General features: G+C 29.6%; 9 protein-coding genes across 17 annotated transcripts in view; 7 read left to right on the top strand and 2 right to left on the bottom strand.

Moving 5' to 3' along the window:
* LOC137806311 (bifunctional 3-dehydroquinate dehydratase/shikimate dehydrogenase, chloroplastic-like) overlaps window positions 1–6,260 on the top strand; it is a 15,690-nt gene extending 9,430 nt beyond the window's left edge. For all 4 annotated transcript variants that reach the window (XM_068606349.1, XM_068606348.1, XM_068606351.1 and 1 more), the window contains 8 exons: window positions 2,123–2,469; window positions 3,195–3,258; window positions 3,372–3,480; window positions 3,577–3,720; window positions 4,524–4,672; window positions 5,172–5,334; window positions 5,460–5,504; window positions 6,046–6,260. In XM_068606349.1, the coding sequence (XP_068462450.1) occupies window positions 2,123–2,469; window positions 3,195–3,258; window positions 3,372–3,480; window positions 3,577–3,720; window positions 4,524–4,672; window positions 5,172–5,334; window positions 5,460–5,500 (1,017 nt within the window). In that variant the 3' untranslated portion in view covers window positions 5,501–5,504; window positions 6,046–6,260. The remainder of the gene's footprint in view (window positions 1–2,122; window positions 2,470–3,194; window positions 3,259–3,371; window positions 3,481–3,576; window positions 3,721–4,523; window positions 4,673–5,171; window positions 5,335–5,459; window positions 5,505–6,045) is intronic.
* A 20,691-nt stretch (window positions 6,261–26,951) lies between these two features.
* On the top strand, window positions 26,952–30,704 carry LOC137806310 (uncharacterized). The gene is made up of 6 exons (XM_068606347.1): window positions 26,952–27,552; window positions 28,104–28,171; window positions 28,278–28,400; window positions 28,507–29,331; window positions 29,430–29,646; window positions 29,786–30,704. Exons 1-6 carry the CDS (start codon window positions 27,276–27,278, stop codon window positions 30,313–30,315), a joined length of 2,040 nt encoding a protein of 679 aa, XP_068462448.1. The 5' UTR covers window positions 26,952–27,275; the 3' UTR covers window positions 30,316–30,704.
* A 3,400-nt stretch (window positions 30,705–34,104) lies between these two features.
* On the top strand, window positions 34,105–36,550 carry LOC137806309 (uncharacterized). 2 transcript variants are annotated; one of them, XM_068606346.1, is made up of 3 exons: window positions 34,105–34,497; window positions 34,573–34,654; window positions 36,181–36,550. In XM_068606346.1, exons 1-3 carry the CDS (start codon window positions 34,372–34,374, stop codon window positions 36,351–36,353), a joined length of 381 nt encoding a protein of 126 aa, XP_068462447.1. In that variant the 5' UTR covers window positions 34,105–34,371; the 3' UTR covers window positions 36,354–36,550. The 2 variants fall into 2 exon arrangements, with proteins under 2 accessions (XP_068462447.1, XP_068462446.1); XM_068606345.1 differs by having other exon boundaries at window positions 36,178–36,550.
* Window positions 36,551–37,234: 684 nt separating this feature from the next.
* On the top strand, window positions 37,235–38,715 carry LOC137806308 (heavy metal-associated isoprenylated plant protein 19-like). Its single transcript, XM_068606344.1, has 3 exons — window positions 37,235–37,430; window positions 37,546–37,627; window positions 38,267–38,715. Exons 1-3 carry the CDS (start codon window positions 37,419–37,421, stop codon window positions 38,428–38,430), a joined length of 258 nt encoding a protein of 85 aa, XP_068462445.1. The 5' UTR covers window positions 37,235–37,418; the 3' UTR covers window positions 38,431–38,715.
* Window positions 38,716–40,623: 1,908 nt separating this feature from the next.
* On the bottom strand, window positions 40,624–48,649 carry LOC137806307 (uncharacterized). Of its 5 annotated transcripts, none has more exons than XM_068606343.1 (12): window positions 48,533–48,649; window positions 48,291–48,412; window positions 47,551–48,109; window positions 47,359–47,464; window positions 45,823–46,244; window positions 45,421–45,501; window positions 45,037–45,096; window positions 44,400–44,443; window positions 41,442–41,484; window positions 41,266–41,337; window positions 41,036–41,169; window positions 40,624–40,969 (listed from the first exon to the last, which is right to left on the bottom strand). In XM_068606343.1, the coding sequence occupies exons 5-12, from the start codon at window positions 46,168–46,170 to the stop codon at window positions 40,963–40,965; spliced, it is 789 nt and encodes a 262-aa protein (XP_068462444.1). In that variant the 5' UTR covers window positions 46,171–46,244; window positions 47,359–47,464; window positions 47,551–48,109; window positions 48,291–48,412; window positions 48,533–48,649; the 3' UTR covers window positions 40,624–40,962. The 5 variants fall into 5 exon arrangements, with proteins under 5 accessions (XP_068462444.1, XP_068462440.1, XP_068462441.1 ...); XM_068606339.1 differs by having other exon boundaries at window positions 41,068–41,169; window positions 48,533–48,645; XM_068606340.1 differs by having other exon boundaries at window positions 41,068–41,169; window positions 47,551–48,085; window positions 48,533–48,645.
* An 8,278-nt stretch (window positions 48,650–56,927) lies between these two features.
* LOC137806306 (uncharacterized) lies at window positions 56,928–59,599 on the top strand. The gene has a single exon (XM_068606338.1). It carries the CDS (start codon window positions 58,228–58,230, stop codon window positions 59,413–59,415), a length of 1,188 nt encoding a protein of 395 aa, XP_068462439.1. The 5' UTR covers window positions 56,928–58,227; the 3' UTR covers window positions 59,416–59,599.
* Window positions 59,600–63,241: 3,642 nt separating this feature from the next.
* Window positions 63,242–64,877, top strand: LOC137806305 (uncharacterized). Its single transcript, XM_068606336.1, has 2 exons — window positions 63,242–63,622; window positions 63,808–64,877. The coding sequence occupies exons 1-2, from the start codon at window positions 63,300–63,302 to the stop codon at window positions 64,664–64,666; spliced, it is 1,182 nt and encodes a 393-aa protein (XP_068462437.1). The 5' UTR covers window positions 63,242–63,299; the 3' UTR covers window positions 64,667–64,877.
* A 3,432-nt stretch (window positions 64,878–68,309) lies between these two features.
* LOC137806303 (uncharacterized) lies at window positions 68,310–70,257 on the top strand. The gene is made up of 2 exons (XM_068606334.1): window positions 68,310–68,799; window positions 69,073–70,257. Exons 1-2 carry the CDS (start codon window positions 68,462–68,464, stop codon window positions 69,917–69,919), a joined length of 1,185 nt encoding a protein of 394 aa, XP_068462435.1. The 5' UTR covers window positions 68,310–68,461; the 3' UTR covers window positions 69,920–70,257.
* A 131-nt stretch (window positions 70,258–70,388) lies between these two features.
* Window positions 70,389–71,480, bottom strand: part of LOC137806304 (uncharacterized) — a 1,892-nt gene continuing 800 nt past the window's right edge. Inside the window, exon 2 of the mRNA XM_068606335.1 lies at window positions 70,389–71,352. Within this exon, the coding sequence (XP_068462436.1) occupies window positions 70,491–71,352 (862 nt within the window). The 3' untranslated portion in view covers window positions 70,389–70,490. The remainder of the gene's footprint in view (window positions 71,353–71,480) is intronic.

Below are 71,480 nucleotides of genomic sequence, written 5' to 3'. Positions count from 1 at the left end.
AAGAAGAGGAATGAGGTGTCATATGATCAGTAGCACCAGAGTCTATAATCCAGATATTTTCAGTACTAGAAGCATTAAAGGATAAAAAACTAGAACTCTTACCACTCATAGTAAAGGAACAATAGCTAGATGGCTTACTAAGGGAGTCCATGAGAGTTCAAAACCAACTGAGTTTTTCAGATTGGCAAAATTTGATCCTATTCACACACACAAAAAATCCGCCGGAAAAATTTTCCGGTACGATTTCTGGCGGCCGGCGGCGGTTTCCGGCGAGCAGTGGCAGTTCCGGCGAGCGGTGCGGTTTCCGGCGAGCGACAGCAGTGGTGGTCGGTGGTGGTGGTCGGCGGTGGTCAATGGCGGTGGCAGTAACGGTCAATGGTGCAAGGTGGTGGTGGTGGTCAATGGAGAAAGGATAAGGAAAATAGAAAGTTGCAGCAATGAAGGCTATCCAAAAAAAAATAATTGCAGCAATGAAGGCTGTCAAGGAAAATGATTACAGCAATGAAGGCTGTCAAGAAAAATGATTACAGCAATGAAGGCTAAAAAAAAAATTGCGGAAGCAGAGTCTCCTAGATCAGGAGCTCTGATACCAAGTGGAAAGAAATAGATGAAATATATTTCTGAGATATCTTACAAATGTGATTACAGTCTCTATTTATAGACTGTTTTACGAAAGAAATAATAGGCAATGAAAGCCAGAAATAATGAGTGTTTAAAGCTGTACAAATCAAATAAAATCAAATCACTAACAAATCTGTCCTAATAAATATAAAATGGAATCTGCACTTAATTATAACATAATTCTCCTGATTATGCAACAATTTCCTTTGATAACTATATCATTAACATATACCATTAGATAGCACACTTCCTAGAGTATGTATGACAGTAGAAAACTGAATGGTCTATCACTTTGTTTCAATCCAAAAGTTCTGTGCACAATGACTAAATTTACCAAACTAATTTTTGGGCTTCAGTCCATAGGGAGATTGAGTAATTTACAAGCTAGGCCATGCTCTCCCTAAGCAACAAATCCAAGAGGTTGTTTCATGTAAATCTCTTCCTCAAGGTCACTGTAAAGGAAGATATTTTTAGTGTCATGGTGGTGAAATGGCCAATGACGAATAACAACCATAGAAGAAAGAATTGAATTGTACTAATCTTAGCTGCAGGAGAAAAAGTATTACAATAATCAAGATTATAGATTTGAGTATATCCCTTGGCCACCAATCGAGGTTTAAGGCGATCAACTTCTCCAGTGGACCTAAATTTGACAGCGTAGACCCATTGGCCGTCGAGACAAGTAAGACCATGTGCTTGTTGAAGAAAAAGGATAGTGACCGGCTGTCGACAGTGGTGACTGAGAGTATTTCACCAAAATTACCAACAGAATGAGTTCACTTTGATACCAACTTGATTTTAGAGATGGCCAAAAATGAGTGAGTATATTGGGTTGATGTGTGTGTATAAATGATCACTTTATCTTTTTCAGGTTCTCCTCATCATAAACTCTTGCATGAATAGGAAAAATTTCTCCAATGGCAGCGGATCTGCTTAAAAAATTACAATGTTTCTTCAACCTTAAGATCTTGAAAAAGCTTCCTCTTGATAGCCTAAATGTGATAGTGTTCATGGTTAATCATTAGAATGACAAGTGAAAGAATTGTTGAAAGTAGGCATATATGCATCAAACGTCTTGAAAAATAATTCACTCAATAGTGTTTTACACTAAGCCTCACTATGTTTAGCGCTTACTGAAAAGTTTGCGTCACAGTTCTTAGCAAGTTAGCTTTGATACTGTTGGAAATATTTTGTAAAATAAATATATAGAGATATTGGAACTTGCTTAGAAAATGAGGAGGAACAAAATAATCCTTGAAATTCATAAATGAGAATTTCTATGTATAATTTGAAATCGCGAAAGTTTCTAATGAACTGTTAGATTTATTTGAAATTTAAATTAACTAACCAAAATATTATATAAAACTTGTTAAAAATTCAAGTATGGCAAAATTTCATTACTCCAATAGTTCTAATTATATTTTAACTCGTATGAGTACTATATTGAGGCTTTTTATATTATAACGAATCATTTTAGCATAACCGTTGTTCTAATTTCCAGGTTCCGTTTATTGGACTTGTTATGGGTGATAGGGGGTTGATTTCTCGTATACTTTGTGCAAAATTTGGTGGATATCTTACTTTTGGTACCCTCGAGTCAGGAGTAGTTTCAGCTCCTGGACAACCTACACTTCAGGATTTATTATATCTGTACAATTTGAGACAAGTGGCACCTGATACAAAAGTATATGGGATTATTGGAAAGCCGGTCGGTCACAGTAAATCACCCATATTATTCAATGAAGTCTTCAAGTCAGTTGGTTATAATGGTGTTTATGTATTTTTATTGGTGGATGACCTTGCCAATTTTCTCAGGACTTACTCTTCTACAGATTTTGTGGGATTCAGGTTCCAACTCCTTATGAAGATATTTTGAATTTATATAATATAATGTTAGATGCTTTTCTCAAGTGCGGTAACATGTTCTAGGTTCTTCTTTACATGCTAGAAAGCTTTCCTGGGTTTGCTAAAGATCCATATATTCAAAATAAGCTATTAGTCTACTGCTTGGTCTTTTCTAGCTAGGATTGTTGATATGTTGTTATTCCAAGTTTAGTTAAAGTATTTTAACGGCTCAAATACTTCTAGGCAAAACCATTAAGGATGTAATTTCTTTTTGGCTTAAAGTCATTCATTGATTAATTTGATCTGAAATTTTGAATTCATCAGGCCTTTTTCTTTTAAGTTGCATAATTGTTTACAGTTCGATGAATATTTCCAATATTTCCCAACCAGGTGGACAATGAATGTGATCAATATATTGTATTTCGTATGCCATTCAGTTTTACACACTCACATGCAATGCGTCACTATACTGCATTGTTTTGTTAAAGCATATACATATAATTGTATCTACTCCTTTCAAATCCAGGTATACATGACCTACGGGTATACAAATAAGAAAAGTTACGTAGTAGTTGTGAAGTTGTTTCTTTATATCATGTAATGCATCACCTTTGTTTAAATGCTGAAGTAACCCTATATATGCCTCCTATTTTTGTTCCACTTCTATGAATATCTTGTAAACCTCTAAGAGAACTACTTGAATTTGATCTTTAGTATTTGTATTTCAGTGTTACCATTCCTCACAAGGAGGCGGCACTTGAGTGTTGTGATGAGGTTGATCCAGTGGCTAAGGTAATTGATGTACTTTGCATTACAATGTACGATTGGCAATCTTGGATCGATGATGGAAATGATTTGATTCCGTTTTTTTTTTTCTAAATTCTTCAAATTGTTTATGATCACAGTCAATAGGAGCTGTGAATTGCATTATTAGAAGACCAACTGACGGAAAATTGATTGGATATAATACGGATTATGTCGGTGCTATTTCTGCAATTGAGGATGGTTTACGAGGTAGTTGTCTTCTTTGGTAGCTAAGCAACATTACTATCATTGTTGCTGGTAACTCTTATTCTGAAAATGTTGTGTATTTCAATTATTTCTTGGCAGGTAAACATAATGGTGGAAGCACAAATATTTCACCATTAGCTGGTAAGTTGTTTGTTGTTATTGGGGCTGGTGGTGCTGGTAAGGCACTTGCCTATGGTGCAAAAGAGAAAGGAGCAAGGGTTGTGATTGCTAACCGTACCTATGGTAAGCTTCGTGATTTGTTTTTTTCTTGCTTAAATTTGAAACATGTTGAATTGTTAAAGTTTCTTAGACGTTGTTCACAAAGCACCACATGTAGGAGATTGTTAATAATGTGATCAATTCTCTTAATATTAGTGTCAAGGATGAGAAATGTCTTAATCAGGCATTTCTGGTTCAGAAAAGAAAAACCATTTTAGTTGAAGTTATATGGTTTTGCCCTTTTGGGTACAATTACAGCTGTTTGAAACATCTCGATTGTTTGTTTTGGGTTTCATTTCTTCTGATATCTTGATTACGAGTTTAAGACAACTTGCATTTTGTTAATGATAATGTCTAACCTGTTTCACTTTTCATCATTTGTTTACCAGTACTTTTTCCTTTCAATGTTCCTTTGTGATGTAGTAATTTCTTGGTCTACTATATTTTGTATTCCACTCATGCTACTAGATTTGTTCGTTCAATTCATTATGATTCTCATGAGTGCAATATTTTTATATAAGCTAGCTTGAGCGTTAGATTTTGAGATAATCAATTAGTTACTTGAATATAATAGAGAATATGGTTTTCAAAAAAGTCTTCTATGGTCCCAAATTCTCATTTTATATACGATAACCTTCCAAATCAGTACTATAAGCAGCATCGAGTTATTAATATGTCACATATTTATTGTCCCTCTAATAAGCATATATACATATATATATATATGTATATTTCACTCATTTACTGAGAAATCATAACCATTATTTCCTGGTTTTTTTAATCATACTTAATGGCATACGTATTGTTTGTTTTATTCATGTATATAGACCGTGCTAGAGAACTTGCTGATGCAATTGGAGGAGATGCTTTAACTCTTTCTGATTTAGATAGTTACCATCCGGAGGATAGTATGATTCTTGCTAATACAACATCAATTGGAATGCAACCAAAAGTTGATGATACACCTATTTCTAAGGTTTGCTCCTTCAATATAGATGTGTCATACCAGTTAAGACCTTGAAATACTGTTAGTGGAAGTTTTGAATTTGATATATCAATTCCAGTCATATCTACTTCCATTTGCTAATGAAGTTGGATTTCTGTTTTGATGAAATATGATTGTTGGTGTATGAAAATGTTTATTCCATTACTTGTTTTCACTAAAATCATGTTATTTTATCATTGCATAATTCCTTCTTAATGGAAAGTTGGTAGGGAATCAATATGATTAGTTAAGTCTTGTCTATGACTTTAGCCTTTTGGTTTGACATATTCATGCAGTCTGAGGATATCTATCTATCTATATATATATATAGAAAGAGAGAGACAGTTGAATTTTACCTGATAAAAAATACAGACCTAGCCGGCAAAAATATTCTTATGCTTGTACAAAGGCACACAATTTCATCATATGGAACATGAACAAGTTGAGATTGAAATCCAGAGATCCAATAATTCCTTCTTTTTTTTTGCAGCATGCTTTGAAATATTATACCCTAGTTTTTGATGCTGTATACACGCCCAAAATTACTAGACTCTTGAAAGAAGCAGAAGAATCAGGAGCCACTATTGTAACAGGATTGGAAATGTTTATGGGGCAAGCATATGGACAATATGAGAATTTCACTGGATTGCCAGGTAAGCTGAATGTAAAAAATTTAATGAACTGAGTTTCACTGGATTTCCCTGCTCTATTTATACCTCAATTGATCCAATTGATTTTGAAACCCTTTTATTTGTTTGATTTTATTTTGAATTTGCAGCACCAAAGGAGCTCTTCAGAAAAATTATGGAAAAGTATTAATGAGGTTTGCACAAGACATAACCTCTATCCGATTTATCTTGCTTCTTCACGTGTTGAAAGTTTTAATTTTGCTAATTTATTATTCCATCCATGATTCAATTTAGCCAAGTAATTGTAATTTAAGAGGAAGGATCCTTTCATGTCATCAATGCTTGAATCCGTTGTAATCTCACCATTTATTCTTTTAAATCTCAATTTTTAAAAATCTAAAGTATTGAATGCTGCAATGATACTATTGAATGCTGCTGAGAATTTTATTTTCCCTTAAAACATTGGCCATCATGATTCCGTATCTTATTAACAACCTTTTTTGTTTATTTGTTCTTATTTAAAACTTATCAATAATCACTTGTTAGAGTTAAAAAAGTAAGAGGATAAAATTAATTTTATGACTTAAATTAACTTGTCTATTCTGAACTTTCAAAAATTTCATTTGTGTAAATTTATGAGTATTCACTGGGAAAAGTATTTAAGCAGGGTTTTAATGTAATAAGATAAAAGTAATAATGCCAAATAAATATCTAACATGATTTTTTATTTTGCAGTGATTAAGCTTAGCAACGGAACGGATTGAGACAGGTTTAGAAGAGACATTTCCAATTCGTGTATCTAACACTTTATTCGCCAAAGTAAATTCAATAACAACCCTAAAAAACTGGGTTTTTTTGTTGTCAAAATTAGGTTTACCGTGAAATCAAATTTCGTTTTGTAATTAATGGAAAAAATTTGTCCAGTAGAAAAAAAAAATGTTTATATATCAGATGAGACCATTAGTAATAAATAGATAAATTGATGAAGTATAAAATTACTAATATTAGAATTTATAAAGGTGTTAAGAGGAATAACTTGATTAAAAAGAAATGTAATAAAAATAAGACAATATATAAAATATGAATATATGGCATCAACTAAAAAAGTTTCAACAAGTTGGTTATATTTTTATAAAAGTTTGTAAAAGAACGAATAAACGTTAACAGAGAAGTTATTTATCCAATATATGGAGAAGAAAAGGTGATAAGCTGACCTTCGACAACCATGTAGCGTGGATTTTTTCTTGTGGTACTTGAACAATTTGTCCATATTATGATTTCTTACTTCTAATTTTGTAATGGTGTTAAAAAGTTACATGGTATTGTAATTTTGTAATGCAGAAATTACAAAAATGAAAATGGAAAAATTAGTGCAAATTATCTCTCCACCTCCATATTTTCTCTTTCTACCTCCATAGTGAAACATTGGTTTTAATTTTTTTTAAATTTTTAAATAATTCTAAATAAAGTATAATATCATCCTGCACTCTTACACCTTATATCTTTCTTTCAGTTACAACACATCATTTTCTCCAACCGCACGTCTGAGAGAGCAAATATATCATTTGAGCGTGTCTGAAAGAGTTGGCGAAAAAATTAGTTGTATTTGACGTTCCCAATTTGAAGATAATATTTTTTTTTATATTCTATTTTTGTACTTCATTGGGTTTTTTTCTGAGTTTGTAACTTCCAAAAAATTGAAAGAAAATAAGTGAATAAAAAAATAATCGTCACTAATACAAACATCATAAAATTTATCTCAACCACCCGTCACTACAAGTAATCACCACCATTTAAAAATGAAAGAGAGGGTATGTATTCATGATTACTCAATTTTTTATTTTTTTTTTCATATTTTTAATTTATCAAACACAATTCTCTCTTTACATTTACATTTTTTCTACATATACCTAGGTACTATTTAATTGTTCTTGGCTTCTACATTTTTTTTCTATCATTTCCTGCATTTATATTTCTTGTTCTATACTCTTTTAAGAAGCTTGTTTATTTACTTTTTTTATGAAAACGGATGAAATGCACACTAAATAAGGATTCAATTGTGTATTTAAAATTTTTAATTTTTTTTGCAAATTAATATAAAATAAAAGTGATCAAACGAAAATTTAATTTGACAAATTTCAAAACAAAAATAAAAAATCCTAAGAGTATCATGTGAAGAACATTGTCAAACACAACTTCAAATTCACAGTCACAAAATAAAAAAAAAACATTTTCCAAAAACTAGTTTTAACAAAATTCTCCTTTGATTAGTTTTGAATAAATACAATGCAATTCAAAAGATAAGGCTAGAGAGATTTCTCTACGTGTTGTTATACTAATTTGTCTTAAAACCTACACTATGTCCATTGATCAACACAATCAAATTTCACTAGCATACTCATTGATAAAGTTCAACTTATGAATTAGAAGGAATGATCTATCAAACATTACTTTTATTTAATCTGAACCAATAAAACTCAATTACATTTGGTCTAAACAAGATTTAATTAGTTGGAATTGAATTATAATGTGTTTGCACGGATTAAAATGAAGAAACAATCAAATTCATGCATTAGAAACCAAAAGCAACCAATTCAAATGGTAAAGTTGTTTAGAAATGTATGAAATATGATTGTAATGGTTCGACCGTTGAAGAAAGAATAAGAGAAAGTACTATAAAACAAGAACAACAAAATACAAAAGTTGGAAAAGGATAGAGATGAAGAACGTGCCACTTTCCTAAAAAATATAAGTGCAATAGGACAATCACCACTTGAATTTATAAAACTCAAGATAAAATTCTAAGGTTGAGGACTTGTCTATTGAACTTGAGAATATTGAATACAAAAGTGGTGAGTTATCTCTTAATTTTTCTTATATTCCTCTCTAAATCTTGCTTTTATATATATATATATATATATATATATATATATATATATATATATATATATAATACAGTCATCGCAGTTCATTCATTAACAAACACATACAAGGGTAAACTATAAAAATAAAGTTCTGACATACAAAAATATAAGTAAAAGAACTAATTTGATTAGTAATTCATAATTAATTTAGTTTCTTTTTCACTCAAACACAGTCATACAAAATACAAATGTCAGTCACGGTAATTCAATTCCATTTCAATCATATAAATCCCACATGGGTCTATTTCCAATCACGATGATTAGATTTCATTTCAATTCATAATACTTTGATTTCATTTTAATCATACTAACTTTACATATATCCATTTGTCTCACAGTACCTTGATTTCCTTTCAACCATCGATACCTTTGATTTCATGCCAATCATAGTGATTGCATATGAATCTATCACCTCCTGGAAGACCCATTAATCATAAATCAAGTACCTTGATTCCCTTTCAATTTTCAGTACCCTTTTGATCTCATTTCAATCAATGATGGCATAAACTTATTCTCTTCCGGAAGACTCGTTAAGTATGATCCTACCAGAGACTAACATCTAATTCACTTCAATCGAATCAAGGTAAGTCCAAACATCTATATCGTGTGACTACAAGTGGTCATTATGTGTATGAACTTCATCTTCAGTTTCTCACCAACTGATATCTTAGCATGTGTGACTTAGATCATCCGTGAAATCAAAGGATATCTGCTTATAGGCTTTTCATATGATAAAATATATCAACCAAAAGTAAGTACAAAAATAATCACCGTAGCAGTTAATTAAGAAGATGAATATAACTTAACAAAATTAATAATGAAAGAACTAACTTGTAAATTAAAATAAATTTAAAAAATTTAAATGCTAGCAAAATTCTCTTAAATATCAATTGGACCATGTTCATACTTTTAAAACGAAAATTAAAATTCACTTTTTTCTATTTTTTTTATTTTTAAACAAAATATGTAAAAATTATAAATTGGACTAAAACTATACATTTAAAAATATAAAATAATGAAGAAAAAAAAAGAAAACTAACATCATGTATAATGAAATAGATTAACATTGTGTTTAGGATGGAAAAACGAAATGATTTCACGTTTGGATTCACGGATATACAGTGAAATAAGAGTGAGAAAAAATGAGATGTCATTGTTCAATGACTCAATCAAATGTAAAGAAAAACAATGAAAATCATTTACATATTTGACAAAATACTATTTTAACCTCTTTATAACAATAAAAAAAATACATAACATCATCGATTATTCGAGACATATTGAAGTTATCAATTTAGGATTTGTAATTATTTACAAATTTTAATAATTTAGAAATTTTATTTATGTAAAATACGTGTTAAAATTTGTAAAATATTTTTGCATAAATTTTAATTTATTTATGCATAAAACAATTTAATCATATTCTATTTTAATTTAATTTTAACTACAAATATAAATTTACAATCTTACACTTTTATTTATTTAAAAAAAATATTTTATAAATCACACATATCACATTACTCATAAATTTCTTTTAATTTCTAATCATCTTTCTTTTAATTTAAAGTTCCCTTTGACTTTAAATATACATTCAAATCAAATTCAAATATCAAAATTATAATTTTAAAAGATATTGAATAATTTAACAAACTTCTTTTCTTTTGCTTCAAGAAATTCAAAGTGCAGATGTGACTGTCACGTGCAGGCTGAATAATAAATGCAATACAGCCAAATTAGGACAGAATGGTCGCGGGCACCGGTAAAAGCCGGTGAAGGAAGGGTCTCACTTGAGCAAAGCAACCGATGAAAATGGCAAGGACAAAACAGTACCCGGTTTTCAAAACTCCCGCGTTTTCAGCTTCAATAATATATCTGGTTCGGTCGGCTGAGCTGTCGTTTTGATCCATTTTCTGTGCACTATCACCAAACACGTCACTATCTTTCTTACAATTATTGTTTTTAGTTTCAAATTATTTATTTATTTCTAATTTTTGTCTTTTCTTTTTTTAATTAAAAATAATAACCAAGTTACACACTTAATCCTGCTATCACCCATCTTAAGTACATATTTTTTACATTTAATATTTCATCATATTTACTAGTTTTGTTTTCGTTTCAAAAAACACTAAATTTACATATATTAAAAAAAATCAATTCAATATATTAAATTTCATTAATTTTCTTTTTTTTAAATATCTGTATATATAATTTTGTAAAATATCAAATATCAATTAAATTCTAAAATATTATTAAATAAAATAATAATTAAAATTTACTTATATTTAAAATAAAAATAAAATATGTTCTTTATAAATTGAGAATTATCTTTTTAATCTCTTATAATCTTTTGTTCTTCCTCTTTCTCTCTCGTGTTAGATAGGATTTTGTTATGGTGTATTATTTTTCTTTCAAAAACTAATTTATTTTAACAACCTTTGTTTATTAAAATGATTTAGTTTTGATTTTTTTAAGAAATTTTTCGAAAGGATCAATTCTATTATATTATAACTATTATTTTTCTACTAAAATATGTAGTGTAAAATAAAATAATGTATATATATATATATATATATTAAAGTTAAATATATTAGTTATACAATATTGCTAATTAAAATAAACGAGAATATTAATATTGATTAATTTAGAAGTTTAATTAATTTTTAAGTTCTTCATAAATTTAGATATTTTTAATATATTGAAATTTTTCATTCTACTATATTGAGTAATAAAAAAAAATTAATTAATTTTTTTATATATTGAGTTATCGTAACCATTTAGTTTCTTAATCTTAAAGTAGAACCAACCAAATTTGGACAATGAGAAATAAAGTTATAAAATCTAATTATCTTTATAAAATATGGCATTATTTTATTGTATAAATTAAATACTAAAATAAAATAAATATGAATGTATCTGCTTGAAGTTTTAATTTAACTATGATAATATATTTTATTAAAATATTTATTTTAAATGTTAAGAGTTTAATAAATTTATGTTTCGTAGTTGATTTTACTATCATAAGATTATAATGTTATATTACATATTTTTAATCTTTAAAATCACTACAAGAAAATTCATTAAATAGAAATCAATTTTTGATACTAAAATAATTAGTTGCAATAGTAACTAAAATAAACTAAAAAAATTGATTTTTAAATTAATTTCTATTATTGTTAAATAGTTTCTAAATTGGTATATAACTAGCTTCCAAGTTTTAACTACCAATTATTTAGATTTTAAATTTGATAGTAAAATATTTGGTTGTTTATTAGATACCAATTTAGAAATTATTTAATAATAATATAAATTAATTTAAAAATAAAATATTTTTTTAATCTCTAAAATGGTTTTTAATTTAATTATTATATCAATTAATTATTTTTCATTTATAAAATTGGTTTCTATTTTATAATTTTGTTCGAGAGTATTATAACATGAGTTGAATGTGATTGAAAATTTGAATATTAGATAGAGTAGTAAGTAAGTGGTTTAGTTCTAAAATCAGAGTTTTCTTTGACGAGAAAGTCCATTCAACTTTAAAATGTCTCAATTTCTCATCATTTTTACTTTTCGCGCCATTTTTTTACCTTTTTTTTTCTTTTCTTGACAACTTCACCATTAGCTTCATTTCGTCCATTATTATTCGATGTTTTCCTCTCAACTCAATTCAAATGTTTAGGGTAAAAAGAATTTTGAGTTCGTGTAATTTTTTCATAAAAATCAACTTAAAGTTATTACATCATAAATGGTTTTATTTGGATTTCATCATTCGTGTTTTATATTTATTATTATTTTTTTAAATGAAGTTAAAAGAAGGCGAAAAAATTAGACAATGTTAGTATACCAAAGTCCTCATTCACACATACGAATAAAGAAAAAATAGGAAACTAATATAAAAAATAAGACTTAACACAAATGTTCTCGTCTTATTTTAATAAGTCTATTTTAATAAATCTTTTGGGGGTATAAGAAACTTGATATTCATGTGTTATGAGACAATTTATAATTTTTGTGAGAAAAATTATATAAGAAAGTTTACAATTTTTACTGTACGAGAAGATTTGTGATTTTAAAAACAATTACATCTTCAATAATAATATTTTTTATTGAATATTGATAGATATAAAATTTGAAATGTCGAAACCATATTATATTTATTATCAATAAAATGAATCATCAATTTATACCCATTTAAAATAACATTAAATATTGTTAAAACCATATTCAATTTATTATCAATAAAATAAAATCATTAAATAAAAATCAAGATAACATTAAATACAAATTAAATCAAGATAACATTAAATAAAAATTGATTTATTCACAAGATAACTTATTATTCTTTTCTTGAAACTCCGTAACCCAAAAAAAGTTAAAGTAGGAATGAGTAAGTAATGAAATGAAAGTGTTGTTACTATTTTATAAGACATTTGGATTTAGTCTATTTGTTAAAAATATAAACTCAAACACATTGAATTGTTTTAAATGGTTAGAGAATTATTTTATTGGTACAGTAGGTTTTCTTCTTAGAATTTTTAATGAATATGTATAGTTTACTTATGTATAATTTTTGTTAATATATGAGTTTATTTAGTATTTTCATTTTTTTTATCTTCTTTATTTTTAATAATATTATTTTCGTATGATGACAAATGATTGTTGTTATTTAAAATGTCAATATAATTAAGATGTACTTAAAAAAGTACTTTATCACACATTGAAGTCCACCCAATTATTTGAAATAAATTAAAATATATAACACAACAATATTAACATTTAAAATATATTTTCATTATTAAACCCTACTTCAACTTTTATTCATTTATAAAATTACACTTAACATTTTAAAGCCTAATTCACCTTATTACTTTCTACTTGCAGATTAATTTCATATTTCAAAATAATTAATTCCTAATTTACAAATCACATTTCAAACATATTAATCCCTACTTTAATCTATTGAATCATACTTGAAAAAGTATTAAATTATAGTTTTAAATATTAAATTCTATTTTAATTTTGTATCCCAAATTTAAGTTAGAAAAGATTTATAAATATAAATCTCTACGTTACAATGTTGTTACATATTTTCAATTATAAAATAATGAAACAAAAATTCACATGTTAAAAAATTATCAACTCAACTTTCATAATCCAAACCCTATATGAAAAAATTATACACATCATGACAAATTTAATCCCTCCTACGAACTTAATCCTTACTGTCATGTGTTAATGATATTGTATTTATTACAAAAAAATTATTAACCAGAAAATAATTTTTAAAATAAAAAATAAATTATTACCATATAGACTAAATTAACTGAATTAGATAGCGTTACCTTGTAGTGCTAGTGAAGGCATTAAGGTGAAGAAATGTGTATTATCTATTATATTAGATTGAGTGTTTTATCTGGCAAGATTTTTCCAAAAACTATTAAGAATTTTGTTATTCTTTATCACGAAATAAAAATTAATTTTAAAAATAAAAAATAATTAGTTATTATAATTTAGAGACTATTTTAAAAACTAAAAAAAGTTTTAATTTTTAAATTAATTTTTATTATTGTTAAATAATTTTTAAATTGGTATCTAATTAAGTATCAATTATTTAGATTCTAAATTAGAAATAATTTTTTTTTAATTTTTTTTTAATTTTTAATTTAATCATTATAACAATTAATTATTTTTTATCTTTAAAATTAGTTTTTATTTTAAGATTTTGTTGTTGTCAATTAATTATCTCAATAGATCTTACCAACATTATTTCTCCAACTAAAACTAAAAAAAATTCTGTAAAAATCTAAATTAAATATTATTTTATAAATTAAAAAATAATTATATTTAAATTAATTTATATTATTAATAAAAAAATTAAATTAATGTTTAATTAGCTACCATTAGTTAAAAAAGTTGAGTTGTGGAGTAAGAAATATTGTGATTAGAAAGTCGTAATTATGAGTTAAATATTAGGTTTATTAAGGTGAGTTATTTTGGAAAGAGTTTAGAAGAAGAAATTGAATATAAATTGATGTTAGATGATGAAATGGTATTTGACTAACGCAACCTAAATCAGCGGTTTGTCATTACATGGAAATAATATTAAAAAATAAAGTGAAACGGTGAAGAAGGAGACAACATGCTCTGACATCCATAACTGAACGCTAAAGACAAAACTCAAAATAGGGAACAAAAATCTTTCCTAGATTCATACCTCAACATCAAATTCATTATTCTCAATTATATCACATTTTCGTTCCTTCTAAATTACACTTTTTTTTAAATTTCAAACCACTCCTCTCTCTTTTATCATGCTACCATACTATTCACTAAATTATTAAATTCTCCATTTTCATCCACCAACTCACCAAAAGTGAATATGTCAACTAAAGGTGATAGAATCTTGATTCATCCTATTTAAGGGTTGATTCATAGGAAGAAGGTAGACCCACATGTCAAAAACAGAATTTTTTCAATTAAAAATACATTTTTTTTTTCAATTCTTAAATAGATTATGGAAATTTTTTCAAATAACACATCATTGTTTATAGTGGGAATTTAGTCATTTGTAGCCGAATTTTCATCTTCGTTTTTGAGAGCTGAATTCTGAGGAATGTTTTACTCTGTTTTTTTCAGATGAAGGGGGAGAAAATTGGAAAATTTTACACCTTGAAAAGTGATCAATCATAAAGATCCATTTTCAATATATTATTTATAAAAATATTCAATATATTAAAGAGGGGTGGAAGACACGTGTGAATATATGTGACTGTGAATGTATGTGGAAGGCATGATGGTCATTGATACTTATCATTTATTAGTCAAACTAAAATGATTGTAGCGTATACCATTTAACACATCAGTCAAATTAAAATGATTCTAGCGTATACCATTTAACACAGTGTTAGACGGTCTAATGCAGAGAGATAGATGATATACCGTATAAAAGTGGTAAGATGATCTCAAGTTATCTATCAACTAATCCAATAGTAAATCTAGTGAAATAGTGTTCAGAACCTATCTGCAAACAATAAAAACTACCAATAACAATAAAGTAAAAGAGTTTGTGATTGTTTAGTAGGAAAATATAAAAGATGATTAAGAACAGTAGAGAATGCAGGTTGACTCCCAAGTTTATTCATCGTGAATTCCTCATTAGTTTTTCTAAGATTATCATTCTTTAATTTTCACACAAATATCAAACTTAATCAAGCAAGGGTCAATCAAATTCAACATAATCCCATCAATAAACACAATCATCTACTAATGTATTCAGTATCTCACTAGTTCTAAGCGTATACTTGTGAAATATTTATCTTCTACCTCTCGAACTAAGCGAACAATAGATTCATTAGAACTAAATGAATTAACCAAGAAATCTAATTAAAGAAAATAATTGAATTCTCAACAAGCATTAAAAAAAATTCTTTGACAGAAACTCGATTTCAAAAGATAAAAAAATAAAGCATAATCTGCTACATAAAATTGAAGAACAAAACTTTATTGAATAGAACCTCAAAATTCAATGGGAAATCACAATGGATTCAACCAAAAAGGTTTTAGCCTTCCATGAGAAAGCAACAATCGGGAAAAAACAAAAAGGAAATAAAATAGGTTTAGAGTGTGTTGCGCGACTGTGAAAACACGATGTCCAAAAACTCAACCTGGAAGTATCTTTTATAATCTTCTGTTCTTTGCAAAAAATTGAATTCAAAATCTACCTCATGATATTGTTTTACAATTATCATATGTTTCCTCTCTTTGTTTAGAATTATTAAGCAGATATCTTTTTTCCCGATCAGTTCCAAATTTCGTTCTCACTTTTCTTCCATATATTTTATTTCCAAAACCATTTAGATTTGCTCATTCATTATGATTAAACTCATCGCTAATGTGAGAGATATTTGAAAGAAGATTTTCTTGAACAAATATCTTTGAAGGATATTTGCTTTATTTTTGGTGCGTTTAACAAGGGATTTTCACTTTCAGAAATTCAAGAGAATATCCTTGTAGAAGATTTGCTTCCAATCCCTTTTTCTTATATATTTGCATATTTAATTCTCTAATTATTTATCTCAGGTTTTATTATCGTTTTGACTCAAAGAAGCAACTTGGACTTTCGCATGGGTTGACCCACTCGCAGTTTTATCATATTGTCTGGGCAAACACTTATATCATATCTTTTGGTTATATGCTTCTATCAGATCATCTGGTCATATCGTCTAGGAGAAATATTAGATCACCTACTCTGAATAAAATACAAAATTAGTATAAATAAGAGTTAAGACCAACATAAATCAAATTAGATAAATTTAAATTAAAATAGTGGATTTATTTATGATTACCTACTGTTTTCAAATTAAAAAATATTTTTTTTATGTACCTACTATTTTTTAATTAACCCAACATCAATAAAATAAAATAAAAACCTAAGTTGAAGTCATGCACATAAAACTCAACTTTAATGTAAAACTTATAGAACTTAAGTCTTCACCTCCATGACAACTTTAGTTATATAAATTTTACACTAAAATCATACTCTATATGTATTACTTTAATTTTGCATGACATAGAATTCAATTGACGACTTCAATGTTAATTAAAATTGTTATCGACCCTCATTATTTCTATATAATTCAATTCAACATCAAAATTGTAATGTGAGAACAAAATTTCAATTAAAAATGCTTTAAAACGGAAGTTGTGGAGGTGAAATACGATTTCTATTGAATAAAGTTGTATAAGTAGAAACACAACTAATCTAAAAGTGTAATTATTACTTTTTTATTGAATATAATAAATAAAGGATAAAATTGTATATTTTGGTGCAAATGCTTGACTTTACATCTATCAATGATATTATGTTATACGTTAGTATTCTGACTTTTACACAATTTAGGTAAATCCTAATAGAAGTGTGTTTCCAAAAAGCATCTTAAAAACGTTGGAGGCATATTAAGTACACCACTTACGTCACACACTGTCCACATAGTTTTTGTCCTTTACATATCTTTGTGCGTCATTCAATAATGGTCACGGATATATTAGGAATATTCAACACCAAAACTCTACCATAATTATTAATTTAATAATCATTAAGTTTACTTTAATTAATTCAGAAATGTATGTGTTAAGAGTGAGTGAGGAGAACAATCGGTAATATATATATATATATATAGAAAAAAATAAATTATATTTATATAACTTTTAATAAATATTATATTATTTAATATTTTTCTATTGAATTTTATTTTTTAACATTTACAATTGAATTGAAACTCTATTTCCTATATACTCTATATATAAAATACTACATTAAGCTTCTCAGGCATAAATTTTACAAAAAGTAAAGAATTACAAGACAATAGCTCACATACACAAAGAATACTAAAATTTCAATACGCTTGATAAAATTGGTGTGGTTTTCATCTTTATCTTTTATTTTTATATAGATTTTGAGAGATGGTTGATGCACTACAAGAAAATCATCAAATAGAAACTATTTTTTAGAAACAAAAATAATTAGTTCACTACAAGAAAATCATGAAATAGAAACTAATTTTTAGAGACTAAAATAATTAGTTGTAGTAGTCCCTTAAATGATCTTTAATTTAGTTAATATAACAACTAATTATTTATTTCTCTAAAATTAGTTTCTATTTCATGATTTTCTTGTATGATATTTGATAGTCATTAATGAGAATCTTCCTCTTTATTGGTATGATGTTTCATAAGCAAATTTCTTATTTGCATCTTCAAAGCCTTATTTCCTTAAATCTATTTATCAAAATAATAAGCACAATCTGTTTGTTTTTATATTAGTAGAATTATAGTTGTTTAATGAAAAATATTTTCAACTCTTATATTTATCTACAAAAACATTTAATCAATGCGACTAGTATAGATTTTTTAAATAAAAGCTTTCATGTTAGGTATCACTATGCCACTTAAGATCTCAGCTAGGCTGACACCTCAAGTAACAACAATCATTTACCATCACATTAAAAAAAATATTATTAAACAAAAGAAAAAAGAAAAGAGAAAAAAAATACAAAAATACGGGGGGACTAGACCAAAACTCATATGTTAACAAAAACGATACATAGGTAGACTATACCTATTCATAAAGAATTCTAAGAACAGACAAGGTGGAAGCCTATTATACCAAAGAAAAGGTTCTCTATGAAAAAATCCTAAATTAGCCAACTTATCAGCACACGCATTTCCTTCACGAAAAATATGAGTAACTGTAAACCTAATTTTCCCACAGTAATTAAGACAAGCATTCCATCGATTACGAAGCATCCAAGGAACATTTGTCCTAGCAGTAAACGCATCACAAACCAAAGCAGAATCACATTCCAGCCAGACATTAGTAAGCCCCATCTTTTGAGCTTCCTCCATAGCATGTATAACCCCATAAAACTCAGCAACCAGAGCAGTCTGAACTTCAAGAAACATAGAAAAAGCTCCAATAAATTCCCCCATACTCCCACGAAAAATACCTCCGCAAGTAGCAAGACCAGGATATCCCCTAGCAGCCCCATCAGTGTTAATTTTTACCCAGCCTGGTGAAGGAAACTCCCATCTAACAGGAAGAGGACGTAGAATTTTACCAGTACGAGTGTTAATACCAAAAAACTTTAGCACATTGAAATCAAACATATCATTCTTCATTGAAGCTTTAGACGAATTACCCACTAGACAAGTTAAGTCTTTAATAACCAAAATAGCCCTAGAAACCTCAATCTTATCCTGAAAACGAGCATAATTCCTCATACGCCATATCATCCAAATAGAAAAAGTTATCACAGCTAGCTTAATTAATTTAACCAACGGACTACCATCACTCTTAATAAAAGAAAGAAGATCATCCTTATTAGAGAAATGATAAGTAGGAAAAATGTGTTGAACCCAACTCCAAATACGCAAAGCATTAGCACATTCAAAAAATAAATGTTGAATAGATTCCTCGTGCTTTTCACAAAGCGTACACATAGAACAAATATGCAAACCTTTATTTTGAATATGCTGATCTGTAGGAAGCCGCCCATGAAAAACTTTCCAAAGGACAAGAGTTTTGGAAGGCGGAATATATGAAGACCAAATAAATTTACCATAGATTTAACTTCAAGTTATAAGGACATATATAAATTGTCTAACACGAGACTTTGTTATAGATATTATAAACCATCAGCTGCGACAAAAACACATGTTAGAATGTTCAAACAAATTAATCACATTCAAACATATAAAACGCTTAAAATGTTTCCTATCATCAAAATTAATAGATAGTGTATTGGCATAAAACCGTCTAGTGAGGCTTAAATTGTATAGTGTCATAGGCTAGGTGCACCAAATCACAATTGAATTGTGACACTTGATTTGCTACAATCTTAAGGGTAAATAGTTGTGCTCTAACTATCAACTATAACTTTTGGTCAAGTGGTAAGTGTTCAATTTAACAATTGGTATCAGAGTCAAAGTCTCAGGTTTGATTCCTAGTGGAACAATTATGTAAGGGGAGATTGTTGCAAGTTGCATCAATTATTTCGTGATGAATACTAAGTGAATCATGTCACAATCAAATAGTTCAATCCCTAGTGAGATCATTGTTAAGAGGGAGATTCTTGTACATGACATCAATTGTCCTGTGTCATAAACTGGGTGAGCCAAATCACAATTGAATCGTGAGACTTGAGCTGCTATACTCTTAAATACATATAATTATCATCGGACTATCAACTATAATTTTTGAAAAAATGATAAAGGCTATTTTTTTCAATTATACTAATACATGTGTAGTACAACACCATAAGATAAGACTAATAATTTTCTAATGCATATTTTTTATTCAAGCTAAGTATAGTCATATAAATATATTTATTCTCTTCTTCATTATTTATTTCGATATGAACTCCATTTAGAAGGATATCTTTAAAACGAATAAGTTTTCACTAGACTTAGAAAAATAAAATGCATTTTTTATGGGCAACTTAGTACCGCTTAGTAGTATAGTAACTCTTACATAACCTTAAGTTATATTTGTTGTACCAACACTAATTTCGTACATTTCCAAAATAAGTAATACTTTTAAGAATTATACAGGTTGTTAATAGTAAGACAAATATCTTAATTATTAACTCAAGTGCTAACATTCTTTTTTTATAAGAGAAAGAAGAAGAAAAAAATTTAGAGAACATAATGTATAAAAATATATTAGAAATTTCTTTTATAAAAAACATGGAACATCACCAATGAGGTGACCATACGCCACGTAGTTCAACAAAAAATCAGCAATATCAAGATAGTAGTATATGATCATAATTTGAATCACTATCTTCATAAGTGAAATAATTTTTTTTATATATTTTCTCCTTATTTTTAAGTGATTTCTCGTATAGTTCAACAAAATATTTTGGTGTATAACAAGTATGACTCAGATGGTATTTACCATAACAACGATATCACATATTTTCATTTTGTTTGCAATATTTTTACCATTTTCTTTTCATTTCTTCCATATTATTGTTCCACTTCTGATGAAAAGAAGTATATTAAAAGTTTTTCTATGACCATCTCCACAATCATGATTATTATAGTGCAGTCACAGCCATAACCACTGCCACAATCACCAAAGTATGAATAAGAAATTGTTTCATTTACTTATAGGATTTAGGGTTTGATTTAAGTTTAGGGTTTAAATAAAAGTATAGTGTTTAAGTTCGAACGTTTCTCATATTTTTGTTTTTCTTAAAACTCATTTTTTCACATAATTTTAATATTTTAATTGGTATTTAAAACTTTGCAACAGTAAATGCATATGATTAATAATGAGCTTTTGGAAGAATTCTAGTTTTTGGTGGTCATATATTTCCTTTTTAAACGTTCCATAATATAAGAGGTCGTTTTACTTTAAGATATTCAAACTTTTAACCCTTCATGATTATGAAGAAAAATCATAGTTGTAGCCTTATCTTGCTTAAATGCTTTATTTCTTTCTTTAATGGCATCACCAAAACCCATTGTATCTAAATGTAATTTAGCATCTAATATGATAAATAATTATTTCCTATAATATCAAAGAGCCACAAATTCAAGTTGTGCAAGACTTGACAGGTTCATAACTATCACAGTAAAATAAAATATTAAATTAAAATTAAATCAAGAATAATCATATATATGAAATTAATAAAATAAAAAGGAAAAACAATACAAAAGAAAAATTGTTGAAAAGATGTAACAAATAACAAATAATTAAATCAAATAATAAAGCATGTATGATTATTTATTATTGTTAAAAAATGTTAAGAAACATATATAAGAGTTTTTCGTAGATACGAAAATAATAATAAATTATGATTGTCAAATAGTTGCTATCACTTACTATATAAAATTTATAGATTTGTCTTTCCACTAATAATTGGGGTTCTAAAATTATTTTTTCATGAAATAGAGACTGAGGCTTGAAATATTATATATATATATATATTATAAAAATAGAAGTATAATTACCTAGTTCAATAGGTTAGAATCCTTATATTGATAACATGTTATAAAATATGATATTAGAGTAGAGATAATAAAGAAGGAGAAAGAATAAAATATTTTCATGTATATTTTTTACATAAGAGAATCCTCTATTTACAAATACTAGATATAATTGAAAAGGTTACTTGGATATTAAAACTATTGAAGAAACTGCAATAAAATCATTAAATTAAATAAAAATCAATTTAAAGATAAAAAATAATTAATAATTACATTTATTAAATTTAATATTATTTTAAAAATTAAAAAAAATTATTGGTAGTTAAAATAGTTTTTATTATTATAAATAATTTTTAAATTGATATCTAATTAGGTACTAACTTTATGATCTAAATAATTGATAGATAAAATTTTTGTAGCTTATTAGATACCAATTTAGAAACTATTCGTTAATGATAGAAATTATTTTAAAAATTAATAATTTTTTATAGTTTCTAAAATAGTATTTAATTTAGTCAATGTAATAACTAATTATTTTTTGTATTTAAATTGATTTTTATTTAATTAATTTTTTACATTTTGAGTAATAATTATAGAATATGGAAGATCAATAAATAATCATAAAAATCATTCATAATAATATAAAATTATTTAAAATTATAATTGCTTTAAACTCAATTCATTTAGAAAGGAATATATTAATTTATTAATATAGAAAGGATTACAGATAAAAATAAATACATTAATTGATTTGAATGTAATAATTTATTATTATCAGTTTTAGTAGTTAATATTGATACATTTAATTATCCTTGACTTTTATATTTATTATTATTATTTTACCATTTATAAGTGATGAGTAGTTGAAAAATGGTTACTTTCTTATTTATTTATATATTACTAATAAAAAAATTATTTTTATTCTTTTAAACACATTTAGTAGACATAATGTGATATGATAACCACAACAAAGTATATTCTTATCCTTTTCCGTGGATATAAAAAAAATATTAAAAAATAACACATTATATTTAAAACACAATTAATGACCTTTAATATATATATATATATATATATATATTCTTTTATAAACTATGAAAATTATAAAAAATATAATCTGAACTAAACTATATTATATTTATATAATCACTTTTATAAAATTATAATTCATATTTTAAATAATAATTATCAATTATAATATTTAAATAAATAATATAATCACAATAGTTATAAATATAAATATATAAGATAACACGTTAAATAAAGAAGTTTATTATCTATATTATTATATACTTTAATATTAATATAATTATATGACATTATATTATATTTATATAGTCTTGTAAAAATTATTAACAAATTATATAAGTTTTATAAAATTAATATTATGATTTTAATATTTTTATTTAAAAAATATTTAAATAATAACAGTTTAGTTTTTAAAATAAAACTCAAATTTATGTGATATATGATTTGTGATAGGTTTCCTTTCTTCATTTGTTGTAATAGTAGAAAAATAATAATTTTTCATCTTGAGTGAGATAGTGATCATAGTATTGGTTTACTATGATGTTTTACGGAAAAACATAACAGAAAACATGAAAAAAACTTTTGAACCAAAATCAAAACTTAGATACCAATAACAAATTTAGAAAATCAATGGTAACTAATAAATTAATTGGTAACAGATAAATGAGTTGATAGGTGATAATAAGTTAACTAAGTCACTTGCTAAATGAAATACTCTTAAAACTAACTTTCAACACTACTACAAGAAAATCATAAAATAGAAATCAATTTTTAGAAATAAAAAATAATTCGTTATTACAATGACTAAAGTAGATACCATTTTAGAGACTAAATTTTGTTTGGTTTCTAAATTAGTTTCTATTGTTGTTAAATGGTTTCTAGATTGGTATCTAATTAGCAACTAAGATTTTTGTTACCAAATTTAGAAACTAAATATTTGGTAGTTAGAGCCTTGGTAGCTAATTAGATATCAATTTAGAAACCATTTAACAATAATAGAAACTAATTTAGAAACCATTTTTTTTAGTTCTAAAATGCTTTCTAATTTAGTTGTTATAGCAACTAATTATTTTTTGTCTCTAAAATTGGTTTTCATTTCATGTTTTTCTTGTAGTGCAAACAAGGCAACAAAAACATCAAGCTCATATCACAAATTTAGTTTCATCAAAGCTTCCATGTTCTACACATGTCAACCAAGTAATTTCAAACTAAGAAAATAACAGGATTGGCTTGAGAGCATTTTTGTTTCACATTAGACCTAGTGACATCCAAAAAATAAAGTATGACTAAGACATATTCTCATAACTTCCAACTCAATAAAAAAATCTACCAAGTTTACAAATTACTTAAAAGCGAAATATCCAATCACATTGCCTACTTTTAATAATCACCTATTTCCATTGTATCATGGCTTAACCATGCTCCATTAATATTCAATTTAACTTAAAAGAAACTTATCATGAGCCGGTTTTATGGGGTTGAGTTAGGCTTAAAGTCCACTTCGTAATATGGTATCAGAGCCATTTCGAGCCTATCCTAGCGAGTGTTTGTGTTGGGCCTATCGTGCTACCCGCTATCGGGCCGCTATCGGACCACCCAAAATATATAGTCCCACGCACGAGTTGGTAGTCTCAACGTGAGGGTGTGTTGGAAATCCCACATCGACTAGAGATAAGGACATTTCATAATATATAAATGGGTGCAGACCTTAACCCTATGAGCCGGTTTTATGGGATTGAGTTAGGCTTAAAGTCCACTTCGTAACAAAGGGTCAAATTTATTTGTAAGTTGATTTATGATAGTTTTCCAACAATAACAACAAAATTTTTCAAGATAGTTTTGCCCAATACAATGTCATATCCAAAGGGGTGCATAAAGTCCACCTATATTCCAATTTGATTGATTCAACAAATCCTTTGTATTTAGTTCAAAATCTACAATATGTACATGAGATTTCATAAAAAATTTATCCTATACCTAACAAATTTGTGTACCAAAAATTAGTCCGACTCAAATATAATCTAGGTCCAAAATCATCTTTTAAGTTGGTCTATTGCCTTGACAATGTTTTTCTAGACATAAGAACCATTATTCTTCAATTTTGCATTAAAAATATTTTCATTACATAGATACTTGTGCATTAGGATCTAAATCTATGACTCAAAATAGATTAAAAGAGAACCCATATTAATTTGTCAATGAGAGAGATATTCATTTCTTAAACATTTCAATCCTTTAACTTACCAACATGTGTAGGTTTTATTACTTCTTTACAACTCACCAATTTTTAACTTTTATTAATCATATCCTTAAACCACAACATAAACCTTCAATATTCTACAATATTTATCTTGTGATGAATTTAAGTTAGAAGTTAAGAGTCTCACATTGGATGGAGATGAATGGGATAAGCAATATAAAAGAGAAAGACCCACAAACCTAATGCCTTAAGGTTTTGGATTGTCAATGTTGTCAAGTCTCTTATATGGATTGACTCATGATTCATCAAATCGAAATATCCTCAATTATGTATAGACTCTCCCCAGTATGTCCACTCAAAGAACTCAAGAATTGACACTATGTATGGAAAGTGTTATACGAATAAGAGAATCAATGGTAGAACAATTGGATTTCAAAGTGTAGTTTGAAATGTTTGGAGAACTCACACCCGAGGGGTAAATTGTGAGGAATTCAAGTGTGGAGTTGGCAGTCCCACATTGAGTGGGATGTGCGAGATGAACAATATAAGGAGAAATACCCATAAACCCATTGCCTTAAGGTTTTGAGTTGGATGTGACATATGTTTCTTTATGGATTACTTATTACTCATTGGATCTAAATCTTCCCGATTAAGTACAAACTCTTTTTGGTATGTCTACTCGAAGAACCTAACAATTCAGAGCATATATGAAGAGTGTTATACAAGTAAGAGACTCGTGAGTAAAACACTTAGATTTTAAGGGAAAGTTTATAATGTGTGGGATAACTCCTTAGAGAAATTTAAATGTGTAGTTGGGAGTCCTACATTGGATGGAGATTAGCAAGAAAGAAAAATCCACGAACCTGATGCCTTAAGATCTTGGGTTCGGGGTGACATCAAATCTCTTATATGAGTTAGTTTATAACTTATCATATCTAAATCTCCCAAATTACATATTGACTATTCTTGGTATGTCCACTTGAAAAACTCAACATATTTATATCTAGACAAACATCATTTGTTAACCAAAATCAATTTTGACATGTAAATAGATATTACATTATAGTAGTTGAGATTAAACACAAACTTCTTAGACATCCAACACACTAACAAAAACACCATAAAAAAAATATTTTTTTTTTGTTTGAATATAATAATTGGTTGTTAATCTCGTATAATAATTTGGGTACTAGATGAATTTTCCATACCAAAATAAATAAGAATGGAGTGAAAATGTCTCATTATCTTAATAAGCAAGGAAAACTACTCTCAACCCAATCAAAAGAATAGAAATACATAAACACAATAACCCACTCACCATTCTACCACCTAACCCAAATTCAATAGTTATCGATGAAAACCTCAAATTATTCTACCATACCTTTTAAAGATATGTCTTAATAACTACTAACATCTATTTTTCCAAAACTTATATACATTAATTGAATAATATCTTATACATCTTCGAGATATAAAACTCCATTAAAAAACTAATAACGAAACATCATATAATTAATTTTACATTTTCGGTAAAAAATTGTAAATTAATTGAAAATATTTAAATAATTAATGCCGCACACAATTACATATTTAAAATTAACTTATAATTACTATTTAAATTATAATTACTATGAATAACCAATTTAACCTTAATCAGATACACGCGTATATAATTACATTAAATATTCCAAAGGAAAATTTTATCATTTATAATAATTCTCTTATACTTAAATAAAATGAAGATGGTCTCAATATACAAGTGGTATATAATAATTATAAATAAAGTTAATTCACACGTTAAATAATTTATCCAAATTAAATTAAATAACCACATACTATGTTATTGTTTAATTCTAACAAGGTATTTAAAAAAATGTTTTGATTTTAAAATTCATTAACATCGTTTTCACTTTGGTATCAGCTCCAGCTGGCACCCAGAAAGATCGGGTTCTTTCCCTCCCTCTATTTTCCAACGTGTCATTAAATTAAAAATAAATGAATGGCAGAACCAGAGTTCTTCGGAACTCTCAGGGACCATTTCGTAACTTCAGTGATCCGCGTAACTTCCTTCGCCTTTCCTGCATCAGAACGAATTTCGACCGTCGGATCCATCTCCAGATCTCGAAACCCTAGACCCCAAGAACAAACAACGTTTTTATAAATCGCAATTCAAACCCTCTCTCTCTTCCCCCATCTTTCTCCTTCCTCTTTCATCTTCATTATTATTTCGTTTCGTGTTGTTTTCCCGAGCAAGCTTCGTTTTTTTTTTCTGAAGTGTGCGTTTTGGGTGAGGGGGAAACGCAGAGGGTTGTGTCGTTTGGATGGAGAGAGTGGCGTCTTGGGCCGGAACAACGTCGTGTGAGAAGAGCGTGTACGTGAGCTGGGAGGAGGTGCTGGTATCGAGCGACAAGGGGAGGAGGGAGGTTCACTATCTGCTGAAACGGCGCGGCGGTGCTGCGGATCTGGCCGTCGTCGGAAAAGAGAAAACCCTAAGACACATGTCCTATCGCTACGCGATTCGAATCGCCTCGTTGGGTCCTTTCATCAAGCTCAAATCGCGAAGAGAGGTTGTTGATTGGCTGGACTCGGTGGTTTCAGGTTTGTTCTCCTCCTCACTCTTCTGGTTCTTCCTCACCTCCACCTTTTTTAATTAAAATTAAAAAAAAAGTTTCGGTTTTTCTTTTAATTTGCGAAATAAGATGGTAATTAAGCTCGTGTTCTTCACCTCTTCTTTGTGGTTTTTGTTTTGCGTTTGGGGATCTCACTAATTTAGGGGTTCTGATGTAGGACTCTGGTTTGGGTGAGCTACTCCTCCGGGTTCTTTCGATTTTATGAACTGAGAGAAAAGAATATTATTTTTATCTCTTGTTTTATTTGCTTTTAGGTTTTTTATTGGGTTTTTGGTCTGGTATGGATTGGTTTGGTTTTGGACCTCTCAGGTTCGGGAAGGAGTTACCAGGGCGAGGTTTCCACGACCTGGATCTGAGATTGTGTGGAATGTTTCGTTTTAATTTTTTTTTCTATGGTTTGAATCTCCTCCTGTAGTAAAAGTTTCTTTGGCTAGTTCTACTAGTTTTCTTTGTACAGTTTTTTAAATATTTTTTTGGTAATTGAAATTGAATTTGTTGTATTTGCATTAAATCCTTCAGATTCGTCTTCTGGGGATGCGGTTATGGAGGAAAAACATGGGTGTGAACCTGAAATTGGAGCCCTGAAGGTATTTAATATATGCTGATACAGCGACCCCTCTGTTTCCTTATGTTGGTATTTGTGGGTTTTGTGTTTTAGGTTGTTCTTTTCTGATTATTTTGCGTGTAATTCAGGATAATCAATTGCAGAAAATGCAAACTTGTACAAAGGAATTTTCATGGATAGGGTTTCCATGGACGTGTAGGAGAAGAAGAAAACACTATCAGGCCTATAAGAGGAATGGTTTTCAGATATCCGTAAGCATTGCTCTCTTGTTTGTCTTAATTTATCATTTTTTGTTAGCCATGCATAACTTGTAATCTGACTCTGGCAATCTTTTGGGGTGTTTTTAAATGTTTTCAGGTTCATGATTTTGTATTTGTTCTGGCAGAAGAGAACAAGCGTCTAGTTGCCTACTTGGAAGATCTGTATGAGGATTCCAGAGGCAACAAGATGGTTGTGGTGCGCTGGTTTCACAAAATTGATGAGGTTGGTATTGTTTTGCCTCACAGTTTTAGTGACCGAGAGGTTTTCTTTTCTCTTTATCTTCAAGATCTGAGTATTGAATGCATAGATGGATTGGCTTTCGTCCTCAGTCCACAACACTACGAAAAGTTTCGGAATGAGGCCCGTCGAACTCACTTGGAACCATTCGTGTGCATCCACCAGTTTGATAATGATGATGTGAAACCCTTTGATATAACACAAATTAAGGGTTATTGGAAACAGGAAATACTCAGGTACATGTATACCCAATTGGACTCGAAGTGTGGTGGGAGTTCTGGGCAATCTGATGATGTTCTGGAACTGGATGAAAATCATAAGTCAACTGTTTCGATCAGACCTAAGAAGAGACTGCGCCTTGCCAAAGATGATGGCAATGAAGCAATTGATTTAACTGCCCTTAAATCGGAAAATCTGAATAACATTAAGAATAATACCAAAATCAGTTCTGGAAACAATTCCTTGAAGCTGGTTGGGCACACAAACATGACAACAACGATTAAAGGGACGAATGAACGTTCTTCCCAGCATTTAGTTGTAGGTTCCCAAGTTGAGGTTCTCTCTCAAGACAGTGGGATGAGAGGATGCTGGTTTACAGCTTCTGTCGTCAAGAGACACAAATACAAAGTGAAGGTGCAATATCAAGACATTCAAGATGCGGTTGATGAAACCAAGAAGCTTGAGGTACGTTGAAACTATTTTTCTTTGCAGTGATTACTGGAAAAACAATTATGGATATATGGGGAGTGGTATAATTTTTATATTTTTTTTCTTTGGTTTAGGAATGGGTTCTAGCTTCCAGAATTTCAGTGCCTGATAGTCTGGGTCTTCGAATGCATGGGAGGACTGTAGTCCGGCCAGCACCACTGTCCAACAAACGGGAATTATCCTGGGTTGGTGATGTTGGTTCCATTGTTGATGCCTGGTGGCATGATGGATGGTGGGAAGGATTAGTTGTTCAAAAGGACTCCGAAGCTAATTATCATGTTTATTTCCCAGGTATTATTACTCTTTACTCTTACGATGTTTTTCATCTTAAATATAGGTGTCAGCTCTGTAATTATTTTTCATCCACATAATATTAGGTTGTTTTACTATGTTGTAATTACGATTAATCCTTATCATAATGTCTTTGCAGGGGAAAATGTGGTATCGGTATTTGGTTCTGGTAACTTAAGACAGGCTCAAGATTGGGTAGGGAATGAGTGGGTGAATGTGAGGGAAAGGCCTGATCTGGTGCCGTCTGTTTTATCAAGCTTGAAAACCCCGCAAAACTCGGGCAAATCCATTGACAGAAAATCAATTGCAGCAACAATTAGTGCTGGAATACAACCTAAGCCATCAGATACTTGCTTGAATTCTGATAGGGATAGACCAAGAAAGCCCGTAGAGGTTTCAGACCTTTTGAAGGATGATTTGCTATTACAGTTAAGGTGGATGACCACCAGAAAGAGGAGACATAGTAGTACCTCTTATCAGAAGCCACAGTGCACCGAAAGCCACCGGAAAAGGTCGCCAAAGGTTCTGAAATCAAATGCTCCTGACAGTTTTGTGATCCCAGCATCATTGAAAGTTGATCACGATGACTGCAAGTATGGAGGAGGTGATCCCTCCATTTTGACTTCTGCAGTTGTGCCTTCTTTAACTAGCATGGTTATGTGTAGGTGACTCCATTGATTCATATCTTTGTGGCATCCTTTCGATGCCTATTAGGCCCAGATTTTCATCCAGGGTCTCTCTTCATCCATGTTCTTTACATAGAAAATTTACCTTAGGTTAGTCCTTTTCTTCCCCACCTTTCATTAGTTTGTTTGTGTAGTTTGTGGCATCGAAGCTTCATTCCATTTGGGTGTTTGAATCCGAATAGAAGCAGCCCAAGGAGGCGAGGATGATGCATACAAGTTTTGGCGTAGGAAAAAAGTGTAACGTAGTGGAATAACCGAGGATGGTTTTGACTTATAGGATATATAAAATGATCCAATGTAATTTGTGTAACCTCCTATAAGAATACAAATTTGCCTGTTCTTTAATAACAAATGCATCACTAGTTTTATTAATTTTGTTTGAATTTCATTAAAAGTCGAGGTTATGGAGAATGAAGTGTGTTTGTTTTTTAGTAAATAATTATCATATGTATTTAATAAAAGAAAATTTAAAATTAATATATAATTAATCTGATAATTGTCTTAATTTGACTTGCATATATTTTAAATTCAAATATCATATTAAGAAAAGATAACTATATATTAATATTATCTTTTTAATAAATACATACTAATCATTAAAGATTAATTTATATTTAATTACTTCAACCATTAAAGAAGTTGAAAAAAGTGAATGGAATAAAATTTGTTAAAAAATATGATTGCTGATATTATTTATTAAATTGTAATTTGTATAACTGAGCAAAATCAAAGTGGGTAATGCACAGTAGAAGAAAAAAAGAGTTGAAGTAAGGCAAAGTATGAAAGTGATAGATAGGGAGGATATTTATGAAGTCAAAATGATGTAAATTAGTGATAGGTGGTGCGTAGTAGAAATAGATGAATAGAATATTAGAAAATAGAAAAGTGGTGGAAATTAAAAGAAGCATCTGGAATAATGAATGAAATGTGATAAGAAGAAAGAAGAAGTTTTATTTATTTATATTTTATGTTTTTGGTCCACAAAGAGGAGCCACTTGTTTGACTTAAGGTAGGTCGTGGATCCAATGCTACCACTTTTGGATAAGGGCTATCCTAATAAGGGGCACTTCGGATATTTATCCTAAACCCCTCCCTTCTATATCTTTTCTTTTCACTATTAATTCTTTCAAATTAATTTTACTAAAATATGATGACAAATATTTAATCCATAAACGATCTCTTAAATATTTTTATTATGGAAATTAATTGGGAGTATGTTTGGAAACATTTCTTTATAAATATTTAGTAAATAAAAATAAGAAGACAAAACTTAACCCAACTTTTATATTAAAATTAAAATTTATTTTTTTCAGTCTATGTATAAGTTAGTTTTAGTAAATGAAGAAATTTATTTAGGGTTTAGGGTTTAGGGTTTAGGGTGCAAAGCTATCATTCACCATATTGTATTGGATTAAAGTGTACTTTAGTTGCTAATTTTTGTCATTTATACTGGAATGAACAATGATACGAGAGTGACATGTGTGAAATCATACTATTATGTGTGTCAATATCAAAATTAGAATTACATAACAAAAATTAAAAAAAAATATGTTTGAATTATTATTTAAAATATTTAAATTTATAAAATATTGAATTTTCTCTTGTTTCTTTTGCATGATAGATTATTTAATCACAACATCTAGTTAGTCTATTAAATAGAGATTATTTGGTGGACGCCCTCTATCACCCGATACATTTGTGTATGTTCATGATGTTTATTAGATAAATTGTTTTAAGTTAAAGGTGGAGTGATGCGAGTGATAGGGAGAATGAGTTGCGGTAATGTCGATGAATGTTGAAGGCATATCATGTAGACCCAAAGGCAAAAAAGATGTTTTATTGGGTTGTGGAAGAAAAGCAAAGGGTTCAAAATTAGGTTGAACAAAAGGTCATGATGAATAAAGATATAACTTTTGACGAAAACTCTCTATTGAAGTTGGAAGGGTATTTAAGAAAGTTTGAAGTTAAAGCTCAATAGGTGGAGGTAAACGATGATGTCATTTAGATGCTAGAACAATAGTTTGATATATCCAATTAGATTGAAAATGATTCTCAAGGACAATGAGATCGTCCAAACATACAACTCACCTATAATTTGTAGGTTTGCTAAGGTGAGTGAACTTCTCGCGAGGTATGGACATGATGAAGTGATGACCTTTTCTTTGAATATAACAGAAGACGTTGAATCATCTTAACCATGATCGTTTTGTAGTACAATCTATTATAGAGTTTTACAAGTGAATTTTGGTTATACACGAGGAATACCAATCCCTTTTGTTAATGAAACTTGAGCTTTAAAGTGTCTACTATTAGAGTAACAATTTTAAGTTTTTGAGACTAAAAATGTCAAGTATAAGGCTATTTTTTAGTCATAAGGTATACCTAGAGAGAAAGAGTGAACTACAATGATATTCTCACTTGTAATTGGCCAAATGTTCATCAGAGTTTTACTTGCTCTTATGATATCCATGGATATGTAACTAGAAACAACTTTGATGTGAAAATTGACTTGGAAATATAAGGGAGGAAATTCAAATGTTTCAACTTGAAGGTTTTGAAAAGCAAGAAAAGGAGAATTGAGTCTACAAATTACACAGGTTGTTGAACGGGTTTACAAAAATCTTAAAAAAGTGGTACAAGATATTTAATCAGTTCATTGTTTGTTTTGGGTACAATAGAAGTCTTTATGAAGTTTGTGTTTATCAAAAGAAGGTGACTGCCAATTCTAATATTTACCTTATACTTATGTAAATGATATGCTTATAACATATATGTATAAAGTGTAGATACAAAAGCTTAAGTCGTTGAGTAATGAATTTGAAATGATAGACTTGAGAATTGCTACTAGAATTTTGGGATGGAGATCGAGCAGGACCATGGTTAGAAGAAGCTCTTTTGGGGTCAACAAGAGTTTCTTTACAAAGTCTTTAACCATTTTTGACATGTATGCGTTGATTAAAAACATGTTTATAAAGAATCCTCCTTATTTTTGTTTTATCTATTTGTTTTTCTTCATGCGTTAATTGTATATTCTCTAGAGTGTCAAGTGTTTAATGGTATTTTGTTTGTGACTTTCTTGATCTCTAAGGCCAAACAAGAAGAAATCAAATTATTTTCCTCTTGTTTTCTTCTTTCCTCAAAAAGTTCTTTTGAAAAAAAAATCCAATTTGATCAAATAATCACACATCTTATATTTTTTTTTAAAAAAATATCTTAATACAATAAAGATATGCATATACAATAAGAGCCAAACATGTTAAGGACATTGTCCTAGAAAAAAAAAAACTGACATGATTAACGAAGTTTGAAGTAAAATAATTTTGTGTCTTATATAAAATTGAATCATTATATATGCCAAAATATTTATCACATAATTTTTTTTTAAAACAATATTTGCATTTATTTTGGTTTTCTCAACATAATAAATATCTAAAGCTTTTATGTTTTTGACAAAAACAAAAAATCATTTCTTCAGATGCTTTCATTTTTACTCCAACCAAGTGGGTAGGTACCATTTACCTTAACATAAGATTCATCCATTACTCTTTGTTTAAGCCAAGGCACTACTATCAAAGTAGCATCGATAGTCACAACTTGTACAGTGGCCTTGGCTTGCTCAGTTGCTTTCTTGATGCTGAGCCAAGAACCCCCTTAAACACCATTACTTTAATTCATTCATTGAATTAGCCTAAAACCTCGTTTAATAAGCAAGCTTGAGGGATTAATCATTGTGAACAAAAATAAATTAAGCACTATGTGGGGCTGCTTCTGCACGTTAGTGAAAGAACAATCTCTGTCAATTTGGCCTAAAACCTTTTTCACTTTACCATCACTGTACCATTATGCTCTCTGTACATTTTTTTTTTCCTTTTCAACCAACTACTTAACAATTGAGATGGGGTTGCTCCATCACTGCAATAGAAGCTGTTCATGGATCGTTTTCTTCACATTTCTCTCTCCATGGGATTGAACCTGCAAACCTGTTAAATATACATATATTAAGGCCCTGTATGAATCTGTAGCACACCTAATCACAGGTATGGATTTTGAAGATGGTGCTAAAAGGGAGCTTCAGAAAGTTGTTGGTATAAAAAAATCAAAGGGTTTTCCTCTTGGTGGGAGTAGAACTAGTCTAGCTTCTATGGAGTCCTTGTCCATGCCTCAGGTTTGTGTGTAGTTTTGACTTTTGGCCTTGGATTTCTGGCATTTTTAGTTGATGGGTTGATTATGGTTGAAGCAGGTTCAAGAGGTTGTTCTCTCTGCAGACATGCAATGTGAAAAGTGCCATAGAAGGGTCACTGACATTATTGCAAAAATGAGTGGTAAGCCTTTTTCTTATGTTCCCTTAAGTTGTAATTTAGAGGGGATTTTGTGCAGGGTTTAGTTTGTAGCAGATGTTTGCCAAAAACTTTTGGTTGATTTTGAAGGGTCTAAAAGAAAAACATAAACAAATTTTTGATATTGATTCCCAATAGAAAACTTTCCTAGGAAGAACAGGAGAACTTGGTTCCATTGGGGAAGCCAGAGAAGAGAGAAAAAGACAGACATGATAAGAGGTGGTCCTTGTTGGTTTCCACCTAGGAATAGGCTGGCATATGTTTTGGAAGGGTGTGTGTGTGAGAGTAATTTAATTCATACTACATTTATGATTCCTATTAACTTTTTGTTAACTCCACCTTTGTCATCTTCTGTTCTTGGTTCTTGTGAAAATTCTTGGTTCTCTTAACCACCCTGCCATTGTTAATTGCATGTTTGACATCTTCTATGAAGTTTTTGATATTAGCCTTGAGTGTCTCACCTCTCATAAAGTCACTTGGGTGTGTAGTAGACATAAGAAACAACAAAGCCATCACATGCTTATCGTTTAGTCTAGCATGATTCACCAAAATATTAAATAGAGTTTGGTTTTGATATAGTTTTGTTTTTTTAAATTAACAAAATAATGGTTTGAGTAATACTCAACTCAATTCTTTTAGGCTTGGATAAGGTAAAGAGGAGGGAGAAATTATGGAAGAGATGAGGTGTATGAGGAAATATGTTGACTTGCTTGAGATTATTTAAGATAAGTAAAATATTACTTTAACAATTCTACATTATATTATAGTTTATAATTGTGTTTTCTAATAAAATTTTAAAATTATCTCATTTTTTTCTTGGGATTCACATTTTAGCAAAAAAAAAATTCGTTTATATAGGTTTAATATTTAGGGTTTAGTTTAAGATAATAATTTAAGATGAAAGTCCTTCTTAGTCATATGTTTTGTTTTTCCATGGAAGCATTGAAAAGTAGATGAATGGTGAGGGTAAGTGAGAAACAAAAAATGAAAAATGAAAAGGGTATAAGACTGATTTTCCCCAAAATTCTCACTTTTTTTTTCTTTCTAACCAAATACTTAATCATTTAAATTTTACACTTTTTTCTTTTTCCTTTCTATCATCTGTCACTTATTTATTTTCTTTTCTTATAATATTTCGTTGCTTTTGTTTTGATTTGCTTGTACAAAGAGAGGTATAAGAACTCGGGTTTTGTGGTTTTGTAACACCAATTAGTTCAAATAATAATTCTTTTTTAATAAAACTTTCATGTTAATTATGATGATGCAACTTGACATATATCGTCATTTCAAATAATAGGAATCAATCTTTAAACCCTAAATCCTAAACAATCATCTCTCACCGGTTTAATTTAAGAAAAATGCCAAAACTTAAAAGATAAAATTGTAATGTTGTTAGCCAGAACATCAGTTAAATCTGATGATAATGTTTTCTATCTGATGAACTTAGTGATAAATTTGTAAAGGAATATATCTGGTGCTAACATTTCATACGTTTTTTTGTTCTTCAGCAGAGACAGAATCCGTGGTGATCAATGTTTTGGAAAAGAAAGTGACACTTACTTTCAAATCAGCATCTATGGGGAAAGTTAGCACTCGACAAATTACTCAGATCAACAAGAATTCACTCCCCAAAATTGCCATCATCAAACGGATCTTTCGCTCTTCTCGTGCTTCACCAAAATGACTTGCCACATCTTTGTTCATAATATTTTGTAGATTCCTTTCACTATCTACACAACAAAATTTGTGGATTGATGATTCAATTACTTTGGTGATTGCATAATGAGTTCCACACAGATGAAAGATTTTGTATTCATGACTCAATCTGATTTGCGATTTCTTTATTAGTTTTAATGAAATTATTACTAATTTTTTTATTCATATACGGCTTTATTGAACTTTTCATCCAAATAATGTTTTCCATCTTGTGGATGGAAATTAGGTCACACAATGCTTTCATTCATCTTTTTCTTTTAGAATAATCATCCCCACCACGTTCATTTTCAGGTAACTTTATAAATTTTTAGTATATATTACTTTTGAATTCATTTAGTTGGAATCAATGTATTGTTCATAGTTTTGTTTGCTTACAATTTTGATATAAAAAGAACTTTTTAGGGGATTAATAAAAATAGAATGTTTATAAACTATTTATTAATTTTAAAATTTGACATTTCAACTAAACTCATACTTCATACTTCAGGTTTCTACTCACAAGATTAGACAAAAATCCATAAAAGAATTTAAGATCATACTATTTTGAGGGTTTTTATTCTTCTAAAATGAATTAATATAATCTCTTTGTATAAGTTGTTCCAAGAAGGCAACAAAAAGTATATATAGTTTATGAGGTGTTGCTTTAATGGGGCTTATGAATTAACTTAGGAAACAAATAAAGAGATGCTTTTATTAGCATTGGCTTAGGGTATGCAAAGCATGTGCATGAAGAGATGCTTCTCCTTGCCATGTTGTTTTCAAATGAATTAAGTGTAAAGGTAAAGTGAAGGATAAAAGCACTTATAAGACAAACAACTACCTTATATAGCTACTCCAACTCCAACTGGAATCAGATTCCAAGACAAATACACAACAAATATGAATATGAATATGAATATAAGTTCATCCAACACCACCATCATCATCATATTTCACATTTCATATTCTTTAGCACCCAACAAACTCCTTTTCTATTTGCCTTTTGGCTTATCCAAAGTAAAAATCAATCGTGGGTTCCATCAATTCCCACCCCATGTCGGAAAAGGCAAGTTTTTTTTGTTTTTCCCCACAAAAGATTCTTCATTTTCAAAAGTTTTTGTTAATTAGGTCAAGTGTTTTTCTTGGTTTTCTTAATGTTGGTTCTGTTCATAAAAATGCAGTATTGTTGCATGATCATGAGAATCAACGTTGACTGCAATTCTTGTTGCAGAAAATTAAGGAGAATCATTCTACGGATGAAAGGTAAATGACTTAAAAGAATGTTGTGAGTTATTATTATTAATTATTAATGATAAATAACATATTGATTCAGCAAGTGTAAAGAGTTTTACTTCAAGGCTCAATTATTTTTAATCTTCATAATAATCTTGTTTTATCTTTTAAATTTTAAAAAATATATATTATTCCTAAAAAAAAATTTTAAAAAATTGTCCCTCTAAAGTAAGGAGATGCATTTAGAAGATAAAATAAATAATAGCCATTAATTACAATATCGAAAATTTAAAAAATGCAATGAGATTAAATATATATTAACAAAATCTAACACCAATTATAATTCATACTTAAGAGTAAACATGTAGACACATATTAAATGATGGTTGCATTTTAAGTTACCACTTCATAATTTACTTATTTTTGTTAATTTTAAACTTCTCAGGAATCCTATAATTTTAAAATTTAAAGAATTAAAGATAGTCTTTTAGTCGAAGGGATAAAACATATTTATACCAAAAATTTGAAGTATCACCACTATTTTTTTACAATAATCATTTTAAAAATACAATCTATCATAATTTTATATTGGTAATGCACAGATATTAATGTCTTGTTATTAAAAAATGTGAAAAAAATTTAACAACCACTTTGTTATTCATATTGAAGTGATAGAGAACCATTTGATAGAGAAGCAGCAGCGTAGGGTGTGTGTGTTTGGAAGATTTGAACCAGCTGATGTTGCAATAAAGATAAAGAAGAAGATGAACAGAAGAGTTGAGATCCTTGAAGTTCAAGAAATGGAAGCAGAAGTTGAAAACGAAGGAGAATAGAAAGCAGATAGAAGAGAGAATAAGAACCATGCAATGCATGACACAGTGTATGTAATAGTTTACATGCAAATGTGGTTGGTTCTCAAACTTAGTTGGAAATTGAAGTTGCTGTACTTAAAGGAAGTAAAATAGGATAATGAAAAATAAAAATACACCAGTTGCATGTATAATTCTTGGATTTATTTAATTTTTTTGTTACAATAAGTGATAAGAAAGTGTTTATTGCATTGGATTTATTTATGTGATAACATATTGACATTGACCAATACGAAAGAAATTTTTTTATGTTTTTATGACTATTTATATTAGGGAAGAATCTCATAGGGATGAAAAAAATGTAAATTTATATTAGACAGAGTATTCGAATTGAAAAGTGTGTATTTATGTGAAATCATAAGCTTTTCGATGTGGATGGATTTAGTAGGTAAGGAGAAAAAAATGTTCAAAATTTGCGTCGGACTATGTAATGGCAATGTAAATTTTAGATATTTTTTAAAATTTTAATTGTTGTTTTCTATGTATTTTTTAGTTTATTTCTCAATATGATTTTTAGCCTTCTCATGAAACTTCTTAACAAATTTCACTTTAAAAACCCACTCTTTATGGATCAAAGAGGCAGAAAAGGTAGGCAAATGCTCCCTGCACCCAACATAATTTCAAAAATTCCAAAAATACCATTTATTTTAGAAATGAAAATTCAAAATTGAAAATAATGCATTCTGTAAAAATAAATCCAGAAGAGATTTTTGTGTTTTGGATATAAAAATCCAGAAAAAAAATCAAAATCCCATTCTAGATAAAAAAATTCAGAACTGAAAATAATACATTCCAGAGAAATTTTTCCAGAAGAGATTATTGTGTTCCGGAAAAGAGGATCCAGAATGTAATTTTATATGCATCCCATTTTTTTAAAAATATTTTCGGTTTTTCCCCTGTAATTGGATGCAGTGATATAGTGCAGGAAGCAATTGCCGAAAAGGTAACAAGTCAAAAGCATGAGAGGATTAAATCCATATATGAGAGGATTAAATCCATATACAACCTCAAAGGGAGAAATATTAGTAGTTCTATTATAAGCAAATTATACCTAATGAAGAAAACATTTATCCCAAGTCTTTGGCTGTCTTTCAATAGTGTCCACAATAATGTGGAGAGAGACTTGTTTACTACCCCAATATGTCCATTAGTTTGACGATGACATGGGGTAGAAAACAAAAGTTTAGTTTCAAGCTTAGACCATAAAGTTTTCCAAAATTGACTTACAATTTCTTTAAAGAATAATTTAGCAATGTAACTAGCTTTATCTACTTTGTGACAAGGAATAAATTGAGTCATTTTACTAAATCGATCCACAACCACAAAATTATAATAATATCCTTAGATGTTCTAGGAAGTCCTAAAATGAAATTCATACTAATATCTTCTCAAGGGACACTAGCTATTAGGAGGGGAGTATAGTGAGCATGAGGTTTGATCTTAGATTTAGCTTGCAAATAAGCTATACACTTATAACAATGTCTTTGAATATAAATAAATAAGACAACATGCTGCCTCATACGAAATCGATCAATTGGAATTACAAGTTCAACTTTACAGATTTAATCAGAGACATAAATTAAGTATCCTATAAATGTCCTCCACCAACTCAATAAAAAATGATTCAAGCATATTGTAAAATATATGCATATCATGATAATATTTTGCCAATCGACGATATATATATATATATAAGGAGCAATCAACAATGCACCAATCTACCAAACCAACCCTACATTGTACAATAGATTGTAGATAGATCAAATATAACTGAAATATATACCAATAGACATCATGGCTTTTTTCAACACATAATCTAATCATTTTATTTATTTGCATTTTTGGGATACTACATCGGATTAAAATCTTAATGAACAAATTTTTATTCACCCCAAGCAGAGTCTAAATCTATAACTAAAATATCGAATTGTTGGAAAGATGGTGATACGTAAATTTGCATAAACCATTAGAGTGAACAAAATCAAGCCTAACAACTTTACTAACAGTATTCATCATTTTATGATAGTTAGGAGAGTTGTAGTTAGTCAAGAGATTGAAGTTGAGGCTCATAGCTACTTGGAAGTTGCCTACAAATCAGAGGGATTGAGAGGGAGAGTTGTCTTTGGATTTGAGAACTTTGGGAGGGCACTAAGTCTCTTGAATCTTGAATACTTGGGAGTGTAACACTATTTTCCATAAATAAAGATTATTTTGGTCTACAATCTGGATTCAGATCCTATCATTTATCTCTATAGTATGTTGAATGGCTATGCCATTATAAATAATATACAACCGCACCAATCCATCCCTTCTCAAACCCCAAAAGTGACAACAAATAACGTTTTAATTGTAAATTATGCAGCACCTTAGAGCACATATGGCATCAGATGGCTTTCTCCAGCCATCTTGGCAACCTTAGTGAAGACTTCATCCCTATTCTAGTAAGGAAAACAGAATACAACAGGTGGAGCAAGAACATGAAACATCCACTGTTGATCAAAACCTGAAAGAAAGAAACACGTCAGTATTTTAATGACCCAAGAACAGACTCAATAGAGAAGGGACATACCAAAGTGCCAAATAAAGTATATAAGGACATACCAAAGTGCCAAATAGAGTATATATCACGTTCATTGAAGGTATAGAATTAACACCAGATGCAGCGAGAACAAATGTGAGAGAAGCATGGATGTTAATGGTGATCTACAAGCCACATTTCCCCCAAAATAAGAAGAGAAAAACAAGTGGCAGTTATTTTATAAGATAAAATGATTAGGAGATAATTCTAGAATTGATTACCAAAGCTAGTATGTTTTCCCTTATTAAGAAAGAGGATATCAAGACAAAGCCAACGGCACCCAGGGCACGTACCTGCACACATTACCAAGATTTTATTAACAAAAGAGTAAAAGAACCAGCTAAACAATCCCTCAAATAAGTGTAAGATGTACGAGGCAAAAGGTAACAAACATTACAATTGTGCTCAAGAAAATTGACAGATTCCAACTGGCTCCCAACCTGACAAGATATAAAAAGAAAGCAAAACAGATACAGCACTATTTAGCTTATTTCAACAAAAGAAAGGGTTAACAACTTATACTAGTCGTCCTTGTAAGAAAACATTCAGTCTTGTGATGGGCCTTGAATATTTGTTTATTATTTAAATGTATATATAAAAGATAAAAAGTTATCATGTACATTATCTGAAAAGAAGAATTAGGTAATAAAGTTTACAATGTCAAACAGAATTGGAAGCAAATCTTTTGAAAAAATGCGAAGAAAAAAGTTTGCAATAAAACTACAAAAAACCCAAGGATTTTGGGAAATTAGAAACTAAGAAATTGTGAACAATATCTTAACTGAAATATTATTTCGAGATCTTCGAAGCAAAGAAATCTATAAAAAGATGTAAATTTTAAGAAGAAATTGTGGAGTCTTCATAGCAGAACACGTTTTTAAAAACAACACATAATAGTTTCCTTAGTTTTCTTATTTTCTTCATTGTAATTCTTCCGTTTTGCATTCATATGAAAGGCTAAACACATTTGTTAAGTTCAAGCGGAAGAAGATAAACATTTCATGAATAGACGCATAGAGATAGATGAGTGAAGAACATACATGAGAGTCAACCTGCTAAACCAAACCTACGTAAAGGAAAAACAAAACAAACTCCTACAAATTATTTTAAGCAAAGCATAGGGAATTGAAACTTATTATGAAAAAAGTCAAAAACTAATGCAATAAGGCAGAATATTATACCAGCTAAAATCTAACTTATTAGCAATGCTAAGGGAAGCCAACTTATCACCACAATGATTCCCTTCCCAGAAGATATGAGAAACTTTAAACTCCATGCCCTGACAAAATCTTCATACATCGTCTCCATCTCCCTCTCAAGGACCAAGGAACAACTTGAAAAGAAGTAAAGACTCAAAGCAAAGTAGAATCACATTTGAACCAAATCTTCCTATAACCAGAATTCCAAGAGAGCACAACAGCAAGAATAGCTCCCATAACCTCAACATATAAAGATTTCTACACCCTAAGGTAAGAGGAGAAGCTACCAATGTATTCCCCTATGCTCCCTCTAAGGCAACACAAGTCGAAGGATCAGGACACCCTTTAGTAGCACCATCAGTTTTGACTTTCACCCAACCAACTGTTGGAAAACTCTAAATAATAGGTATGGGAGAAGATCCCTTTTTAGGCCTTATGCTGATATCAAGAAACTTTAAAATAGAAAAGTCAGTAATGTCGTTGTGCTTATCTTTCTTAAGCATTACCAGTGAGCCTAACAAAATCTTTAATAGTTTGTATGGCAATGTGAATGTTGATCCTATGTCAACAAAATTTTTAATAGTGAAACAAGCATGATTTCTCATCCTCCATATCAACCAGATAGAATAATTAATATAGCAAGTTCAATAAGCCTTGACCAAAGCACTCCCTGTAGCCTTACGAAAAAACAACTAAACTATTTATAGAAAGATAATTTAAGTCAAAAAAAACCTGCTGAAAACAATTCCATATTTGCATAGCAGAAGAATACTACAAAAAGAGGTGAGAAACAGCACCTCCTTATCAACAGGTAATCTGTTCTGAAGCACCTTCCACCAGACTAAGATTTTAGCATGGTGAACAGAATTAGACCTAAGATTACCCCAAGCACATGAGAATTATTGACAGAAAAAATTCCTAGCAACCTTTTGTGTGAGTTGTCCAAAAATCCTCTAAAACCCAATTAGGAATATCATCAGAATCCATCAAAACAATGTTAGGTAAGTTTTGTAAACCAAGCAAGTTACAAAGAGCCGAAGAAAGATCCCAAGAAGAGTTATTTCTATTCCAGCCTTGAGCAACACTGGCACTAAGATTAATTCTTTTCACATAAGGAACCCCCCACAAGCATAGAAATACATCATTCAGAACACCAACGATCATTCCAAATATTTGTGTTCACCTATACAAATAGTCCAAAAAGTGTGTTGCAAAATAGTGCCATACCAATCATTTATACCTAGCCAGATAGAAGAAGAACGATAGGAGGAATTTTTCTGATATTTGGTTTTAAGAAATCTAGCTTTCATCAAAGAAGACCAAGGCCTATCATTGTAAGCAAAATCCAAGGCATGTTTAAGAAGATAGGTTTTATTCTCCACCTAGAAATTAGAAACTTGTAAACCACCATCAGATCTGAGACTGCAAACTTTAGCCCATTTGACAATAACAAGACCTTGCTTGTTAATGTCCCCAGTCCAGATAAATTTTTTGATCCCTTTATCAACTCGCCAAAGCAAATTAGATGGCCATTTATACACTTAGAAACTTGTAAACCACCATCAGATCTGAGACTGCAAACTTTAGCCCATTTGACAATAACAAGACCTTGCTTGTTAATGTCCCCAGTCCAGATAAATTTTTTGATCCCTTTATCAACTCGCCAAAGCAAATTAGATGGCCATTTATACACTTGAAAGTTATAAGACAAAAAAGCATAAATAATAGAATTAACCAATTGCACTCTGCCCATTGTACTAAGAGTTTTATCTTTCCATAAAGCGAGTTTGATTCTGATCTTATCCCCAAGAGGCTGAAGGAATTTAGTCTTAAGAGCTCCAACAAAATTGGGAGCCCCTAAGTAGTTAAAGGGCATAGCTCCTTTATTACAACCAAGAACAGGCTTAACTTTCCTATTAATTGAGGAGCAAATTGACAAAATAATTAAATAATAGGAAAAAAAAGGTACTTAAGCCTAAAAACAACTTCATATGTTAGTCGTGTCTACTTTGAAAGACTAATCACAATGCTACAAAATTATTTTATGAGAATTTCGTGTAAAAGTGAGGTAAAGCCAATTCAACTTAACTAAAAAAATTAACTATCATGAAATTCTTACAAAGTTTAGAAAAACATAAAATATGTGCACAATTTACCTCCACAAAGTACCCATTGTGAAACCGACAATACCATGCTTAAGCTGCACAAAAACATTATTCAGAAATCATGTCATTTTTGTTCAGTTTCAGTACAGTTTGTAACCAATAGATAAACTAGCATGAAATATTTGTGAAAAAAAAATGAAGGAAGGCAAATCTTTGTGGTCCAAAACTGAAAAAAGATTAAATTTCTCAATAACAATGCCTGCAGTTAAAAAAATGGACTGTGGTATAAAGGTTTTTAATTCATAATCAATAAGTTGGCATGTTGTTAAGTTGAAGCTCAAGTAAACAATTTAATATTACCATCCATCTCTAGAGGGAGAAAATATAACACAGGTGAGAGGTTCACCTTTGAATACACTTTATGTTGGTAGTACATACAGAAGTTAATACCAAGGTTATAAGAATACATATTTGATAAGAAATGTACAACTAATTTGTAAACAACTTTTCTAGTCCTAAAATATAAAAATACTCATTTCTAATAAAATGACCCTTTTGGCTCACGACTACAACACTTCCATTCTTTTGCAAACAAAACACTAAGAAACAGCAATGAAAACACAAAAGCATAGTCCACAGTCCTATTATTACCTAGTTCAGTAAGTTCATAAAATAAAAAGAAGCTCACCAGATACGTTAGAGCTTTTACTGGACCAGACAAGACAAACAAAAGTATAGTTGTTGCCACCTACAACAAAAATCGAATGCAACATTAAAAAGCTGATAATTCAATGAGAATAACAATTCAAGAATACTTCAAAATTTTATTTTAATCTACATACCAAGATATACACTGTCTTATGCATCAAAATATATATGTGTATATATATTTATACACACTGTCTGTTTAGAATATTTTACAGACATCCACTAAGATTTTATCACTTCATCATGCAATTCTATTCATAACATGATGTGACAAGGTAATCCCCGATTGGATGTCAGTACAAAAAATATTTTACACAAATTATAAATAAAACTCTTAAAGAATTATGGAACTAGCAAGTCTAACCAGAGTTTTCCTTCCAGCATCAACACCCCATCTCATTGACGATATAACTATTGGCAATGAGAAGAAACAGCTGAAGTAGTTCTGCAAACAGAAACAAAAATGAAACAGTGAGCGAAAAAAATCAATAAGCATCCAAAACATGAATTGAAACTTTTCTACCAGCATAAAGATACCATAAGAGTTTCTGTTAACATTAACCAAATTTAAACCCTGCCGCAGAAAAATAAATAAAAAGACCCATTGCTCCATTGAGGTCTGACAAATAAAATTCAGCAATGGGTTTTTATCTATTTTTCTGGGGCGAGGGAAAAACCAACAAAAATAACACAGACCCATTACTCTCTTTTCTCAAGAAAATTCCACAAATAAACAAAGTTTCATTTGTTATCCACATTAACAAACCTCAATGGCAAGAGAATTGCTCAGGAAATAGACCAGACCGGTTAGTGCAGCAAACATGGAACATTCAACTAATTGCAGCGTTTTCTGATACACTTCTCCATTTGGCGATAAGTCGTGAAGTTCCAGCGAAACCCCCTTGTTCTTTTCTTCTTCTTCATGGTGTTCGGTTCTACAAACTGAAACTCCAGCTTTTGAAACCCAGATAAGATTGGAAGAAAGAGAAGATGGGGATTTGAGAGAGAGAAGAGAAGGGGAAAGGGGCTGGAGAGAGAAGCGAAGTGGCTTGGTTTTGGAATGAGAGAAGAAGATGAAGGGCGAAACTGGATGAGTGTTTTTGAGGGGAATCATGGAGGATAGTTGGGTCGTGTTTGGTTGTGTGGAGAATGGTTTAAAATGAAATGCTTCTTGCTGTGCTGTTTGGACTTTTGTCACAAAATAAAAATAAGTTAGTTTTTTTTCAAATTAATTGTGAATACGGTTTATAATATATATAATGATAACATAAAATTAACACTCTTTAAAATCCAATTTTTTAGACTTTGAAACGTATAATAACATCAAAAAGATTATTTGAACCTTACAAAACAGTATTAGACATCATTGAAATTATAAGATAATAATTTGGTCGATATACTTTAGTATTCTCTAATTAAAAAATCTGAAATTTTTAATTTTTAATTTTAATGTAATAAGAAAAGTTATTTAACTGACATTTAAAAACTATATCAGGTTTTAAGTTGAATATTTAATTATAATTGAAAACTAAAAAAAATATTTAAAATTAAATCAATTAAAAAAAAGAAATATTTTAAAATCATTTTAAATACAATTAAAATTGAATTTTTGATGAATTTTGTATTTTCGTTTCTTGATTAATTAGTTTAGTTCAAATTTTGTATTAAATAAGATATGAATGGAATTACATTGAATTTTTTTCCCAAATACGTTTTTTTTTATCTAACAGAATTGCTCAAATAAACATTTTTTCCAATTTATTTACCCATCTAACTAGGGGAATCAATCATGGGCTACTAGTATTGGATTCTCAAAGTTTAGGAAGAACTCACTGCCCAAATTCACTAAAGAGTATCATTCTACAACACTTGAAGCTTGACTCCAACATATAGAAGACATCTTTTAAGGTAGTCCCATGTACAAAGGACAATAAGGTTTCATGTGCTACCTTCATGCTCAAGGATGAAGCCAAAAATTGGTGGAAAGGAGATAGGAAACGTTTGGTGCAACTAGGTACTCCTTTAACTTGGAAGAATTCCAAAATTTACTTCTTGCATGAGTACTTCCAAAATATATAGTTTCTTAATGTAATTTTTTTTGCAATTTAAATAGAAATGATAAATTTTATCCTTATATATACTTACTGAAACTCTCAAATAGCACATCAATTCAAAACCCTTTAAATTATTAGTCCAAGGCTATATGAAGACTCTTGAATTCAGGCTTTTATATATATATATATATATATATATATATATATATATATATATATATATATAAATTAATTAACTTTTGTACCACCTATATATTGGCAAAGAACCAGTTGGTTCTTGAGGTGCTCATGAATACTAGTAACTTGTGAGCAAGACTAGATAATTCTCATGCCTCAGTGGTTGATGAAATGGACCTGCAATCAACAAAATTGGGGTCACTGATATTTCTAAAAAACAATTGATGTCAGGTGAATGATGGAAATCTTACTGTGTTTTTTACCTCCATCGAAACTGTTGTTCGCCCGAGAAATCAACTTCTCAATGTTCAAACTTCCAATTCCACTTTAGAATCCACTTCCGGCAACTTTCACAATTGAAGACGAGGCCACGCATGCGAAGCCTTACTGTGGTTCCACAACTGGAAACCTAGTTCAATCATTGACTTCAAACGATTTCTACTTTCCGGTCAGCTTCTCCGTTTACCAGTTTCGTCGAAAATCGCACAACAGAACCGATGTAGTTCGCCGGAAACCGCCGTTCACAATGTTTTCCACACCGTACCGAAGCCGTTCACAATTCCCACTGCTACGATTATCACCGTTCTCCAAACGTAGGATTTCATGTACGCGTAAAGAAAAAGGAAGAACAGAGGCGCACGAATAGCAATAAAGAACCAATGCTTGCTCAAATCGAAAATGAGAATGGAAGGAAATCACTTACGAAAAACTGATTTAGGTCGCCGGAATTCGCAACTGCCATTCGTCGGTCAACATCGCTGATTACTCTTTTCCAAGATCGCTCCACGAACAAAGTAGCTGAGAAACGCAATGGATTGATTCCTAAAAAAAATAAACAAAAACAGATGGAAATTGCTCTCCAAACAAACTCCATCATTTCGCACCAAACAAGTTGATTTTATGAAAAAATAAGTGCTCCAGTTGCATAGCACCAAAAGCACAAATTGCAGAGCAAAAGATAATCGGCGGAGACAAGATTTGTAGAGATGAACAAGGAAATTACCTTGAAAAATCAACTTCTCGGAATACGATTCACCTTTGAATATCCTCGATTGCACTATTCTCGTCACTGAATTCAATCAATTGCCCCTTGCATGAGAGCAAAATCGATGGTGTTGCGTTCTTCTGAGCGAAAGATGGTGGAGGAGCGTATATAGGACCGTGTGAGAGTGAGAACGTCAGCGTGTGTTTCTCTCACTAAATAGTAAAAAAATGTACTGAGAAGAGGAAGAAGAAACCAATTACCTTCGTGAAGAAGCAACAGAAGAGGTCCGTAATGGAGGTGAAGAAGCAGCTTTTAGGTGGAGGAGGAGAAGCAAGAATAGGTTTCTACAATGGATTAGGCTAGAGGAAGAGAAAGCGGGAAAGTTAAAAAATGTGAAGTGATTTTATGAGGTTTCAAAATAAACTTTTCAAAATATTAAAAAAAATAGTTCTTTTGTGAATTTTTAATAAAAATATTTATATAAAATAAATAATAATTAATTAATTTTGATTAAATAAATATTTAAGATTAAAAATATTTAAAAAAAAGTTTACATGTCACAACTTATATTTTGCAAAAGTTTTAAAATAAATCTTTGAAAAATAATGAAGGTTAAAAAAATCTTCGTTATTTTGTTGAGGTTTTAAAATAAATTTTTTAAAATTAACGAAATTTAAAAAAATCTCTATTATTTTACGGAGGTTTTAAAATAAACCTTCGAAAATATACGAAGGTTAAAAAAAACCTTCTTTATTTTGTAGAGATTTTAGAAAAAACCTCTATTAATTAAATCAATTCCTAAGGTTATATTAATCTTCACTAAATAACTTTTATTAAAACATTTCTTTCTTGTAGTTTTAACAAACAACTTAGTACTACTCAAACGAGTTATTGTGTAGTAAATAAAAAATTTAACAATTTTTTGAAAATAGGGGAAAACACAAGGGATGATTGAATTGTGTTTTCATCAAGTTCAAAAATATTTCACAAATATCGTCTAATTACTTGTGCTCGGACGATAGTTTAATTTATAAAAACTTTTAGATTGTAACGTTTTCGTCTTATGCATCGCATCAAATGCAATCACTACTCTACTAAGTCACTTGTCTAAGTTAGTTTTCTTATTGATTATAACTTTTGCGTTTGATGGATCATGCTATATGCAAGTTAAAATCTTAATTGTAATGATTGAATAAACTAGAATTTTCAAATATGGGTTTTCATAATAACCACCCTTCCTAATTTAGTATAGACAATAATTACATGTAATGTAGAGATATTAGGAAAGACAAAAATGCACACATTAATTTATATTGGTTCATTTGTTGCAACAAACTACATCTAGTTCTCAAACAACAAATTGAGTTCCATTAGGCAGACTAACATTGTATTTTGTTTTACTTCATTAACAAATTATTATTATTGTACTACCGAATTGCCGAATAGTCGAGAGTCTGCTGGTAACCCTTTTGGTATGTCTTACAAAATCCACAAGGGACCCTAAAACGTCATTAACCAATAATATGTCAAATCATGTGCAAAACATAATTAATGCGCAATTGGGCCCCTTCTAGACCCTACATGCGAGCTCATACCGGCAAAGGTCCAACTAGAATGTATAAATAGATAGGCACCCAAGAGACAAATGAATGATCAATCAACCATATTGAGCATCGGAATATCTTTCTAGGTACTCCCATCACTGATAAGAACCGGAGAACTAAAGGTGAAGCCGAGAAGCCCAAAGACCAACAGAGGGGAAGAAGCACTCTGTAGAGGAATTTGACTTTGTAAGAACAATAATTAATTTTTTCAATAAATATTAGAAAATTTATATATTTAAATATTAAAAATATAAAGAAAATATTAAGATGGAGAAAGGGAAACAGTGAAAACACATTAGTAAAAATAAGTGACTTTATTTTTTTTTTTAAATAAATAAAAATAATAATAACAACCATGATTAAATGATATATGAAAATCACAAATGAAAATAATAATTAAATAATAAATAATAGGTAGTATCTAATGTATACCCCTTTAAAGTGCAAAGCATCTAAATAGAAAATATTTTACATATATTCCCATTGTATTTTTTAACATTATTACATAATTATAAATTGACACATATAGGTTAGTTGACATTAATAGTAATTTTCATATTTATATTTATCATGATTTTTAATCGGTTAACGATATCAATTGTTTAACATCAACAATAGTGAAACTCAATTGCGAAGCCTAAAATTTGATAAGGTAATTATATATTCTAAAATCGAAGATAGATACTTAAAACTTCACGAAAACATAATTTAAAATAGACTAAATTACTTTATAAGTTTCTGAATTATTTGATAATATTTGTAATTGGGTTCTTGCACTTTTTTTTTTAATTGAGGAGCTTTTAAACCTTTATTTGTTTTACTTAGACCCTTTTGTCTATCTAATTGTTGTAATACAAAATTAATTAACTGACCAAGTCAATTGTACAAGTTAGAACAATGTTGATGTATGGTTTAATCTGAATACACTTGTGAAAAGAAAATATTTAAGTTAATGAGCATGCAAATTTTATAGATTAATTATTTTTTCATAAGAGTTGTTGGATAGAAGAACCTAATAAAGTTCAAAAACTCAATTCAAAATAAAATTTAAAAAGATGTGTGATATTTTATTAACTTATGGAGTAATTTAACTTTTTAAATAAATACAAGTTATACATTTTTATGTTATAAAATATTCACTTAGCATTAGAAAACAATTTTAATGTCTTGCTGTAAAAAAAATTAAATTCGTTTTAATATCTTAGCACCACTTGCATGTGAGTATTATATTAACTGTTTTTATAACTAAAATAATCAAACAAGTTAATAAAAAGGTTTAAAATAGTAAGTTATTAAAAGCCTGAAACAAATATTTTGTATAACTTTACAAAATATATTGTATTGACATATAGGTTGATATTTTCTATGTGCTGTTGTTAATAATTCTTCACAAAAATGCTTAATTTGAAAATGTATAGTATCTCAAATTAAACAATGAATTATAATAATAATATTTCCTTTTCAGAATGACTCTTGTAGCTTCGTTCTCACGTCTTTCCGTCTTGTAAGTCCTTTTTCAACAAAAAAGTGGAGTGGGGTATCCGCGAAGGTGCTCCGACGCTCAAGTTAGTCTGAGTACAATATGTCGATTAGTTAAGAGTGAAAGATTACCTTTGACGTTGAGTCTTCTCTAATATTTATAACTTTGGAATGAGTCTCAATTATAATGGGTCTGCTCTTGGATTTCAGACGAGGACCCAATTGTGACTTAATCATAATTTATACCTAAATTGTTTTAATTACAGTCAATCATGTATTTATTGTTTATTCTTAGATTTATTCGGCCTTGTTGACTATTCAGCCTCTCGACCATCCTGTAATAGAATATTTTATCTCAATAAATTTAATTTATCATAAAAAAAATTATAAATCAACAATACTTCGAATACAATAATAATATATTATCTTAATAAATTTAAAGTTGAAATAAATACTATTGTTATTGTTAATTAATTGGTAGATTATTATAAATAAGTGAGGAGCTATAGGACTAAGATGGGGCCCATTAGGGTGCATGTCAGACAGGCAACATGGGCATAACTTAGTAGGTTAATTGCATTTAATCATTTATGATTGAAAAGAAAGCACATAGACAAATCTCTTTCTTTTCTTTATTTTATTTTTTCTTTTATCTTTTTTGGGTCTCTTTCACTTTTTTTGTTGGATGGCTCGATGTAAGTGTATTTTATTACTAGGATCCCAAATCATTTATACCTTAATTGATTGCAAACACAACAAAATAATTAGTGAGCAAAGACCAAGGAAACATCATGATTACCCTAATATTTATAAATTACGACAAACTCAAGAGATTTACCATAGAGAATATAAAGAAGAAGAAGAAGAAGAAAAAAGTGAAAGAAAAAAAGGAAAAAAAGGGTGAGACAATGCAGCATTGCTTAAGCAATATACTATTCTGCCTCTTTGTCCCAATGATTCAATAGGATTGTGCATGCTAGGGAGCGTGCCACCACCACCATTATGTGTCTCATTCTCATGCCACACTTTCTATACAACAAAATCTTATAAACAAAACTTAAATTCACTTTTTTTTGTTTTTGTTTAGTTCTTACAACAATTTAATTACACATTTAATTTATGTATAAGTAGATCACTACTAACAATGAGATTAATATTGTAGAAAATTGTTAAATGTTAGAAAACTTAAAAGTTAAACTATAATTAGATTTTTATAAATAATAGATTTGTGATTTATATAAGAGTAGTGACATCACGTTTTAGTTTATTTCTATAGTTCCCACTTCATTATATTATTTTAAGATTTTTTTTTTCAATTTTTAGTCTAATATAAATATTTTATAATTCGTTAGATTTTACATCGACTAAAGATAAAAACATTTCATAATATATGAGCGGAAGCAAATCTTATCTTATAAACCGATTTTTGAAGGTTGATTTAAGTTAAGGTTCAGTTGTTAATATGATATCATAATTATAATTTATCTTAACGAAAATTTGTTGGATTTAAGAGGTTATCCACTATCGGACCATTTGTAAATATATAGTTGCATGAATAAATTGACAACATCGACGTGAGAGAAGTGTGTTGAAGATCCTATATTGACTATAAATAAGAGCATAAGTGCAAATTTCACATAAAGTTGAGTTAAACTTAAATTTCACTTCTTAATATAATTTTATTTAATTGTTAAAGAATTTTTTTATAAAATTTAAAATTTTGAAATTATGACTCAAGATAGATAAAGAAGATGTATTTAATGTGTACCCATTAAAATAAAAATTATAATTTACATGGTACTATTTGTGACGTTGGGATTGGTGACCATTTTGAAGGCACTCAAGGAAGAATAAAATGCATTGACTTTTGTTCATCAATGATTATTTTCTTATGAATGCATCTTCCCCAACACCCGAATTAATGGCACAACAAGATGTTACTGAAAATGAAGAATCTGAGTAAGCCATGTTCATTTTTATGACCTCTTTACGATCTTTCACGTAATGAGAAGTGATTATTTATCCTTTTCAAATCACATCTTATTGGTAAAATTAAAGCGTATAATATAGTATTTATGTTCATTATAAAACATGTTTTGGGTCACTCTTGCTTCGTTAGTAACCATTATTTGATTCTAAATTTTTTATTACATAACCAATAAAAATAATTATATTCTATGAATCAAACACAAAAGTAATTAGCATGCCAAAGAGTTGTATTTGGTTTTAATTAAATGAGATTTTGAATTAGAATATATGTACTTTAAGCCTAATTCAATTTCATAAAATCGGCTCATGAAATGAGATTTGCACCCAGTTATATACAGTGAAATATTCTTATATCTAATTAATGTGAGATTTTTAACCTAATTTAAAAAACATCTTAAGAAATATTGTTATAATTTAATTTTAAAAAAACGTGTATGACATAAAATTAATAATATGATGCGACGTATATATGCCTATCTCATGAGAAAAATGCTTTAATCAAATTTGACTTTTTCTGATGTGTAAGTGATTAAACAATATGGGATTGAAAAATATATACATATACTTATTGTGACCACCAATTCAAACTTGGCCTAATATTAATATTGACTAAATCACAACATTCTACATAATGTGTTTTATTTATAATTTTTTTTCTTTAAATATTGATTTTTAAATTATAATATATAATTGTTGAATGTGAACTCATTTTATAAGGTATTTTCTTGATAGAATTGTGAAATTTAAAGTTTATTTTCTAAATTGTTATAAGAACAGAGGTTATTCTAAATCTATTGAAAGAGTCAATCACTATATTAACAATTCATAAAGAATAATAGCCTAAATATGAAGTTATGTTAAAAATTTCAAGAGACTTTAGGAGACTTATCTGAAATTTTCTTCGTATTTTTGAAGAGATTTGGAAGAAAAGTTTGATTATGCGTTATTTTTTTATACAAATTAATAAATTATATATGTTGATTATGTATAAAAAAATATGTTTTAATATACATATATAATATTTATAATTTGTTTATTAAATTATTAATATATATTTTTATATTATAATAAAATAAATAAACAACAAATTAATTTAAATTGAATTATTAATATGTATTTTTATTAATATTTAATATTAATTTTTAATTCTAATCTACATTTCTAAAAGATTATTTTATAATTTTTTAAATTTTATTATAACTATCAAATAATTCACAATTTTTCACAAATCTTATTTTTATTTTCCATCCTATTTCTCTTCATCTAAATCATCTCACTTTCTACTTTCCTTTTTTTCTTTTTCACTCACATCCATTATTTAATCCAAACAAACAAAGTAAGTACAAGACTAAGTGAGATTAAAAATTAATTTATAATTTTAAGATTTAAAATTTAAATGTCTTAGTGTTGATAAAAAAGATGGGTCCAGTTGAAGATTTTAGGGGAAAAAAGTGAAGAATGTGTAGAAGGATGTTGCCAAACAGCCATAATAGTACCTGTTTTGGTGAGACAAAGAGAGTGGAAACTGCTTTTTCGTGTTGTCACTTTGCTATGCCTATACAAAACACTTTCTATCAGATTTGAATCCAGGGTATAATTTAGGTTAAATTATCAATACTTTTTCAAAACAATTTTAATAGAAACACAAGAACACACAATCACGAATCAACTAAAAAAAATAAATGACACAAGATTTAACATGGTTCAATCGTTAACAACAATTTACGTCCACACGAGCAATTATTAAGTTTTATTTATTTCTTGTTGCGTACAAAAATACAGGCAATCTCTTTAAGTAAAGATAATAAAAGAAAAAATATTAAATCACTCACTAAACATGGTGTCTAATCAGCCCAACCCAATTCGTTCTGATACCCAACAAATTTAACTCAAATAAGGGTTTATTAGATTTTTTATCATTATAATATTTTTTAACTTTGCTCTATTTTTTTAATATTATCAATTTATCCCACTTTTTTAAAAGATGAAGATATCACTTATTCATATCACATCTCACTTAACACGACTCTTATTGTTCATGTCTGTGTTACTGTTCATTACCATTAATTTGATGGAACTAACTATGCTAATTAGCTTTTAAAAACATAGAATAAAAGAAATTGAAAAGGAGTTATTAAACCGAAATATAATTTGTGATATTTTAAAGTTATAAGTAATTTTTTTTTTTTTGCAAATGATCAATGATTCAATTAAAAGAGATAGTTTAACTGGTTTAAATTTCAAATGTAAATGAGTTGGAATAATGATTTTGGTTTCATATAAAACATAAACAATATTGCAATTAAATATGCAGCTACCCAAATAAAAAATTAAAAAAAGGAAATAAGTTCTTGTCAAATACTTTTTGTAGCAATAAGTTTAGTGATTAAAGTGGTCTCTGTCCATCCAACTCTTTATGGCATTGATATCACACATTTGAAGTTCCAATGGGCCATGGAAATAGATCCTCCTCCCAAAAGAAAAATTATTGTGATGCAATAATAATGGTAATAGATAAAGAAATAAATGGGACAATTAAATTAACAACTACACTACCTTTTGAAGTTTATTGTTGTTAAAATGGTGGCTCTTTGTTCCACTCCCCACATGTTATGATCACTTGCTATGCTCATAGAAATGAAGGAGTCCTTATGTGGAAAAGACAAGATAGAGAATTGAATGAATACGGCACGCCAAGCCTCTCTCATCTCTTGCCCAATCATGGATCAACTTAGTCTCTTACCTCAATCAACTCATGCTTCAAATTGCTCACCATTCATTCTCAATCTCATGCTTCAAAACCATTTATTCACACCACTCATCTCTTGATTAGGGAAATATTTAATTAAAAACACGTTATACATATATGAAATAAATGAAAAACATGTTTACAAGATTTTTTTCAAGAAGCAAATTAGACATAGGAAAGAGAATGAGAATGACAATCACTTAACTTTTATGAGTGATTAGTAAATTTTTATGATTGGAATTTTTCAATGACAAGTTTATTGGGAATAAGGGAACGAATCCTCTATTTTCAATCTCAAATCCATTTAAATGATTTTAGTTAACACATTTTAGATATTGTTAGTTTGAAGTTTTGATCTCTATTACAGTTTTAAGAAAGAGAAAAATATATTTAAATTATTTTTTATCTTGATTCATACAGAAGGTGGTGACGGTGACTACATAATCTAAATTAATTAAGAATTTCTTACACAATTAAATTATATATTGATATTGTAATGGATGACAAATTTGTGTTGATATTGTAATTGATATTCTTGAATCACTTACTTGTTGGGTATGAAGTCATGACCAATTGGGTTGGGTTGAGTAGACACCATGTTTTAGTGGGTGGGCTTAATCATTGTGTCCCTTTTATTATCTTTATTTATCTCTACTTAAAGAGATCATTGTACTTGTAATTGGTGCGCAACAAGATAGAATGAAAATTTAATAGTTGCCCGTGTGGATGTAGGTTGCAGTTGACGACCGAACCACGTTAAATCTTGTGTCGTTTATTTTTCTGCAATTGATTCGTGATTGTGTGTGTTGCTTCCGCGTGCGTTTTCTCATCATTACTTTCTTTTGATTTTGGTTGGACTATACAAACACAACACTCATGTATTCTCAACACTCATGCATTTTGAATATAATAAAAAATATTATATATATATATATATATTAATTATTGTGTCATAAATATATTAGTTTATTTTTCTTTTTATTTAGTTTTTTTAAAATTAAAGAAAATATTATTTTTTACTTAAGTAGCATGAGATCATTTATAACATAATCTAAATTAAGAATTGTTTACACTATTTATTGACACTTTTAATAGTTATGGTTATAGATGATAAATTTATGTTGAATTGAATCATAATGTTGTAAAATGAATTTGAGGAAAGAAAACAAGGTGGTTGTGAATGTTATTGAGAGAGGGAGAGAGGCAGAAGGTAGATACGTGGGTGGGACACGTGGTTATGATCGAGGAAGTATGGTTTGGTTTGGGAGAAATGAAATGAAATGAAATGAATAGAATAGAATAGAAGGAATGATGGTAGGGAGCAAAAAAGAGAGTGGAGAAATGAATATGCGTGCCACACTGATGTTACTATGAAGGGTTGCTTTCTGAACCCACTAATCCAAGGGGACACATGCAAAGTGGGTATTGGGGTGTAGGATTTATTGTCAAAGCTCTATGCCATCTATGCCAATGGCATGCAAAAGTCAGGGGAAGAGAGGAACTCCTTGGGAAAATGTTGTTGACAGTTCATATGAAAGATTGATGGGTTTTCAAGAGCAGATGATTCCAATGCACTTTTTTTGAATTTTGTTAGGGAGGGAGTGAGAAAGAGGGTCTCTGAAGTGGCACTTCAAAGTGGTACGGTGGGGAATGGAGATATAGTGTTTGATATTCACACTCAAAGAAACATACACACATAGTTATTTATCAACATATGCAATGCATGCAAGTGTATTAAGTGATGAAAAGAGTTTGTTCACTTCTTCACTCAATTTTGCTGTTTCACTCTCTTCCCTACATAATAATGCCTGCAGGAGCTAGTGCTTTATTTTTTCTTTTCTTTTCTTGCATCACCCTTTTTCTCTTCCTTCCTATCACTGTTTTTCCTGCAAAGAAAACGTAAAGGAAACGCCTCTGTGCTTCCTCTCTCTCTCTCTCTCACTCACTCACTCTAAACATCACCCCTTTATTCATTCACATTCAAATTCTCTACCTTTTACTCATAGCTTCAAAGGGGAGGCTGCTTCTACAAGCCAAGTATTTGGTCCCTTTTCTTGTTTTTCTCTTTCTTTCATAGACCTTAGCTAGCCCCTTGCCATTTTTTCACTTTACTTTTGAGGCTCCATCTGAAGCCATGAAGGAGAGGAACAAAGGTGTGGAAGCTTACGCCAATGACATGGATTGCTACTACTCCTCCTCCTCAGAACTCCCATGTAAGAAACACCCTTCTTCTTCTTCTGTTGGTATATGTGCATATTGTCTCAAGGACCGTTTGGTCAAGCTTGTGTGTTCTGACTGTGGAGAGCAAAGGCTTTCTTCTTGTTCTTGCTCTGATGAGATGATCTCCCACCGCAATTCATGCACTGTTGAGGTGGGAAGCGTTGGAAGGGTATCGTTTCTCATTGAGAATGAGAAGAATGAGACCCCAGTTCTCCAGCATTTGAATCCCAGTAAGGCCAAAGATAAGGAGGAGGAGGTTGTGGTGCTGAGGAGGAGCAGCAGCAGCTGTGTTGAGATCAAGAGGCATGGTGGATTTTGGAGAATTGGGAAGTTGTTTAGGAAGAAAAAGGAGAAGGATTGTGGGAGAAGTGTTGTTGGGTTTGATGAAAGGAATGAGATGTGGATGCTGGATCAAGGGGGTGTGTCTAGGTCCAGGTCACTATGCAGCTTCAGAGGGGGAGGACTATTTGGATCTGAGGACGGTGGGGATTCAGTGTTGTCAGGTGCCAGAAGCTCAATTTCTGCAGCTAGGAGTTCTGGGGTTAATGGGGGTTTGATGTTGGAATCTGGGAGAAGAAGTGGATACAGTGAAGCTGAGCCAAGAAGGAGTGGTTTTGATGGGGAGAGGAGGGATTTCTTGTTTGATTATGAAAGTGGCAATGATCTCAATCTCAAGGGTGGTGGGAAGAAGAGTGGTGGCCTAATGGATGGTGATGGGGGGTTCTATGGGGCAAATAGGCGTGTGTTTTCACTCAGGGAGAGTGATTTCAAAGGCATGGATGAATCTAGCTTTATTGACTTGAAGCTTGATTACTCAGCAGAATCCAAGCATGAGTTTTCTGGTTCAAAGATGAGAAACCTTGGTGACGCCTTCTCTTCTTTTAGAGGTGGCAATTTCATGGCACATGATGGGGGAGGCTCTTATGGGGGCTTGGTAGGCGATGGAGTTTTAACCAATGGAGGGTCATGTAGAATCACTGTGAATGACAGAGGAATCAAAAGGGGAAGGAAAAGCATGAAGGGTTGGAGGTGGATTTTCAGATACCATTCAAATTGGGGAAGCTCAAGGAAAAGAGATGAAGAGTTCATGTTCAAAGCCTGAGATATAGTAAGTAGCACCATCAAATACATATGCAAAAAAAGAAGAAGAAAACATCTTCCTGGTAGCTTCATAAGGGTAGTCTTAGTCTGTGGTTTAAATTATCTGTAGTTTGGTCATTAGCCATTATCTTTCATGTGTACTAATGGTTTTTCAGTAAATGAGGAAACTTCATACTTCTTGGAAAGGTCCTTGCCAAATATTTCTTATTCCATCAAACTTTAGGGAAGAAGAATCAAAGGAAAATTCCTGGCAACAACAATAACAGTCCTTAATTATGAAAGAAATGGTCACAAATTTTGCAGTTTAGAAAAGTATGCAATAGGGTAAGGTAATAGACAAATGATTGCAATCTCTACAACCTAAGTGGTTGCCAAATTTGACACTTGACCTGTTGCTATCACATATCCATATGACATAGAATTCAAATGCATTTATTAAGCCTTCACAAGTGAGACTCAACTCATTACTGTGGCAACAGCTTATCTTTAAAGCTAACTCATCTGCATTATTGAAAGAAAGGGCCAGGAAACTGAGATGTGGGGATTCTCTTTTGACTTGTCCATTTCCTACTTCCAACTTTACTAATCTTTTCTACAAACACAACTATTCTCAGGAACACTTCTTCTGAATGTAATAGCCAATTGTTTTATAATCATGCCACTGTTACAAATTCTTCATCATGGCAGCTCAATTCTAATATCCTCATAAATCTTCAATTCACACAACAATTAATATATTCAGTACTTCAAATTTTCAACTACTTTAATTAAAACACACAAACTAGGATACTAGTTAATCAACATACATTTCTGGATATATCATACATTTCTGGAGATATCATATCTTATATCCTTGACATGAGTTATGTTGTTGTCTTATTTTTTTGTATTATAGTAAGCTGGATATGTACGAATTTTGGCTAAGAACTAGGCGTATTGTATCTGGGTTGGAGTATTCCAAATATTTTCATTTATATTATTTTTTATTGTTGATTAAAAAAATGTAAATTTATATTATTTTTTATTGTTGATTAAAAAAATGTAAATTTATATTATTTTTTATTGTTGATTAAAAAAATGTAATATATATGTACAAATTTTTAACTATATGTATTTCTGTAGGATTCTTGCAATACCAAACATTTATATGTTTCAGTTCAATGTGTTTCTACCATTTAAAAAAAAAGGCAATTAAAACTAATTACCATTCGTCATATTTCAAATTTTAGTAGGATTGATTAACAACATGTACATAATAATTTACTAAAAATCAATGTAAAAACTCATTTTGTATTTAAAAATGAATTTCTCAAGATAAGTGTGTTAACAACTACAGAATCATAAATAAAAGGTAGGAATTATATAATTTTTTGTTTTTAATAAATTTTAATTAATAATAAGTATTTGTTTAGATTATTTAATATTTAATGGCGTTTTAATAACACTTTTAGTCCCAAAATAATTTATAAGAATTAATTTGATTTGAATAATAGAGTAAATTACTTGCGAAGTAAATGTGTCTATTTAAAAATTTCATCAATCTTATAACCAAGTTAATTTTACTCACTTTAATTTTTTTTAGATTAATTATGTTTTAGTTTAGTTCTTGATTAGGAGTGATTATAGATTTGATTCGACCGCTAGAAAAATTTATTAATTTCTCAATTTAAAAAAAAATACTTTTTACATTTCTAGATTTTGTTTTTAAAATTAAAAACAGTTTGGTAAAAACTATTTTATTGTTCCAAATTAAATGCATTCTGATTATATAAAGAGATTAACTCAAACTTGTTACCTTAATTATATAGAAATTGATTAATTAACTTTTATAAAATTACTCTGACTATAAACATTAACATTTGACACATGCACACTTTTATTTTATTTTTAAATCATAAGTATAACAATTCATGATTCAAATTTAACAACTTATACTCATATTATAAAATTTAGCAATATATAAGGACAACTATTATAAAATTTAACAAATAATTAAGCTACTTGTAAAATAACTATTATAAAAGTTAACTATTATAAAATCTATTTTTATCATCAATTATATTTCAAATTAAACAATAATATCAATTTTAATAACAGCTTACACAATTTTCAAATTCTCAAAATTAATTAAAACTCATCATATTATAATCTAACTATGGATTATCATTATTAAAAATTTCTAACCTTTATTATAATAATCTATTCATTTATTAAAATGTTCCAAATTATGCATTTTCAATTATAATACAATACAATTTTTAAAACATACACAATTTCCTATTTTTTTTATCAACATCCCCAATTTTGTTACAATGTCATTTAATTTTGTTAAATATGTTTTAAATTTTCAGATTATTCAAAATATCATAACTTAACTTCACGCATGCTCTAAAATTATTTCAATTTTTTATTTTTTCTAATTTTACCGTAAAATTTTTTAATTAATAAAAATTATGCATTGAACACTTTAAAAAAAAACTGAAATTTGGTATTGAGAAATAAGTTATTTCTCAACTCATTTTTGAGTGTGAATTATAATTTGTGTTGTTTAAGTAAATAACATGAGGGATTCATTATTGAGGTTAACTTTTATTTTTTCTTAGTTATTGAAAAAAGTCACGGGCTTCTTAAGCAAGAGAATTTTAAGTCTTTGTAGTATCAACCGCAGTTCTAAACAGAACACAGAACACCCTAATTTATTATATCAACACTCAATTTATTAATCATTAAAAAAGTTGACTAGGAATTGAAAGACAGCTAGGTCATGAATAGAATAAACAACTAAATCCTGCAAAACATACCTAACATTACCAATTTTTAATTTGATTTTTTTTGTTTACTTTTTCAGTTAAGGATGTTATTACTACTAGTAGGAACATAAATGACACAATCTGTACTTTTTATTTTTATTATTAATATATTGATATATATTTATATTTAATATTTAAATATCTATTTATTTAATTTTATATTTTTAAAAAATAAAATGTTAATAATGGATAACAACTTAAAAACAAATGATAAGAAGATATAAAAACTATAATATGAAAATATGAAAAAAAAGGGTTTCACCATCATACTGTTGCATGTTTTAATAAACTGTTTTATGTTTAATAAACTACTTCGTTTCGCATTTAATTTAAAAACTACTCCATATTTAAAATTTAGAATTATAACTATTTTATAAAATGACAGTATATTAATCTTAAATATAAAATAAAAAAGCAGTTTTAATTAATTATAAAAATAATTAATTATTTAATAAATACTTGCAAAATAAAAAAATAACTAAAATATCTAAAATAAAATATTAATAAAAATAAATTTATTTACATAAAAAAAATCCCTTTATATAAAGATATATAATAATATATTAATGTAGTTGTTATTTCTATCATGCCTGCAGTCTTGATTGAATACACATTATTTGTTGATAAAATTAAATGAAATGATGTGAGAAAAAAACTATTAATAATATATTTTGTTCTTTAAAAGTATGGTCTAATCTCTTCAAACTTTACATCTCAGCAGTGTACACTGATCCCCAAATCTCCCTTTGCATCCTTTTAGGCTGAAACTTCCAAATAGACAAAGCCAAAGCCAACAAGGCTGACCAAATTGGACCATCTCATGGCCACTACCCAGCATCAATATTTTGTTCTCATGTGGGTCCCACATGTTGAAAATTTCAACTTTCACTATTACAACTGCAATACTCACTTGGTCAATTGAACACGTTTAGTAATGTAATACTTGGTCATCATGAACCATATCAACATAAACTTTCATCTCATATATATATATATATATATATAAGTTCATGTGGACATTCTCCAATATCCACATTCAACAAGTTATTCTTAGAATCAAGATTAGGGTGAGAGAATGTATGTGACTAGGCCTTTGTCTCTGTTCAAGAAGTCTTTAGATGCTCTATCATGGCCTCCACCAGAAGGTCCCAATTCTGGCATTTTGGTGATCCAAGATGAAGAAGATATGGAGCCAATCTCTTGTTTTGGTTTAGGAGAATTCCATGAGGTGAAGGAGTTGCCTTTCCCTCAAAATTTAAACCTTGAGTTGTTCTATAGATCAGGTATTTCAGTGAATAGAACCACTCACTACCACCATGTTGCCTTCATCCCAGTTCTCAACCAGCCACTGTCTTCCAACAAATACTATGTGATAAATCTAAATAAGAAAAAAAGAGGGTAAGCCTTCATTTCATTAAGCAAGTTAGATTTTCCTTGCTTTGTTGACCCTTTATTCTTCACTTTCTAACCTGAACAGCAATTATATAAGATGAGGGTGATTCAAATGCAAATTTAAGGTTTTATGTTCTTGACAGGTTTAAGGTTAAGGATTATACTGATGTAATTTGCTTTTGGTTGTGCAGGGAAGCATACATTAACTCAAAGGAGGAGGATTTGGACACATTCTGTTTCTACAACGGTGTAACTGATGAAGCACTACATCCAATAGATATCAGTGACACACACCAAGAGTTTGAGATATATCCCAGAAGAAGCAAAGTTACTTTCAGGAGTGGTTTTTCTGCTAAGTCTGTTGCCCCGTGTGGTTACCCTCCAAGATTTTTGAGTAGAAGATGGAAAGTGGGTGCTTCAAGTGCTTCAAGTCTAAGCGAAGCATCAGGTTTGAATGAAACCCTCCGTGCCAGCAAGCCTGAATTCAAATTCTCCTTGGAAAAAAAGAGTTCAGACGCTGTTGCTGTGGGAAAATGGTATTGCCCCTTCATGTTTATCAAGGAAGGAGCTCACAAAACATTGAAGGAAGAAATGAGAAAGCCAATGTTTTATGAGATGACTCTGGAGCAGAAGTGGGAGCAAATTTTTTCATGTGGGAATGAGAATGAAGCAGCAAAGACTGTGATTGTGGATGCTGTGGTTCAAAAGGAAGTGGTTGTAATTGGCGGCTGGGAGATGCATGAAATGGATACTGCTGAAGGTTTTGTGTGGTTCCATAGTTTGAACAATGTTGGAGAAAAGAGAAGTGTGGGATTGAGCAGTGCAGTGGTTGAGAGAATGGAGTGGGAGCAGAAAAGAGTAGGGTGGAATGGGGGAAAAGAGAAGCAAATTAGAGTGAAGAAAGTGGAAGAATTTAAGGGGGCTAAGGGGTGGAAAAAATTTGGATGTTATGTGTTGGTGGAGACTTTTGTACTAAAAGCATTGGATGGAAGCACATTACTCACCTATGCTTTCAAACACCATGATGAACTTAGAAGTAAATGGGAATGATGAAGATTTTTGGTATTGGTTTAAGACTATGTATATGCCAAACTCACCCAAGCACCAGTGGAAGAAAAGAATCACTGGTTTTGTAGTTTACTTTCAATTTTGTGAGATTTTATTGACTAAGTTTGTTCATTCATCTAGTTTCATTGTAATCATTTCGACATTGTTTACATATTGTAAGAATAAACCATATTCTTTCTCCTTGGATCGTCTATTGAATCATGTGCAGTAGGACTGTTTCTTCCTGTAGATCCATATCTTCTTCTACCACCTCCATACATATTATGAAAATACATTTTTATACTTTTTTGTCACCCTCATAAACTAGTTTTCGACTTATGTAATCCGGAATACATTTGAAAAAAGACTTTCGGATTACATAATCTGGAAGCTAAATAAAACTTTCGGATTATGTAATCCAGAAAGTAATAATGCATCTCAAAAAAGGCTTTCGGATTACATAATCCATAAGCTAATTATAAATTTGAAAAATGAGTTCCAGATTATGTAATTTAAAATATTATAAAGGGACATTTTTGGAAATTCAAAAATTTATGGAGGTGAGAAAAAAAAGTATGGAGGTGCAGAAAGAAACAGTCGCTTAGTAGTGAGATTGTTTCTTTTGGACCCATCAAAAAATTTTCTGCACTTTATCAAATAGGTGAATGACCAAAGGACCAATCTAATTCGTCATCATTCTAAAAAAAAATTCCATAATACATTTTAGAAAAAATATTCAAAAAAAAAATATTCCAAAATGTATTATATATACCTTTCAGGAAGTTTATTCCAAAAAATTTGTTCTGGAAACAAAATACATTCCATGAATTTTAGAAAGTATGTTCTGAAAAAGCTTTTGGAAAAATTAATTTAGAAATCATTAATAAAAAGGGTAAAATAGTCTTTTCGAAAATTGATGGATGGAGGAAGAATTTTGATTTTTGATAGGGTGCATGAAGAAATACCCTCATAGAGATATACCTATATTGGGCCATGAGCCTTAACTACATATACATATGGGCAATTGCTTGCTGCAACCAACACTTTTGAATCTGTACCCAACATAATTTAAAAAATTTCAAAAATACTCTTTATTTCGAAAATAAAAATTTAGAATTAAAATTCCACAAAAGTAAATTCAGAAGAGATTATTGTGTTCTGAATAAAAAAAATCCGGAATTAAAAATAATACATTATAGCAAAATTTATCGAAAGAGATTATTTTGTTACAGAAAAAAAGAGGTTTAGAATGTAATTTTATATATACATTTTTTAAAGGTATTTTTGTCTTTTCCCTGCAATTGAGTATTGAGTGCAGTGATATGGTGCAGGAAGTACCATACATATGTATTCAGTGACAAACTTGAAAACGGAATACAATGACCTATTGAGTGAAATCTTCTTCTCAAAATCAAGTTCTACAATTAGAGATTGAAATTGAATTTAGCACTCTAAAATTTTGGTGTAAATTAATTATTTAATTTATGATTATTGTGTTTCTAATGTATTTGATTGAGTTTAAATATAGTTAATCTATTTGTACTTTGGAAAAATTAGTTTTTCTTATAAAATTTAAATTTGATTATTCTGAATTGTGATTTAAATATTTGTAAGTATAAAACTAATATTTTAATCCAGATTTAAAATTTATTTTTCAATTTTTTTATTAATTATCTTAATCTAATTATCATTATCTTAATTTCTTTCAATTCACAAATCCCTTATTTATCAAAAATAAATTAAACAAGAAAAAACAGTAAGCAGATTTGAGAATAAGAGTACCAACCTGTGACTCTGATACTATGTTAGTAGGTGGACTTTAAGTCTAACTCAACCCCATAAAAACAACTCATAAGGTTGAGATTTGCACCCACTTATATACAATGAAATGTCCTAATCTCTAGTCAATGTGTAATCTTCAACACTAACATTTCCAATTACTCAAATTTATTTATTTCAAATTGTATTTTAAAATTTATTCAATTACCGTACAGGTAGCTTCTCTTTTATCAAGAATTTGTCTCCAAATAAGTTTCCAAAACCAACAAAAAAATTACTCCAAAATCTAAAAATTCTCTTTTAATCGGTTTATAGAAGAATATATATATATATATATATATATATATATATATATATATATATATATTAAGGAGGTTGGACATCAGAGAAAAGTTATATTTCTTTATTTTATTTGAGGTTTAATGGGTGTTTTTTTCTATTATAATGTTTTTGTAATTTTATCTTATTATTTTAAATGTTTTAAGGTTAATTTAATGTTTTTAAACGAGTTATTGTAATTCTTTTACTCAAATGATAATTATGCTATAGTGATATTTGATATTTGTTGATGATTTTGCATATTATTTCTGTTAACGAATCGATATTAGTTCTCATTTATTATTCATTTTTCGTTGCATCTATTTAACTGAAGAATGTTTACATTAATAGAATTTATAAATTTTGGATACTTCTTTTAAATAGTGTCGGACACACGTATCAGTGTCGACACTCATACGACACTTATCGATGAAGTGTTCAATTTAAAAAAAAAAAATTGTTGGATTTTTAAAATTTCTAACACAGTTCTAACACAATTTTAAAATATATAAATACAATAATTTTTTAAAAACTCAAATTTATGGTATAAATTTTTATTATAATTATAAAAATAAGAAACAAATTCTTTTAAACCAGTCATAAAAAATATTTTTCTATTTTTAAAAGAATCTAAAACATATTTTATATCTAAATATTTATTTTTAATTTATATAATTCAAAATTATATAATATATACATCGTGTTCTCCATATATATAAAATAGAATAAAAACTATTAAACGTTTATTTTATCATAATTATAGATTCGGATTCATCATTAAAATATGGAATATATCTATAACAGTGATAGTTACAAACCGATATATGTCTTAGTCACCTCCAAGCCGAATCCCATTTCCAAGAAAATAATAAATATATTTTTTTATACATAAAATAATAAATATATACATGACATATTAAGTGTTTAATTAAAAATATTTTTTTTAAAAATATTATTAATTTATATTTTTCTGTTTTCATAAGATTATTTTCTAATTGTCTCATTATTTTGTTTTCTTTCTATTTTATAAAAGAATTGAAAAATTGATTTTGATTTTTTTTCTGTATATTAGTTATTTAAAAATAATACTATTGTAGATAAATTTAATATTATTAACTAGATAACCAATTTATAAATAAGTTTGAATAAGATACAAAACTAATTTGTTTAAACTTAAAATAATTATTGATAAAATAAGTATTTTTTAAAATAACCATTTATTTAAGAACTGCATATCATTTGCTTATTAATAAACAAGTAAAAAACTGCTTATTTTTAAATTGAACAAATTAGATAAATACATAAAAAACCAAAAATCTGTTTATTTTATGAGAAGAACACTTGCTTTATAAAATTTGTATACATAATATTTTATATTTAAGGTTAATTACATAATATTTTTGTATGTTATATTTTAATAAACATAAACTGTATCAGAATAACTGTGTTGGTGTTGTGTTCGATATCCATGCAATGAGTCATCTTTGTAACATACAATATTAGAAAGTCACCTATTTGAGTGTAATCTAAATCCAAATCCAAAAACCGAACAAAATATCTCTCTAGCTGCAACAGATAAACATTATCATTTCACTTTTCCTGATAACACATAGCATTTAGCAATTTAGCTTATATATATGTATATTCATAAGAAAGCAAAGATTGAATTGTAAGGAAATACATGAGAAAGGTGAGAGAAAAATGTATGTGACAAGACCAGTTTCTATGTACAAGAAGAACCCTGAGGCTGTTTCAGATCCTCCATTAGGACCAAATTCAGGTTATCTTGTAATATGGGATGAACCCCCAGCTTACACTTGTTTGGGATTACGTGAGGACCCAGAAATCAAGCATCTTCCTTTTCCTCAGGACAAGAACTTAATCATCACAGACACATACACTAGCCATTCAGCTCAACAAAATCAACCTCCCAACCAAACCATCACATACTGGGACAAGCTCTTGTTCATCCCAGTATTGAATCAACCACTGTCTTCAAACCGCTACTATGCCATAAGAAGGGACGGCAAATATCAAGGGTATGAATCAAATTTTTCTATATCAGTACCTTAATATGCTTTTAACTTTTAGATTAGACCATCAGAATGAATTATGCACAAAATTTGAAAAGTTTATCTTGAATCAAGTATCTAGTTTCCAACTTAACTGTTATATATTCTTTATCCAATTTGTGTTTAAGGTGATTTGGACATTTATTTTCAGCTTTTGGAAGTATTATGTATATATAAAGAGTTTTGAAAAAACAGAAGCATTATTTCTTTATATGTAATCTCTAGGTGAATTTATTTCAGCGAAGCAAGCACAAGTTCAAAAGAAGAAGAAAAAGCCACTTGCTTATGCTTCAGCTTTGTCAAAGATGTTAAACCAAGACCTTTGGTTCCCTCGGATGATTATCAAAAGGTTGAAATAAGCAAGAAGCATAATGGTTTTCATGCGAAGTCTGTTGCCCCAGATGGAATTCCTCCTGACTTCTTGAGGAGCAAAGGTTGGCGTGTAAAGGCCACCACTCCTCGCAATTACCATTTGGATGAAGCTTTAGGCTCCAATGACTCTCTACGTTCCAAGCTTCCAGATTTCAACTTCCCATTGTCTAATGATAGTTCTGAATCAGTGGTGGTTGGAAAGTGGTACTGCCCTTTTATGTTTCTGAAGGAAAGAATGAGATTAAAGGAGCAGATGAAAATGTCCATGTTCTATGAGGTCACACTAGAGCAAAGATGGGAAAAAATATTTTCAAAGGAATTTGCAAACAGTGAAGATGGTGTGCTTGTTGATGTTGTTATTCAAACAGAAGTTGTGAAGGTTGCAGGAAGGGATGCTGTTTGGGATGAAAGTGGTGTGGTTGACAAGGTGTTGTGGTTTAAGAGTGTTGATGAAGTTGGAAGAGAGATGAGTGTTGGACTGAGTTTGGAAGTGGTTGAGAGAATGAAATGGGAGCAAAAAAGAGTTGGGTGGAAAGCAAGTGATGGAAGGCAAGAGAGTGTGATGAGAGTAGAGGAGTTTAGAGGAATGAACAAGTGGGAGAAATTTGGTTGTTATATGTTGGTAGAGAGTTTTGTTTTTAGGAGAATGGATGGAAGTTTGGTGCTGACTTATGATTTCAGGCATCCACATCAAATTATGTGCAAATGGGAATGAGGGTTATTACAATCTAGTTACCATATGTTGAGCTTTAACAGTTTGAATTCCAAGTTCTATTTGCTATTTGCAGGGGAAATAATTTACCTTTCCCATATGCTTTGAATATATGTTTTGTTTGCTTCATATGAATGCTTTGTATACTCAAGAACAATACTTGTTATATACATATTTTATGTGTAATTTTATTGTTAAAAGCGAGTTTGGCCCTTTTAGTTTGGGCATATAGCAGAGAATGTTAGAAGTTTTATGCAGAATGTATATGTATACATTGGTCCGGTGTAAAATTATCTTAATTATGAATGAGTGAATGTTATAATCTTCATATTCTTTCTCAACGGTAAAGTCATTTCTCAACCTATCAGATGTTCAATTCTTTCTTCAATGAAGTGTCACTACCAAATCATTTAGTAAATTTGTTTATATTTTATTGAAAATGCTGATGGAATGAGATGGGAGGAAGAAAGAGTTGGGTGAATTGCTATAGTTTGTAACTTTGATTACAGTATAACTTAAAATAACAATAACTAACCAAACATTAAATAACACAAATATGCAGAAAAGAAAATAATCACTCCCATTTGCACCTAATTTGATGTTTGTGTCTGAATTCATAAGATAGCACCAATCTTCTATCCATTGCCTTTAATACAAAAGTTTCTACCAGCACATAGCAACCAAATTTCATCCACTTGTTTGTTATTCCTTGAAACTCCTCCACCCTTTCCACTCTCACTTGCCTTTCATTCCCAGCAATCCACCCAACTCTTTCTTGCTCCCATTTCATTCCATCAACAATTTCCAAACTCAGTCCAACACTTCTTTCAGACTCTCCATCACCAAAACTCTTAAACCACACCACTTTCTCATTATTCACACAATGCTCATCCCAAACAGCTTCCATTCCTGCAACCTTGGCAACTTCTGTTTGAACAACAACATCTATAAGCACACCATGGTTCTCACCACTGTCTTCATTATTTTCCTTCCAAAATATCTTTTCCCATCTTTGCTCCAGTGTCAACTCATAGAACACTGACTTCTTCATCTGCTCCTTCAGCCCTTTTCCTTCTTTCACAAACATAAAAGGGGAGTACCACTTTCCAACAACCACTGATGCAGACCTATCATTGGACAGTGGGAAGTTGACATCAGGAAGCTTGGCACGCAAGGAATCATTACAGCCTGAAGCTTCACGCAAATGGTAATTGCTGGGAGTGCGAACATTAACTCCCCATCCTTTATTCCGCAACAAACCATGAGGAATTCCATCTGAGGCAACCGACTTTGCATGGAAACCATGGCTCTTTTTGATGATTTCAACCTGCTGATAAACATCAGAGGGATCCAAAGGTCTTGGTTTTACATCGTGGACAAAACTGCAACATAAACAAGTGTCCATGTCCTCTTTCTTTGAACTCGTGCTAGCTTTACTGAAATCAATTCAAGTTTTAAAATGGTGTTTGAAACTACACTTGTCAATTTGAGGAGTCAGTGAGAACTATATAAGAGTGTGTGAACGCAGTAGTTTTCAAGTTTCAGAGATGCAATACTATCCCAA

The sequence above is a fragment of the Phaseolus vulgaris genome, chromosome 3 (assembly GCF_000499845.2).
Source record: "Phaseolus vulgaris cultivar G19833 chromosome 3, P. vulgaris v2.0, whole genome shotgun sequence".
Lineage (NCBI taxonomy): Eukaryota > Viridiplantae > Streptophyta > Magnoliopsida > Fabales > Fabaceae > Phaseolus > Phaseolus vulgaris.
This window is presented reverse-complemented; position numbering and strand designations above follow the sequence as displayed.

Coding starts and splice junctions, on each gene's coding strand:
- LOC137806310 (XM_068606347.1), top strand. CDS start 27,276: ATGGAGAGAGTGGCGTCTTGGGCCGGAACAACGTCGTGTGAGAAGAGC. Junction 27,553..28,103: donor GCTGGACTCGGTGGTTTCAG/GTTTGTTCTCCT, acceptor TAAATCCTTCAG/ATTCGTCTTCTGGGGATGCG. Junction 29,647..29,785: donor TTATCATGTTTATTTCCCAG/GTATTATTACTC, acceptor ATGTCTTTGCAG/GGGAAAATGTGGTATCGGTA.
- LOC137806309 (XM_068606345.1), top strand. CDS start 34,372: ATGGATTTTGAAGATGGTGCTAAAAGGGAGCTTCAGAAAGTTGTTGGT. Junction 34,498..34,572: donor AGTCCTTGTCCATGCCTCAG/GTTTGTGTGTAG, acceptor TGGTTGAAGCAG/GTTCAAGAGGTTGTTCTCTC. Junction 34,655..36,177: donor CATTATTGCAAAAATGAGTG/GTAAGCCTTTTT, acceptor TTTGTTCTTCAG/CAGAGACAGAATCCGTGGTG.
- LOC137806308 (XM_068606344.1), top strand. Junction 37,628..38,266: donor AATCATTCTACGGATGAAAG/GTAAATGACTTA, acceptor TTCATATTGAAG/TGATAGAGAACCATTTGATA.
- LOC137806307 (XM_068606339.1), bottom strand. CDS start 46,170: ATGATTCCCCTCAAAAACACTCATCCAGTTTCGCCCTTCATCTTCTTC. Junction 44,444..45,036: donor TAAAAGCTCTAACGTATCTG/GTGAGCTTCTTT, acceptor GTTTTTGTGCAG/CTTAAGCATGGTATTGTCGG. Junction 40,970..41,067: donor ATACTCTATTTGGCACTTTG/GTATGTCCTTAT, acceptor TCTTTCTTTCAG/GTTTTGATCAACAGTGGATG.
- LOC137806306 (XM_068606338.1), top strand. CDS start 58,228: ATGAAGGAGAGGAACAAAGGTGTGGAAGCTTACGCCAATGACATGGAT.
- LOC137806305 (XM_068606336.1), top strand. CDS start 63,300: ATGTATGTGACTAGGCCTTTGTCTCTGTTCAAGAAGTCTTTAGATGCT. Junction 63,623..63,807: donor CTAAATAAGAAAAAAAGAGG/GTAAGCCTTCAT, acceptor TTGGTTGTGCAG/GGAAGCATACATTAACTCAA.
- LOC137806303 (XM_068606334.1), top strand. CDS start 68,462: ATGTATGTGACAAGACCAGTTTCTATGTACAAGAAGAACCCTGAGGCT. Junction 68,800..69,072: donor AGGGACGGCAAATATCAAGG/GTATGAATCAAA, acceptor AATTTATTTCAG/CGAAGCAAGCACAAGTTCAA.